Source organism: Hibiscus syriacus, unplaced genomic scaffold (assembly GCF_006381635.1).
Source record: "Hibiscus syriacus cultivar Baekdansim isolate YM2019G1 unplaced genomic scaffold, ASM638163v2 tig00112289_pilon, whole genome shotgun sequence".
In the NCBI taxonomy this organism is placed as follows: domain Eukaryota; kingdom Viridiplantae; phylum Streptophyta; class Magnoliopsida; order Malvales; family Malvaceae; genus Hibiscus; species Hibiscus syriacus.
This window is the reverse complement of record NW_024063295.1, coordinates 742,632-814,720: the sequence shown is the minus strand read 5'-3', so window position 1 is coordinate 814,720 and position 72,089 is coordinate 742,632. Positions and strand designations below refer to the sequence as shown.

The 72,089-nt window shown below is 34.8% G+C and overlaps 2 protein-coding genes and 1 pseudogene across 2 annotated transcripts; 2 read left to right on the top strand and 1 right to left on the bottom strand.

The window, feature by feature from the left end:
• Positions 1–2,032: 2,032 nt before the first annotated feature.
• LOC120177430 lies at positions 2,033–3,515 on the top strand. Its single transcript, XM_039183584.1, has 5 exons — positions 2,033–2,302; positions 2,380–2,682; positions 2,754–2,920; positions 3,084–3,328; positions 3,409–3,515. Exons 1-5 carry the CDS (start codon positions 2,033–2,035, stop codon positions 3,513–3,515), a joined length of 1,092 nt encoding a protein of 363 aa, XP_039039515.1.
• A 3,531-nt stretch (positions 3,516–7,046) lies between these two features.
• On the top strand, positions 7,047–13,393 carry LOC120177429 (putative cyclin-B3-1; the record flags this gene model as incomplete). The annotated part of the gene is made up of 19 exons (XM_039183583.1): positions 7,047–7,101; positions 7,200–7,293; positions 7,385–7,414; positions 7,771–7,828; positions 8,351–8,408; positions 8,493–8,580; positions 8,721–8,750; positions 8,846–8,870; positions 9,033–9,063; positions 9,178–9,271; positions 10,121–10,175; positions 10,353–10,637; positions 10,721–10,843; positions 11,470–11,559; positions 11,682–11,843; positions 11,949–12,008; positions 12,593–12,691; positions 12,946–13,124; positions 13,196–13,393. Coding segments are annotated over 19 exons (1,749 nt in total), but the record flags the coding sequence as incomplete, so codon positions are not given.
• Positions 13,394–42,603: 29,210 nt separating this feature from the next.
• Positions 42,604–69,226, bottom strand: LOC120177428 (annotated as a pseudogene).
• Positions 69,227–72,089: the final 2,863 nt, after the last annotated feature.

Here is a 72,089-nt window from a genome sequence, read left to right as displayed (position 1 = left end):
TCTGTCCAACATAAAGTATATGTACTTCATGTTATATGCTATTTTCTTGATATGATCACTTTATATCAACTTGAAATCATGTATCCACTTTTCATGCTATTTTTTTGTTATATGCTTTATGTTGTAAAGGTTTTGACATGTGGGATATATTGAATGTTGAAATTTCTGAAATATGTGGGATATACTGACTTTGTGGTTTTGACATGTTTGTATGTTGAATGTTTTATATTGTTGTAGACCATGCAGTTTAATAATATGTTCTGAATGTTGTAATGTTGTGGTCCCTACATGTTTGAAAAATAATGGTTAATATTGTGTTCTTGTGAACCACAAGGATTTGATAAATTATGCTGACTTTATGACTGTTTATGTGTATATGTGTGATATGCTTGTAACTATAAATATTCTAAATATTGTACTGTTGCATGTTTGCATGTTGAATATTGTAATAATATTAGACCATATGATAAAGTGTTTATGTGTGTTATGGGTCCTACTATGCTGAATATCAATTCAAAAATCTTGTTACAGGTCGTGAAGATGAAAAAAATTTTCTGTTGTGTGTCATTACGGTGGATCCTTTGTACATTCACCTAGAATGAAGTTCACTGGTAACAAGATTGCTTATTTTAACTTGTGTGATTGTGACACAATCTCTTTGCTTGACATTTGTGAAATGAAGGAGCAAATATTAGTCCCTACTCCTTTACAATTATTCTGGTTACTGCCAAATGAAAAATTAACTAAGTCTTCCATCATGCTTTTAGGATCTGATTCTGATGTAATGAAAATGGTACAGAGTTTACCTAAAAATAGATATATTCACATCTATGCACAAGTTAAAGGTATAAATGAAAGTGGTTGTTATGAAAGTGGTGGTATAGAAGTAGATAATGTTGAAAGTGGTGGTGTAGAAATTGATACTGCTGAAATGGGGATTGTAGAAAGGGACAATGCTGAAATAGGTAGTGTTGAAGGGGAAAATGCTGAAAGTGGTGGTGTAGAAATGGATAGTGCTGAAAGTGTTGGTGTAGAAATGGATAATGCTGAAATGGGTAGTGTAGAAATGGACAATGCTGAAATGGGTAGTGTTGAAAGGGACAATGTTGAAAGTGTTGGTGTAGAAATGGATAATGCTGAAATGGGTAATGTTGAAAGGGATAATAAGAAAGACAAGTCTAGTAATGAAGGTGTTAGAGGGACTGAAGCTGATTTTGAAGAAGTTGTGGTAGAAGATGAAAATAATGGATCTGATGAATCAGATTTTGATTTTTAGGAAACTGATGGTGAAAATTCTTTTGATGATGAGGAGAGTTTACCTAGTATGGTAGAGGATCATGTGATGAATATTTTAGGGGACATGGGTAGGCATGAATTTAACAATAGATCTGATGAAATGTTTGACTCTAGTCCTGTTAATTCATGAGAATTAAACAGTGACAAATATTCTGACTCAGATGTCCGTCCTACCTTCACTGAGTTCAACAAAGATACTGATATGGAGAACCCTAAATTTTAAAAGGGTTTATTGTTTTGTAGTAAAGAGACTTTAAAGGAGGCAATTAGGCAATATGGGAGGATGACTAGAACAACTGTTTTGTTTAAGGTTAATGACAACAAGAGATTAAGCAGTTTGTAGGGAGGGTTGTCCATTGAAATTATGGGCTTCCCCATTGCATTCACATGATTCTGATTCGAACACTTGGCAAATTAAGACTTACGAGTCCGAACACACTTGTGCTAAGTTGTTGAAAAATAAGAATGTCAGTTATAAGTTCATCGGGATGAAATATATTCAGAAATTCATGTCTGATATGAATTATTCTTTGACTTCCCTCAAACAAGATGTGATGACTGACTATGGGGACAGTTTGTTCTTTGACTAAATGTGGAAGGGATAGAGAGCATGCCTAAGAAATGATTCAAGGTAAATTGAAAATATGGAAAGATCTATGAATATTTACTTGAATTAAGGAATACAAATGCTGGAACTACAACTGTTTGCAAACTAGATAATAGACTATTTCAAAGAATGTATGTTTGTCTTCAAGCTTGCAAAGAGGGGTTCAAAGCAGGTTGTAGAAGGATTATCAGCCTTGATGGATGCTTCTTGAAGGGTTATTATACTGGTTACTTACTGGCAGCAGTTAGTATCGATGCTAATGGTGGAATCTATCCCATAGCATATGCTGTTGTGGAGAGTGAGAATCAATATTCATGGTTATGGTTTCTGGAAATTCTTGAAAGAGACTTGGACATTGACAACTCATATGGATGGTGTTTTATGTCTGATAGACAAAAGGTTATGATCTTAACTTTTTTATTTATTATAAATTAGTAAGCCTATTATCATAATTATTTATTAAGTTATCCTTGTAGGGACTTGTTGAAGCTGTGGCAGAGCTATTCCCTAATGCTGAAGCCAGGAATTGTGTAAGGCTTATTTATGCCAAGTTCAAAAAATATCACAAAGGAAAAGCTCTTAAGGATGCACTATGGAGAGCTGCTAGAGCAACTTATGGTAGAGAATTCCAAGATGCCATAACAGAATTGAAGACTTTGTCTAATGATGCATTTGAGTGGCTGAAGCATCTTAACCCTCAACAGTGGTCCAAAGTACAATTCTCTGCCACTACTAAATCTGACATGCTTCTCAATAACCTTTGTGAATGTTTTAACAAGGTAATCTTATTATAATTCTGTTTATATATATTTATTTTTCTATAACTCTTAACAAATTATATATTGTGCAGATCATTTTGGAAGCTAGAGACAAGCCCATCCTTACTATGATGGGGCTGATTAGAACCAAAATTATGAGAAGAATTGTTTGCAGATATGAAGCAACTGAAAAGATTAATGGGCCATTATGTCCAAATATTCAGAAGAAGCTGAACATTATAATTGATCAAGCAACTAGGTAACTCTTTTCAAATTTAATATTTCGTTGAGATATGTTGACATATGCTATCAAATATGTTAAGATATGTTGCTGAAATATGTTGAGACCATTTGAGATATGCAGACCATTATGAATGTTTAAATATTCTATCGAACTATGTTGTTTTTATTGATATATGCAGGTGTTGGGCTACACATGCTGGAGGGTTGAAATATCAAGTTGAATGTGGTCCAGGAAATCAACTTGTGATGGACATGGGCTCCCACTCTTGTTCTTGTAGAAAATGGGACCTGACAGGCATCCCATGTATCCATGCAGTAGCAGTCATGCAACTGCACAATGATCGACCTGAACCTTATGTTCATACATGCTACCACAAATCCACACAACTTGCAATATATTCTAATTTCATTTGTCCTGTCAAAGGTGAACTACTCAACTATTTACATATACCTAAATAATTTATGTCATGCTAATTTTCTAAATTCTTTCTTCTTTTTTAATAGGTGTTAAGCAATGGACTATTGTCATTGAAATGGAGCCTATTCTGCCTCCAGAATTGAGAAGACCGCCTGGAAGGCCAACCAACCAAAAAAAGGAGAAAGGAAGCTGATGAAGGAAATAAGAATAGACCTAAATTAAGCAAGAAAGGTTCGATGGGAAATTGTTCTAAGTGTGGTAAACCTGGCCACAATAAGAGGACCTGTAGAGGAGAAGTTGGCGGTAACAGAAGTCTAAACCAACATGAATTAGGATCCAGCCAACCACATGCATCTGACCAGCCATCCCAACACTCAACTCCAATGCAATGACAAGCTCGAACTATCCAACCTACAAGGCCTCAAGTATTAAGGCCAAAATTACCTACAATGAGGCCACTTAATCCACCTACAACAGTCCGTTGGATGATGCCACCATCTACAACAGACCATGCAATGCCTGGCAGTCAAGAATCTTCTGTTTCTAACCCTCACAATCAAGATTTGCACACAATATCAAAAAAATGAAATAGGTAGTGTTGATGGAACTTTTTGTGTAGTTTACCTAGGAAATTGACCTACTTTGTCATATATCTGCTTCTGCTTAATTGGCTTTGATGTATAGCCATTCTTTTTGTAAAGTTTACTTATGAACTATCCATATTTTGACATGAATTAAGCTTTAGGCTTAATGTCATATTGAATTAGAGCAGGTTTGACAAATTATTGTTCTTACTTGTATTTTGACTTGTATCAGTTTACTGATAATGAAATACATCATATTTTGGCATTTCTTTGTAATATTCATTTTTGAATTATTCTTGCAGTTCAATGCAAAATAAAGAAAAATTAAATGCACAATGCAAAAAATCAAAGTTTATATATATACAAAGGAAGAAAAACCATTGCAAAATAATAGAACCATAAGAATTAATCTGGAAACACATACAAACTTCCATTACAAAGCTTTTAATCCACCATTCAAATAACATCATTTTCATTTGCTAACCCAAAGCTTATAGACATATAAAATCAAGATAACAAGCAAAAAAATCCTCTCATTTCTCCTTTCCCTTTCGACTTTTCTTAATTTCTTTAACAACTCTAAGCAAACAAATCTTGCCCGAGGCACCATGGGAGGATCCATCCAAACAAAAAAAATGACATTTTGTACTCATCTTTTTCCCATAGTTTCGGCAACCAAAAAAACCTCCTCCCACATTTTTCATTCGTCCAAGCCGTTACCACCTTAGCTGGTTGTCCACAATTACAAAGAGAAACTTCAATGGAGTCTTCCATCTTCACCTTAGATAGCTTTTATCTTGGGAGGGATTTGAGAAAAATTTCAACAAAGAAGATTTTGAAGGAAAAGAGGTAGATTAGGGTTAGGGATTGGGTTTTATTTAAAGGGGGAGAAGAAAATGAACGTTAGAGTACTGCTCTCTTCCACCATGGCATTCCAGGTAAGCATCTAACGTTTCACGTGTGTTTTTTTGTGACGGTTCCTAACGGCTGTTAACGGCCAGTGACCATTTTGTGACAAACGATAACGTTAGTAACTGATTTGTAACTTTTAAAACATTAGTGGTGAAAACGAAAACTTACCCAAACATCAGTGACCATTGGCGTAGTTTACCCTTTTATGTACATGGTATCAATTAAAATTGGGGTAAAGTACACAAATGATCTTTAATTATAAGGTATCATTTTTAAGTTTTTCGATTATTAAAAGTCACAAAATGATTTTTTTTATTATAAGACGTTATTTTTTTAGGTCCCCCAACTATTAAAATTACAAAGTGATTACTTGACTATTCAAATTCTCCATTCACCATTAAAACTTTGACAGTCAACTGAGTTAGATATTAGCATGCTGATCGCAATATGATAAAATCACTATTTAATGACGTCTGTTGGCATTGTTGTTACTTTCAAGCATTGACTCGATGACATAATATTTCAAGTACTAGCTCAACGATATAATGTAAATGAAAAGTCGATTCACAAAATACAACTCAAACGATTCTGAGATTAAATTTTATCATATCTCAGTCCACAAGTTAACATCCAACTCAGACGACTGCCAAATTTTAATGGAAAGGATGAGTTTGGAACATATGAATAGTCGAATGACCATTTTATAACTTTTAATATCAAGGGACTCATCAAAATAATACCCTATAATCGGGAGATCATTTTATAGCTTTTAATAGTTAGGAACTCAACAAAGTAATGTCCTATTGTCAAAACTATTTGTTTACTTTACCCTTAAAATTGTAACTACATGACAATTACATATGTGTACATGGTTGTAAACATTTTTCAAGGTGAAAATTGCAATATTTTTGAGCAATTAATTATTTCTCAAACCTTAAAATGTATCAATTTAAAATATGTGTATATATAAAATTATAAAATTTAAACATGTTAGGTATCTATACTATCTTAAAATGTAAAAGTTAGCATATATAATTTTTATAAAATTCCTCTATTTTCCTCTAACTTCTATTCAATTTTACCATTAACTTGACAATTTTTTAAAAAAGGAAAAATAACTTTTTAGTCACTTATGTTTATAATTTTTTTACAAATTTGAACCTTAATATTTAAAAATAAAAATTTCATTAATCGAGCAACACATTTTTTCAATCATCTACATTTATAACGAACTTTCAAGAGTCAAATCGATAAAAAACATATAAACATAAAGAATTGAACAAGTTATTTTAACTTTTGTATATAGTTGTTAGGTCGGTAGTTAAAAATTAGGGAAGAAACCAAGATATTTTCATTAAAAAATAAATATAGGGACTCAGGTGTATAAAAATAAAGAATAAAGACTAAAAACGTAAAATTTGGAAACAGTATAGGGATTCATGACATATTTAAACCTATATATATAAAGCCCAAAAGAAAAGAAGTGATTTGAACTTGAGCCTGCCCCGCCATGCAAATGATCTCGCAGTTTGAAACAATTTGAAAAGCAAAAGTGAAGAAGAGAGGCGGGCTATTCACCATAAGCTAACGTTTAACTTCTCTCTCTAAGGCCAAGGTGTTTTCTTTGAGGGGAAAAGAAAACTACTCAAATCCATTCAAAATGACATCTCTCAAGCTCAAGGTATCTTCTGTATCTCATATTTAAGAATACTTGTAATTCTTAGACGACAATGACATTTCTGTTGTTTCTCACAATCACTTTTTAGAAATTCTTCTTTTCCCTTTAAGTTCCAGTTAGGGTTTCGTTTTTGATCAGTATATCATCTCTTTTTCAGGGAAAAACAGGAGATCAACATGGCTTCAGTCGTGGTGACCTTATCTATTCTCACTTTATTGTATTTGGTAATTTTGTTTTATGTTTTCCTTTACAATCTTTATTTTCTGTTCTTGTTTGTGTGAAAAGGTCTCAAATTTATTCCCAAAATGAAGCATCTACCATGTAAGTTTTCTTTTGCTTAATTAGAACATTATCTGATTATTTTCATTTTAAATAAAGAACAATTTCATTGTTCTTTTTTTTCTTAATTTTTCTAGGAGGAAATCAATAGTATGCAGCAAAGAAGATGATCCAAAGGTTTTTACCATTTTTTTTTGATTCTCTTAATAAAGCATGCATTATTTAAATCGGTTGCTTTTATTTATATTCATGTTTAACTTCCAAATGTAATTTAAAGGGGTCTTTGAAGAATATGACCAAGACCAAAGGCAGGCGTGATAATTCTGGTAAGCTTCATTTGCATTTGCAACAATTTTTCATAATTATTATCTCGATTCTATGCAATGGGAACTCTGTTTACAGTTCTTTGCATACCACTTTTCAGAAAATAAAATTGTTCAAAGAAAAGCGCTGTCAGATCTTAGCAATCTTACTTCTTTGGTTTCTTCCACTAAGGTTTATGATGGCTCTAAATCAACGTGAGTGACTTTTTTACTGTACTTTTGAATTGTTAGCTCTTTCTGCAATTGTATTAACTTGTTGCTTTTACTTTCTCATTTTGCAACGCAGGAAGAATCATAGAAGTGCCTTGATTGAACGGTACAAAACTTGATTGTTGTTATTGTTTCCTATTTGGGTGTGGATCTGATGTATTCCAAGATTTCAGGACACAATAGATCCTTTTCCATATAGTCAGTGTATCTTTTTTTTTCCCAATGGTATACGCATATGTTATTTTGTTTCTCCCTTTGAAGTTTTTAAGTAGTTACACATACATTTGATTCCCCTTCCCTACACTCTGATATCTGCATTGTTATTCAGTTATCCAAAATGAATATGGACCAAGTATGTAAAATTCTATTGAAGAAGATATAGCTTTATATGGATATTTATACGTTAATTTGTTTCTTGTTTATGAGATGATAGTTAAAATATGTGAAGTAATTTATTTGCAGGGTTTCAGTGGCTTTAGTTGCAAAAACTGTAAATGTCTCATCCGGAAGATCTTTCAAGGTACAAGGGATAAATTAAAACTTCAAAGTTCTTTTCCTTTTTCCCATAACCCTTCCAGCTCCTCAAACATATATGATGTCACTTAAGTGTGAAAACTGATAACTAAAATCTGGGTAAACTAGTTCTGGAACTGTTGTAATTGCTAGTTTAATGACGTGTGTCCTGCTAATATCATAATTATCACCCCAAGCCATGGAATTAGTAACTAAATCACCCAAAGGGTAGAAGAGAGCTCTGATTGTAATGAACATTAAATCATGAAAAATTGTTGACGAGAAAGTATAACCAATGAAAAGTGGTAGGATGAAACATTTATCTTTATTGTTGGGTTTAATAAGATCTTGGATGAAGTTTAGGACTTTCAAACTGCTAGATCTAATTAAGTTATTTGAGTGTTTTATTTCACATTTATGGCATCACACAGAAAATTAACGAAAGAAAATTCATGTTGTAGTTTTGATATATTCATTTGATTTTCCACTACAAAGGAATTGATCTATTTCAGAATATCTTTTAAAATAGGGAAAAGAGAGGGACCATCCTAATCGAGGTGCTATCGGCGTTCATTCTTCAAAGACAGGTAACCTTCAATTATTTATAAAGTTGTTTTGGTAACTTTCACTGGCACAACAACATATAAACAAGCTTTGCTTTTTGAGAACAGAAAGTATTATAGATCCGAAGACTTACTTGAGTGTCCAAAGTGTTACAACCCAGAATTCAGATCGTAAATCTGTTGTTACTACTGGCAGGTACACGGTTAAATTGACTTTCAAATTCCGTTTGGAGTGCAGGATGCAACCTGATCGTATGACTACTGTTTAAAATTATCTGATCAAGTTTTCCTCAATTCAATTATTAATATTGCATTATGTTTTCTTTATTTATTCAGGACAACCAGGAATCCACTTCCACCAACAAGGTTTGTGAATTTATAAACATTGAAATAATTGATTAAAAGAATGCATGCAATATCTCTCACTGATACATGGTATAATTTCTATTTTCATCTTGAAGGAAGTCTTTACCGGTGTTGAAGGAGGTGAACCCATCCTTTGCAAGTGATGCAAATTTTAAAATTTTATTTCACTTTCTAAAAGAAAAGAAAAGAAAAATAATAGTGCTACTCCTCATGATGTTATCTTGTTGGTCTTCTTTTATCATCTTTTATTTTTTCCCATTAAATTGCCCCTTTTCCATGTAGGAAAAAGCTACAGAAGCTATCAGGATTACGAGTAAGATGCATGATCCGTTTTTCTTAAATCTCCAAAAGTGCGTGGCCCAAAGTTCGAGTCACTAAGATGGTGGTTTTTTTCCTGTCTATCCCCCCCCCAATGTTGGGGTTTCAGGTAAGACTAAAGTTTGTAAAACTGCTTCAAAGCAAGCAAGCAATGCAAGGAACCATCTCTCAAGGAATAGAGAGAGTGATAGCTTTGTAATAACGTAAGCAGGAGTTTCTGATTTCATTCTGGTTCTTACCATGCTCAACTCAGGGATAATTTATATGTCAGAATCAGAAATAAAATGAAGTCCTCATTTACATACACAGTCAAGTCAGGCAAAAGAGTTTAATGAGATAAATTGGTTTTTGTTTGTCTAAGAAATCGTAGGTCTGGTTGGTTTACCTCCTTTCGGTTTATTCTAAACATTGTTCTTTATCAGGGTCAGAAGTGAAGTGCTTCTATAGTCACCTACTTTAAACTATGATTTTCTTACCGAGGATTTGAAGTCTACTAAAATTTCAAATAGTAGAAATGCCACTGTAAAGTTTGCGATTTATTATAGCTTGTGTCAATTTTAATGGTGATTGTGGTTGATGCTTGGGAGCATCAACAGGCTGTGTGTCTCACAATTCAATTGTTTTATATGCTCTATCATTTTTTTTCTATCTTTGGTTTCTGTCTTTTATGAAGCATGTAAATTAGTTCTAGGAAGTCTTTTAACATTTTTCTAGAATTATCTGTGATGCCCACTTCTATGTCAAAATTTTCTTTTTTTACATGCTCGTACTTTAAACTGGCAATTAACTGCTTCATTCTCCTGGGCATCACGAGGGGACTTTATATTAGATTTATCTGGAAAAGATATATTAATCTAATCCATTATTTTCATGAAATATCTTGTCTGGAATATTTTGATATGAAAATAAAATCGATAGGTCTGCTTAAAAGTTTACTGGCATATATTATAGATCCATGGTTTTGCTGATTTATATAGCATGTTCTTTCTAATAGTATAAATATTTTTATTGCAAATGAGTACGCTGATGATTAGTTTGAATTTTGGAAACAGGGCTACTAAAAGTCGAACTAATTCTGCTGCTCATAACTTGCCAAGATCTTTCAAGGTATATGACGTACTATATCTGTCTTTAATCTATCAATTTAGTTTGCTCTTTATTTTAATGATATTTACGTATATTTTCTGTTTGCTTCATGCTTACATGGTAACCAAAGTTGTATTTGTGTTTTCATGTTACCCAATTTTACTTATACAAGTTGTTTTTATTTCATTCATTGCTCAGCCTATTGTTAAGACTGCACTCAGGCCTTCTAATTCTCAAAGAGCGTCAAAATCAAAGTGTTCTTCAGGTTTGGGAAAACCAGTATCTGCTGCTGCAATCACATCCAAGAAAGACAAAGGATGTACTCTTCTGGAAGATAATTTAGCAACAATTTCCAGTGAAGCCAGCCAAAGGGATCATACTTCTAATGGCGATAGTGATGCTAGCATCAACAAGCCTGGTTCCCTTGCTAAGAAGAAAGCCAGACGTATATCTTATACATCCTTACTGATGTCAGGATCAAAGGTTTGGCCCCACTACAATCTAATATACTGATGGCGTCAGCTTTTTCCTTGAGAAGTTGAATGACCGTTGGAAATATTTTGCAGCTATTAGAAGGTATTGTTGGTGTCAAAGAAGAAGAAAAGTTAATTGGCATTGATAATGATGACAATCCGTTGGAAGTTTCTCAATACGTAGATGAAATTTATGAGTACTATTGGATAAGTGAGGTATTTGATCATTAGCCTCTTCTTTCTCGAAATTTTTTTAGCTTACTATGGCCTGTGTACTAGGCTTAATTTAGAGTGATTGTGATCCTTCTTGAACACGGAAGCCAGACCATGGGGCTTCATCTAATCATGAGTAGCTAATGGACATTGACTAATAACACAAAACCATCTTGTAAGGGACTATCTTAGTAGAATAAGTAATACCATGTTAAAATACAGAAGTATTTTTTTTCAACTAGTTGATTCCTGATCAAAAGGGCAGCTAAAGAGTTGCAAATTATAAGTTAAGGATAATATTTTGTTGTATTACTGTGTCGGTGCTTTCCAAAAACAGCGATATATTCATCAGAAACAAAACATCTATTTTCAATTGAATGAACAAAGCAGAGATGTTTTCTAGTTTTAATTTCCTGCCTACTACAGAAATGATTGCTGATCCTTCTCTCAATTTTGCTTTGGCCCCAGACGTTGATCTTTTCTGTACTGTATCTGTGTGCATCAAACACCAATGCTGTTAATAAAAAGTCTACTATCTCAGTCATCAATTGTTTGCCTGTGTTTTAGCAGCAATGTTTAACTAGTTAGGTAATTCTACTGAATATTGATATTGAACTTAAAAAATGCAGGCTATGAATCCATCTCTGGAAAATTACATGTCAAAGCAGACAGATATTACCCCTCATATGAGAGGCATATTGATCAACTGGCTGATTGAGGTATAGTTTTGCACATGGTTTTAATTCACCTTTTTGTTCATCATGGTGTTGTCCATTCATAAATTATCAGTGTTATACCTTGCTTATTTTTGTTGCTCTGTACTTCATCACTCTCATGCCAGGTGCACCTTAAATTTGATTTAATGCAAGAAACACTCTATCTCATGGTCAGTTTGTTGGATCGATATCTCTCAGAGGTCCAAATAAAGAAGAATGAGATGCAGCTGGTTGGTCTTACTGCTCTTTTGTTGGCATCGAAATATGAGGATTTTTGGCATCCTAGGGTAAATATTTGAACTTTCAAATTTGCACGGTATCTTGTATTATTATTCTTTTTCAATTTTCAAAACTTGCAAAACCGTTACTCATTTAACTGTAATTCTTTACAGGTGAAAGATTTAATCAGTGTATCTGCTGAGGCTTACACTAGTGAACAAATGCTCAAGATGGTATGCATTTTCTTCTGATGGCATGCAATTTGAACTTCTGAGAAAATCCAGGTGTTAGGAGGAAACTTGATGTAGGGCAAGTAACCCACGGCCCGCGTATTCTGAAACCAAAATCATTCAGTAGTGAAAATTACAATGAAACTAAACAACATAGGTATTTATAACTTAACTCAAGATCCTAATATATACATAAACAATTATAACTCTTCAGCCTTAACTTGTAAAGTAAAATAATTGCTAAATATAAAATAATCTAAAATAGCCTAACTAGGATATCTCTGTTCTGCATCACCCGGTGTTTGAATTTGGAGTTTATTTGCTTTGTTTATTTTTAATTTTAACCCTCCTGCTGGAATCTTCACTTCGGACCAATAGCAATAGCTACTTCTAGCACCAAAGTCTTGGACTAAAGTAGATGTATCGTTATGCAAGTATCTTCCTTGATATGCAACATTCGATAGGTGTTTGCTCGTATTGTTCTTAACAATAAAAAAATAATTTGAACTTTCAGGAGAAGCCCGTTACATTCGATAGGTGTTTGCTCGTATTGTTCTTAACAATACAAAAATAATTTGAACTTTCAGGAGAAGCTTGTCCTTAAAAGCTTGAAGTTTCGCCTAAATGTGCCTACTCCATATGTCTTCATGTTAAGGTTCATCAAGGCTGCTCAATCAGACACCAAGGTATGTGGTAGCTTTTTGAATATCACTAATGGGTCAGCTATTTGATAAGGTCCGAGTTTCTCAATTAATATATTGAGAAGAAAAGTAGGTCCATGAACTTGTATTGGAACCAGTCATTTGATATTTTGGGGTAGTTGATTAGGATTCTATTTGGATAATAGGTATGATCTATGATGTACTGATTTAAATTGGATTGACAAAATGTTCAAAAGTTCGGTAAACATTTGTTTTAGGTGATGGATGTTTGGTTTCAGTTTGAACATCTAGCCTTCTACCTCATAGAGCTCTGCTTGGTTGAATATGAAGCTTTGAAACTCAAGCCCTCCTTGCTATGTGCATCAGCTATCTATCTTGCTCGGTGTACCCTGCAGATGTCTCCCTATTGGACACCGTTGCTTTGCAAACACACGCGTTATGATGTGGTGGAAATCAGGCACGCATGTCTCTTTTAATGTCTTGTTGTCGTTGTTAGCAGATCTTTATTTATTGCCTGATTGTGAGCAGGGAGTGTGCAGAAATGATTTTAAGATTCCAAAGAGCTGTAAATTTGGGGCAATTGAAGGTCACATTCGAAAAGTATACGAGTAAGGAGCTCAGCGGAGTTGCGGCGATCACACCCTTGGATAGACTTCCTTGAACTTGATTTTAGTTGCACGAGTTCAGTTTTAGAATGTTAATAAAAATACAATTGTGACAGAAATAGCATGGAAGCACCGGGATTATGGTGTTGTAGTTTTTAATTGTATTGAGCTCTAGTTTCCTACTTTTAAGAGAGATTGATGATGGATTCTGGGTTCATACTTGATCACTTAAATTTTCATCGTTTAATGTTTTTTATTATATTGTAATATATTTTGCTGATAATATATTCATTAATGAAATTTGTTTTAGTATAATTGAAAGTTTCAACGTAAAAAGTTTTATATAATTATCTGTTTTCTATTGAGAAAATATATATTTTGCATAATGATTTTCCGGCTCCTAGACTTTAAATTTTAATTAGATAGCTTTTTAAAATTGATTGTATTTACTTATTAATTATTAATTTTTTTATATTTTATTTTTTGTCACGCTACAAAATTAAGAAAATGAAAAAAAAAAATCAAAATACTATTTTTTATACATTTTTTTAGAAGAATGAATGAAGCCATAGGCACTTGCGCTTCATGTATGCGTCCCGTGATTTGGGTTTTAAAAATAAATTAATTTAATTACTCAAGTTTGGGGCTTCAAAAGGTTTTTATAGGCAAAAGGGAATATGAGGTGGCAGTATTTAAAAAAAAGCAACGTCGTTTTCGAATTTTTTTATTTAATGTGATCATCGAACTTAAAAAAAAATTCAATGTGACTTTTTAACTAAAGATTTACGTCGTTAACCGTTACAATACTGACGTAAAATGAGTTCTCAACATAATAAGTTATATTACATTACAAATAATTTTCATACAATCATATTTATATTATTTTAATCATAAATTTATTAATTCATAAATGTCATTTTTGATATCATAAAAAACTAGTTCAAAAAATTTGTTTAGATATATCAAAGTTTACAACTAACTCTACAATATATATCATCTACCATACTTCCTAACATTATTATGTGTTCCAAAATAAAGACACTAATACCAACATTGAAAAAAACAAAATGCGTAAGTGAAAGAATCAAATTTTAAGAAGGACTGAAAAATAAAATCAATGAAATAAAGGCCTTAAGATATATTTGTAGTATTTTAAATTTAAAATATTTTTATTTAAAAAAAATCAAATAAACCCTCAAATTAAAAAAAAAATCAATTAAACTCAACTACCTCACAACGAAATGCCAGTAGTCTTTCTATATTAAGTCATGGATTCGTAAAGTAAATGCTGCCGAATTTATTTTTCATTTCTATAAAGTCCGAAAAGCATCGTAATGTTTCATCAAAAATCAAAGCCTTTTGCCTCGTTTTCCATCTTTGTGCTGAACCGTTCGTTCCCCGCTCTACAGATCGCTCTTCGGATTGCTTCTCTCCGCTCCTCAAATGGTATGAGCATTCACGTTTTGCGTCTCCTCTTTTATTTCTACAACACGCTCCTCCACGTATTGTTTGATATATTAATTTTGATATTACGAGTTAAATATCATTAAGTTAATTTATTTCTAACAAAAAATAACAAAATTTTATTTATCTATCAACCCATTCTTTCTTTTACTCTTTTCGCAAGAGTATGTGCAACTTTCATTTCAATCTTTTTCACTGCCTTATTCTCTTCTATTTATTTCACCTTCTCTTTTTACATACCAATTGAGTAATTAATTGTTTATTGATTCTACCCACATATTGAGTCTTCATAGGACTAGTATAAATAATATAATAAATCTAAAGGTAACAATTTGGTATTATTAATGTAATCACTTATTTTCGTCCGGGGTTTTATTTAATATACATATAACGTACATAAATATATGATTTTGAGAATATTTTTTAAAAAAAATATATATATAATATATAGTTTTAAAAATATTTTTTGAAAAAATATATAATAAATAATTTTGAAAACATTTTTCGAAAATATATATAATATATAATTTTGAGAATATTTTTTTTGAAAAAAATATATATAATATATAATTTTGAAAACATTTTTCAATATATATATATATAATATAGTTTTAAAAACGTTTTTTTTGAAAATATATATAATATATAGTTTAGAAAACATTTTTGAAAATATATATAATATATAGTTTTGAAAACATTTTTCGAAAATATATACAATATTAGTTTTTTTAAAAAATATTTTTGGACATATTTTATATTATATAGTTTTTTATTTACATTATATTTATTTCATTTTTTATTTAATTATTTATTTTGTTTATTTCATTATTTTTATTTTTATTCTTTTATTCTTTTTCTTTTTCGTTTAGGCCCAAAAAGTCCAAAACCGGGTCCAACAGAGCCCAATTGGGTAAGGGGCTTGACCCAGTCTTAACCTGATTAGGGTTTTTAGGTTTAGCAAGGGCGTCACACATATGACGTGTGAAAACCACGCACGAAGCGTGGAGATCGGTGGCCAACAACTGAACGAGATCGGGATTGAACCATCCTTAAAATCCCGGGCGAACGGTGTCCACGAGAAAATCGGAACGAGTAACTCAACAAACAGCCCACGAATCCGTCCCGTTCGGGACTCAAAACAACCAAAATCGGGGCTATAAAAAGCCTCCGACGAGGCCAAGAACAAGGGGTGAGAAATCGATCAAGAGGCAGCCAAGCAACCATAATCACAAGAAAAAATAGCCAAACACCGAACAAAAAACAACCAAGAGTTACCCGAAACCAAAAACAAAACAAAACACAAAATAGCAAAATAACCGAACCAAACAACCTGTCTAAATACCACCAAAAATAGAGAAAAAGTCAAGGCCTTTCTCTTCAGAAGGAACATGGATCGTGAAGGAGAGACATCAGAGGAAAAGTGCATGAAAACGAAACATTTTCCTCAAAAAGGTAAAAAAACCCGAAACTTGCCCGTTAGATCTACTCCGAGTAGGGCGTATTTTGGGGGTTTGGGGGTCGATTTCAGCCTCAGGGGTTAGAATGTTTCGAAAGAGGCATTTTACTTTTTTCGGCCACCGGTGGTGGTGGCTGGAGCAGTGGTCAACACGGCGGGGCTTCGCCGGAGCGATGGTCGGCCATATACAAATTGAGAAAAGGGGGAGATGATTTAGAGAAAAGGGAGAGCTCTGTTTCAGGGAGGAAGTGAGAAATGAGAAAATGACATATATTTTTTTATTTTGGGAGGTATTTATAGGGGGACCATTGTGTAATTATGAAATAATTAAATTATTTCCGCAGTCCCTATCCTTTTGATGTGTAATACATTTTGGTCACCTATCTCAATTTTGCCTCTAAATTTTCAATTAATTCGATTTAATAACTATTTATATTTTTTTTGCAATTTAACCCATCTAACTCTTATTTTTTTCTTTGCAGCATATCTTTAGTATTAACTTTAATTTGTTTCAATTTAGTCCTTTAAATTTCCTTTTTTTTTTATTTTTTTTAAAAACATTTTTTTTAAAAAAAACATTTTTTTACTTTTCTAATTTTGTGAATTATTTATACATTTTATTTCACAATTTAATATTTTTTTTTAAATTTTTAGGGGTAATTCTAATCGATCAAAGATAAGTAGTTTGAATCGAATTTTTAAATTCCAATTTAACTTTTAATTTTCACAAGTAAGAAAATCGAGAAATTAAATTAGTACCAGAAGGGCAGTACAAGGGTGCTAATCCTTCATTGACTGTAACCAACTCCCGAACTCGACATATTTCTGGTAAAACGCATATAAGGTAAGATGGTCAATTGAGGTGTTCGGTCAACCTAATTATGTTTGGAAAATATATATAAATGATCGGTGGCGTCTCTTGTATGTTTTATTTAAGTTGAATTCCAATTCCGAGCCCACCCAAAAGACGATTACGACAGTTTGGCGAATCTACTAGGGATAGGTAAGTGAGTCAGGCTAAAGTTAATTCTCGGTTCTCTTTTAAAGTGAAAATTGTAAGTTTAAATTTTAATTTATTTATTCGATCCTTGATTTTTTCCAAATAAATAGTTGTACTGACTTTTTTTTCAATGGTTTTAGATTTTCATCTCAGGCTCTATACCCGAGCTCCAAGCCCTTTTATTAGTGGAGGTGAAAGCGATGCCTTCGTGGGAATTTATTCTCTGTATAGGCCTAGCAAGTAACATTCGGGATTCATATACCTTATGTCTTCGTGTGAATTTATTTTCTGTATAGATATAAGGAAATGTGTCATCTCGAGTTTAACTTGGTCCACATAAGCTTGTAATGGGCTTAGGACTGAGGGTCTGGTAAGCACAAGGGGGCACCAGCAAGAAGAACTCGAGTATATTTTTAGAACCTAAACTGAGAAACAAGGAATTAGAGCCCACTCCAAAACTTCATTTCAAAACCTAGGCTGTTTTGAGATCATTTCATGCTTTATTTTTTGTTCAGAGTATGTGAACTAGAAGTTTATATGGTTAGGACTTGTTCAAAATCAACATGCGAGATAGAGATCATGTCCGGGTAGGAATAATAAGCATGTGGGGTAGATATCATGTGGGGTATGACTTTTTATTTTCATTATTATTTTGATTATTATATTTATCTCACTAACTTTTTCATTTCATTTTTGTTTTGTTTTGTTTTATTTTATTTTATCATTTTCATCATAAAAATAAAAGAGGTTTTGATCTAAAAAAAATGTTTGTTAAACATAAATAATATGCATTAATGGACAAAGGGGTTGTAATGCAAGATATAAAAAACGCAGAGGTCAGACTATGGTCAGAGAAGGCTCAGGGAGACAGTCTGCAAGGCAACTATGTGTCAGATCTGGTTAGTTATGCTTCTGTCAGCCTTTAAGGAAAACAATGTTCAAGAACTGCAGAGCATTTGGGACAGCTGGAAAAGCGACCAGAAACGGAAATTTTGTAACATCCTAAATATCGGGTTAGTGACCAAATTGTAAAATTTAAGAATTTGGTGATTAAAACAGAATAGTTGAATAGTTCAATTATTTATTTGTGGATATTTCCTGAAAGTTATTAGTAATTATTAAAGGAATTAAAGGGAAAAATCGTCATTTGTCATGAAAGATATTTTTTTATCTCTTTAAAAAGAGATAAACACGTTGGGGGGGGGGAGTATCTGGAAAACTCTTCTTTTTCTTGTTTTCTTCTTCTCCAACGTGCTGAGCAAAGGTGAGTTTTTATTTAGTTGATTATTTGTTGATTTTATAGTTGGGTTTTGATTATTAGATGATAACTAAGCTTAAGGAAAACTTAAGTTAATTTATAATCAAAAGATGAAGAAGTTATGAAAGATTTAAGTGAAGGAGTTTTTAAATGAATTTATGCAAAAGAGTTGATAAGTTGAATTTGAAGTTAAATTCGACTTGTCATCAGCTTAATTAAGAGATATGAAGTGATAGAATTGAATTTAGAGAATATTGAATATTTGGTATGATTATTGAAGTTCATAAAGAGGAGAAGATTTTGAGGTTTAAGATGAGATAAATGAGTAGAAATTAGTTTAAGTATGTATATTTGAGTTAAGAATATGAAAGGGAATGAAACATGAAGAATTTAAGTTGATATAGTGAATTTTCGTGCATGAACAGTGATTTTCTAGCCTTGAACTAAAAATTCTAGATTATGCAGGGGGTACAGATACCCCATGGGGGGTATCAATTCCCCCCTAAAGGAAAAAATGGAATTTTGGTTCTTTAAACCGGCTTAAGTTATTAACATCAAGTTTAAGGTTTAGGCTTCTGATAATTGTTTTGAAATGTTATATTTATGTAGATATTGAGCCTAAACAAGTTTTGGAATAATCAAAGGATTAGGATCGAATCAAAGCAAGGCTAAGGTGAGTGCAATTTAATTTCTGCTTATGTTATAGAACGAACATTGGCTTGCGATGAGCTAGTGATGAAGTTACTATGGTAAGAAGTAACTCTTAAAATGTTATGATATGTTTGACATATTGTTCTATGTGTTGTGTGATATATATATATGAACATAAGTAAACAAGACATGACATATGTGCTTACATAAGAACATAAGAAATAAAATAAGCTATGTGATAAGGATATAGAGAATGAAATGAATGACATGAAATGTATGTATGCTTGATTATATGAGTGGATATGTTCTTGTAAATGCTATGTGGCTTATGTAAATAAATGGAAAGGTGAGATAAAATAAGTAGTATTTACTCATAAGGTAAAAGGAGATTATATGAACATATAATATTGATAGGGCACATAAGACTATACGTCTATCTTTTAATATAATAAAGTGAAATAAGTCAAATGATATTGAAGTATGTGAATATAGTATAGGTGATATGGGATTATGTGACAATAAGTTATATGAGGTGAATGATATAATAAGAAGCTATGTGATAAGAAGATATGAGTTTATGTGATATGGGATTATGTGACAATAAGTTATATGAGGTGAATGATATAATAAGAAGCTATGTGATAAGAAGATATGAGTTTATGTGATATAAAAAGTGTATATGTGAAATAACATGATAGGTGATAAAATCATAAGCCTATATGATTATGTGATATATGTTACATGATATGACATGCGAGTTTACATAAACAAATGAGAAATGATATAAGCCTTATGAAACGATCTACGTGAATACATGCACTTGTGATACATGTGATATGATATAGATATATGGTTACACATACATGTGGTATGTGACAGAAGAGAAAGAACAAGTGATATGAAATGTTATAAATGATAATGCCCATGTTATGTAATATGAGAGCTAGTGGTATAGTTTGCATGCCATGAGTCGAGGGTTTACCTATGTTCTACGGAATATATGGATAGAATTACCTATGTCTTTCGGGACATATGGACAGAATACCTCTAAGGAACATATAGAAAATTTACCTAGGTTCTTTGGGACCTATGAACAGTTGCTGAGGTTCTTTATGACCTCTGGATAGGTCTTTCTGGACATTTATACGAGCTGTGGTGACAGTATAGTGGTGCACAACCTCAATGTACTCACATACCTTAAGTTCTCAAAAGTATACATGGGCTAATACATAGACTTTAAAGAGAGTAAATAAATTAATTGATATGATACGATGTGTGTTCTGTTGTGAAATGATATAGGTGTTCCATGATGTGTATAGAAATGTTTAGTATATGTTTATATGATAAAAAGAATTAGTGAAATTTGTACATGGTTAATAAGAGATAATAATAAATACGCTATATGTGATATGTATATTTGGTAATATGAAACATGTTATAGAAATTATATGATGATATGTTTATTCCTTGGTGTAGTGGTAAATGTATTATATGGTGAGTATATGGTAAGAAAAAGGGATTAATGATAGTATTTGCAGATATATGCCCTTTGTTTATATGAAATATGATATGGTTATATTATATGTTTTATATGCCTCACTAAGTCATCGACTTAGCGTGTGATTGTTTCATAGGTAGGTTTGGAAAGCGATAAGAGAAGTAAAGAGGAACAAGACAGGTCAATTCTCCTTACCGAAGATCAGATCAGAAATGTATATCGAATTACATGTATTTTATTAGAAAGAATTTAGTTGGAATGTAATAAAAAAGATTTGTATTAGATACGCACTAATCGAGTTTTGGAATATTTTAAACAGATATATGTAAATGGTAAATGTATAGTGATGAGCGTTTTAAATTTTATGAGTTTTATACATGTTTTGTCGAGGTATTGTAGCAGGGTATCAGATCCCTGTCAGCAATCTGGAAAATTTTAGCATTTGGTACTGTAGTAGGGTACTGTTCATGGTACTATTTATTACTGTTCACGGTACTGTTCATACCATATTTTATGTTCATAAATACATTTTTGACTTGAATTTTTATACTGAAACATAATTTAATAGAATCTTGTGGTATTTTCTTAAATTGAGTTCAAATGTTTTGCTATCTTATAAGAATATGGTTTCAAAAAGTCAATGTGACATCTCAGACTCGTATTCGGGTCGGGTAGGGGTTGGGGTGTTACAAATTCTACCAACGATATGGTGATATCACACTTTTACTATATGTCAAAATAGATGAGTCCCTAATTTGAGCCTTAGTGCAATTCTAGAATCCAGGGTATAGTTGTTTCACATTTAATCAAGAAGACATGGTACCCACAATCAAAGAGTATATATTTTGCTGCATTGTGAAGGAATCAGAATGGACCGAGTCTACACCAAGCACATCAAAAGTAAACTTTTCAAAAATGGGTTGGCAAAGGTTGCAGGGGCAGATGAGAAAAAGGTTATTGACCTGGAGAGGCCCCTTCAAAGATAATAAGACAGGCTTGCCATTGTTGACAAATTCAAGAAACAAGTAAATAGTTCATTTCGATAGAGGGCTCCAATGGTGTTTCTGTTAGGGAACAGGCTCAATAGAGAGTAAAGGCAAGTGATGCAATTATTTGAGACTTCTTAGAGCTAGTATAGAAAGTGGCATGCCACATGCACGACTTGGCGAGAGAAGCTGGAGTGGTTCGACAAGGTATTCAACCAATGACAGATGAAACAAGAAGACTTGTCAACATATTAGAAGTTGTTCGGGGTTTAGAGGACTTAGTCAGAATTTTCCTTTGAGATGTTTTTAGTCTCTTAAGAAACAACTCTTTTGTTCCAATAAAGATTGCTTATAATAACAGACGCGTTTTTTGGATCAATGCCTCGAACATTTCATGCATCATACATTTCTACATACTTTGCATTTGTTTTTTTTCTTTATTTCTTTACATTCACATTAACTAACAGAAAATTTCTCGTCAAAAAAGAAACAAACACTGGACATACCACCCTAAGCATTTGACACACCTTATCCACATAACACTCGTTCAAAAAAGAAGAAGATGGAAGCAAAGATAGCCCAACTCGAGGAGAACATGTTAAGGTTGCAAAAAAAGTTAGAGGAGAAAATAAGTCAAAATAATAAAAATACTCTGGAGTCAATCACTAAAAGCCAAGAGTCTTTGGTTGACCAAATTGTTGCAAAATTAGCTGGCCTGAATCAACCAAGTGCACCTGGGGCAGGGACATTTGAAGGGGTAACTATGCCACATACCCCGCAAATGGTTATTTCACCTGGAATCTTACCAGGACTTCAAGGGGAATCATCCGCAGCAAAAACAAAGGCCTCGTCTACTGTAAAAGTACAAACTTCTATATCTAACACCGAAAATAATCCGGGTGATTACCATATACCGAACTTTGATGAAGAGGACAAGAAAAAGAAGATGAAAGAGAAAATCAAGCAATTGGAAGACCAAATGAATGTGGTTAAAGGAGACTATGACTACTATGGAGTCGATGCCGCGGAACTAAGTTTAGTCCCATATTTGGTTATTCCTTCGAAATTCAAATCCCCGGAGTTTGAGAAGTTTGATGAGAATAGTTGCCAGTCAGCCCACACTACCATGTTCTGTTAAAAGATGACAATATACGTAGGAAATGACCAACTCTTGATTCATTGCTTCCAAGAGAGTGTTTGGTTCAGCCATCCGGTGGTACAACCAGCTAAATCGATCTCATATCAAGACCAGAAAGGATTTAGCAAGTTCATTCTTGGAACAATTCAAACATGTCATTGATATGTGACCAGATCGAGTTATGCTGGAAAGTATGGAGAAGAAGCATAAAGAAAGTTTCAAACAATATGCATAGAGATGAAAGGATTTAGCTGTGCAAGTTCATTCACCTTTGGATGAGAAGGAAACCAAGAAGCTCTTCGTGCAAACACTGAAGGCTCCTTACTTCGGACACCTGGTTGAAATCACATCTGGAAATTTTTCTAACTTAGTTATGGCCGGGGAGATGATAGAATATCCATAAAATAAGACAAGATCGAGGGAATGGAGACCTGTAAGAAACCTCCAATGAAGAAGATGGATGGAGAGATCAATAACATTAGCACCTACAACAACAAAGGTGTTACAATCTCCAACCCAAAATCAATTGCAGTTGTACCGTCAGGTACTTATAGACAAGATTCAAGGGAACCCAGGAAAGAAAGAGAAAAAGATCATTTCGATCATATTCCTATGACTTACAAAGAACTCTACCAGCAACTCTTCGACACTCATATAGTGTCACCATATCTAGAGAAACCTATGAAACCCCCATACCCTAGATGGTATGATGAGAACACATATTGCGAATATCATGGCTATGTCCCAGGGCACACTATCGAGAACTGCCTTGCATTCAAGAGGATCATATAGAGAATGTGAAATAAGAATTTGATCCACTTCAACAACTCAGGGGCACTGAATGTTGCACTAAACCCTTTGCCTAACCACAAAGAAGGCGAAGTTAATGAAATTATTGAGGAAAGGAACAAGAGAGTCAAAACAAGTGTTGCTGAAATAATGTCTCCCCTAGCCTTGGTGTGGAGATAGATGGTGAAAGCAGGGTTTCTTGCGTCGCATCCTAGTACATCAGATTGCAAATGTGGTAATCATTGCTGTTATCACAATAAGGATGGCATGATGTACAAGAATGTGTCAAATTTAGAGCTTTGATCCAGCTAATGATGGACAAAAAAGAGCTGGAATTTTACGATGAAAGCAAAGACACTCCCAAAGCGGATGTTTGTGCAACTGGATATGGATCTGAAAAGTGAATGCCGTAATCAAGGACTATGGTATCTTGGGATTAAACAAGAAGAGATCATCATTTTTACCACATATTTGTGTTTCCTATGAAACAATGTCTTGTTTGAATTTATCTTGTATATGCTTGAAACTTTCTTTTAAAATAAAATTTCTTTGAGTAATAGAGAATTGTTTGAAATTTAGTGAATATCAAGTATAATGAAATGCATGTTTTAGGAAATGAGGTTATAACCTTTTGACATATGCCGAGATCGAATTCCTTCTAAAAACACAAGATCCATATCATTTGCCTAAAAAATAAAATTGTTTTCTTACGCGTACAAGTATGGAAGTAGACAAGATGGGGAATCTCCGATGCATGACATTGCAAGACCAGTTAGTTTGCATGTCTGTTAAGGACGTTCCGTGATGATATACCATTTTCACAAATGGAATTGGTGGAATAAACAAATTTAGCTTAGATCAGTTTCTCTAAAGATAAAATTTTCTGATTTCCACTAACACTCAGACTATAACAAATTCTTCTTGACAAACTTAGGAAATCTCAAAATCAAAGAATTAATGTGATATTAATAAACGATAATTTAACAATGCTGGGGGCACTCCGCTAAAAGTAGTAGGCTGTTAAACTTCGGAGGTAATGTATGAAGAAGCTATGGTGGTAATGTCCGAGCTTTATGATGTGAGTTTCGTTTGAGTTTGTCAAGTTGAAGACTTTCTGACACTTGAATCCTTTAACTAAGGGTATTCCGCTAAAGTAATGGGAAATGTTAAGTTCCCTAACTTTATGAATACGAGTACATTCATATCATGACACTAGTATCTATGTGTCGAGATGAATCTCCCAGCAAAATCTAAAGCGAGGACATCAAGTTTAACAAAGTATAATTTAAAGAAAGGCGATAATGCCTGAAATAAACATGGATTTGAAATTAAATTTCGATGAAAGATGGATTAAGAGAGTCAATAAACATATGTTATAGCTGACTACACAAAATCACTCAGAGGTTTGTTTTTATATCGATATTTTGGCGCTATCTCTGTTTAAGGTGTCTTTGAAAATTGAACAAATAGAAGATTCCTGAGGACTGAAATAGAAATGATCTCTAAAGGGCCTTATAGTGGAATGCATCAGTTGCGCTATTTTGTTTATATCCTATTTGAAAATCTTGAAAATCAAAACCAAATCGCATTGCCTTCTCATATCACCCTTGGATCTTGACACTTGTCAAAGGGCTATAACTTTTGAAAACAACTTGTATGATTCATTTATTTGATATTAGTGAACTGATACTTTGTTTCAATTGCTCTGACATCATTTTTATACTAAACCTTTTCTTTTTCTTCTTTTTTTCAAAAAAAGGGAGATATATCTCAGACAAGACATAGTTTCTTAAACATTTGGTTGAATGACCTAAAACGATGTGAGGTGAGGTTTCTCCAGGTTTCCAATCTCTTCTCTATCAACCACCCGTGCCTTCTGACATGGTTCCTATCAAAATAGAGCTTGACGTTGCGAAGAAGAAGTGGGTAGGAGCAATATAGATGGTTGTTTTATCCAGCACAATGTCTCTATTTACTATGGAGATGATCGTCTAGTAAGGTGCAAGAGACCTTCAATAATGAGTTGGCCGAAAAGAATTTTTTTCATTCACTATCAGGTCCCTCTTGAAGCATGAGTTTACTATTGTATTTGAGGATGCCATATCAAAGAGAAACAATAGGAATGCAAGCCTTGATGATAATGACAACCCAAATGAGTGTGAGAAAGCGAGATGCTTATAACTCTACGATGTTTAGAATAAAGACAAGATTTGTTGCCAAGATTCCTACACAAGAAATTCAAAGTACTCTATGAGTACAAGAAGCAGAGAACTCACAAGAAGCACTGAGGTTGCTTGATATAATTTCAAGGCAGCATGCCTTCTTGTTCGTCAGTCTTTTTTTTCATGACAATCAGAATAATTTTACGGACACTGAAAGAGGTAGCCTTGGCTGAAGAAGTTGTCTTTTGAGCTTCCAAGCCACGTAAGGAAGTCTTTTTACTGAATATTGATGTGTCAACTATGATGATGATTCAACCAGTTCCAGTAGTTGATCATCAACCAAAATGCAAAAGAGTATTACTCCCTCGAGTAAACAAAGGCTAAAAGAACACTTAAGAATCTCTGGATTAAAATTGATCCATTCAATCAAAAGGACAATATCACTGGATTGAGCTAACAAATGAGCAACTGTCAGATATTTTCCATGAGGCCGTCAATGCTGGGGCATGATCGATTCTAAGGAACTAATTCATTTTGCATACATCTTATACATACTTAGGAGCACAACATTTATCATTTTTCGCATACATAATTTTTGCAGCTTTAGAGTAAAGTTTCAACTTCACAACGAAAGATACTCGATTCAAAATTGTCTTCAAAAAAATTGATGATGGTTGCTTAACTCAGTGGCAAGGAGCTACACCTCAACCAACTTGACCTATGGAAAGATCGACAGATCTTATAATCAAATTCAAATCGGGTTTAAGAGGCAATTCAGATGGGATCGAGAACTAATTCAGAACGGATTCAGTTCAACTTAACTCAACGACGAATGACTAGTTTCCAGTTAGAGTTTTCAAGATAGATTTTAACTCCATGACGGATGATATCCGGCTGACAGAATATACCACTTGGCTTTCCAGCGAAGGGAGTCATCCAAAGAATCAAGGTCGATTTAAATCGTGAAGGGGAGTTGTCTCACTTGACTTTCCCATGAAGGGGAGTCATCTAAATAATTATTACTGGCTTAGACCCGCGAAGGGGAGCCATCCTTCATTTAAAGGAATATTTACAGCATAGCTCAAGGCGAGAAGGGCTATCTGTCAATGAAAACTTTCGAGTTTGATTCCATTAAGCTAGAGGGCGTATTAATCGTATGGTAGCAACAATGAACTACTTTCCAGTTGAATTTTAAACCGAGGTCTTTAAGCCATGAAGAAGACTAGGTTGGCTGCGATTTAACAACAATGAACTATTTCTAAGCCTAATTGACAACACAACTTAAGTCGAGAAAAATTGTCTATCAACGAAAACTTTCGAGTTCGATTCTATTCAACTCGAAGACGTATTAATCGCATAGTAGCAACAAGGAACTACATTTCGGTAGAATTTTCAAACCGAGGCTTTTAAACCAAGAAAAAGGCCAAGGTTGACTACGATTTGGCAACAGAAAGCCACCTTCCGATTCAAATTTCGAACTACGATTTCAACTTCAAAACGAATGATATCATGTTCAAAGACGTCTCAAGATTGACTCAACTCTATTTACAGCACAGCTCAGCAAGAGGGAGCTGTCCTTTTTTTCGAATCTCAGCTCCACGGCGGAGGGTAGTTGATAAAGATTCAACGGCAACTTTAAGTTGTATTTCAAACTCAGAAATCAATAACTCTCACATGAGCCGGATTTTTTCCGTGCCTATATGCACCGAACGAAAATTTGCGCCTTTTTGTCTTTGCCCTAGTTTTGTTGTACAATAATGGGCAAAAAGGGGTAGTTGTAGTCACTTATTTTCGTCCGGGGTTTATTTAACATATATATAACATACATAATATAAAATTTTGAGAATATTTTTTTGAATATATATATATATATATATATATATATAAAATATAGTTTTGAAAACATTTTTTGAAAATATATATAATATATAATTTTGAGAACATTTTTTTGAATATATATATAATATAGTTTTGAAAACATTTTTGAATATATATATATAATATATAGTTTTGAAAACATTTTTGAAAATATATATAATATATAGTTTTGAAAATATATATAATATATAGTTTGGAAAACGTTTTTTTAATATGTATAATATATAGTTTAGAATTTTTTTTTGAAAATATATATAATATATAGTTTTGAAAACATTTTTCGAAAATATATATAATATTAGTTTAAAAAAAATATTTTTGAACACATTTTATATTATATAGTTTTTATTTACATTATTTTTATTTATTTTTATTTATTTATTTATTTTGTTTATTTCTTTATTTTTATTCTTTATTTATTCTTTTTCTTTTTCGTTTAGGCCCAAAAAGTCTAAAATCGGGTCCAACAGAGCCCAATCGGGTAGGGGTCTGACCCAACTCTAACCTGATTAGGGTTTTTAGGTTTAGCAAGGGCACCACACATATGACATGTAGAAACCACGCGCGAAGCGTGGAGATCGGAGGCCGACAATCGGTAGAGATCGGGATTGAACCATCCCTAAAAACACAACTGAATGATATGCACGATAAAATCGAAACGAGTAACTCAACAAACAGCCCACGAATCCCGTCCCATTCGGGACTCAAAATGGCCAAAATCGGGGTTATAAAAAGCCTCAAGCGAGGCCAAGAACAGGGGGTGAGCAATCGATCAAGAGCCAACCAAGCAACCAGAATCATAAGAAAAAATAGCCAAATACCGAACCAAAAACAACAAAGAGTTACCCGAACCAAAAAAAAATAACACACAAAATAGCAAAATAACCGAACCAAACAACCGTCTAAATACCACCAAAAATAGAGGAAAATCCAATGCATTTTCTCGTCAGAAGGAACAAGGATCGTGAAGGAGCGACATCGGAGGGAAAGCGCCAGAAAACGAAACGTTTTCTTCAAAAAGGTAAAAACCCGAAACTTGCTCGTTAGATTTACACCGAGTAGGGCGTATTTTGGGGGTCGATTTTGGCCTTGGGGATTAGAAGGTTTCGAAAGAGGGCATTTTGTTTTTTTCGACCACCGGTGGTGGTGGCTGGAGGGATGGTCGGCACGGCAGGGCTTCGCTGGAGTGGTGGTCGACCTACCGTTCAAGATAAAACATTCTAATTCAGTGACCTACCGTCCAATGATGAATGGAGCAGTGGAAGTAGCAAATAAAAATATTAAAAGGATCATCACAAAGACCACTGATACTTACAGAGATTGGCATGATAAATTACCTTTTAGCTTGTATGCATATCGAACTACAGTGCGAACTTCGACAGGGGCGACACCTTTCTCTTTAGTATATGGGATGGAGGCAGTCTTGCCAGTGGAAGTAGAAATCCCATCACTTCGAATTTTGAAAGAGGTGAAATTGGATGAAGCTGAATGGGTTCAGGCTCGGTTTGACCAATTGAATCTCATTGAAGAAAAGAGATTAAAAGTTATTTGCCATGGTCAGATGTATCAGAAACGGATGATGAGAGCTCATGATAAGAAAGTTCATCCAAGAGAATTTCGAGAGGGTGATCTAATACTAAAAAAGATCCTGCCAATTCATAAAGATTTCTGAGGGAAATGGATGCCTAATTGGGAAGGTCCATATGTTGTCAATAAGGCATTCTCTGGGGGAGCGTTGATCTTGACAGAGATGGATGGAGAAAAATTGAGAAATCCAGTAAACTCAGACTCTGTCAAGAAGTACTATGCTTGAAGAAAAAAAAAAGAACAAATGAAAAATGAAAAAATGAAAAGAAAAAATGAAAAAAAAGAATAAAAAAGAGAAATGAAAAAATGAAGAGAGAAAAATGAGGGTTTGAGATGAAAATCCACAAAGGACATCTTGAAACCAAAGGAAGACTTTGAGTTGAAAACATGAAAAGGCGACTCAAAGGCATTTGGAGATTAGGCATCAGGCAGATAAATCCTCTCAAGGGTCTAATATTTTGAGAGAAGCTTCACATCTATAGACATTTTGGTAATCCTTGAAGTCATCCAGACAGAAGCTCAACTCAATAGTTATATCAAGTGGATTGATTCAAGAACATTCGTGCTAATGATCCATAAGGACATTTGACTTATGGTTTTAAATTTCCATTATTCATGTGATTGTCATAACTTTGTAAATTCAATTTCTTGTCAGTAAATTTGAAGTTTGTTATTTCAAGTTCCAATTTTATTCATTCTTCTTATAAGTAGATTGACATGGCATTAAAAAATAAAAGATTTTTGGTATTACTCTGAATTAATACTTCCATATTAGAGATTCTAGCCCTAATGATCGAAAAGATTAGGGTATGATATGGCCAAAGAAAATGCATGTGAGTTGAGAAAAGAAAGCACATTGAAAACACTGATATTTTGATACGCTGACAAAGATGAGCAGTTCAAAAGGAAACATAAAAGGATTTGCATGGGAACAAGAGAAATGAGAATTTGCGTAAAATAGCCCAAGCAAAATGTGGAGTGCAAACGAAAGGACAAATGATGCATTTAAAATGAAAATTTGCAGGACCACAAAGTTCATAATAATAAAATGCCATCATGCATACATCAGTAAGCATCTATAAATAGGAACATGCTCATTCATTCATATTCATTGAAATGCTTTGAATGTTTTGACAGAAATTCAGAGAGAGTCAGTAACAATTAAGATCCATCACAGAAAGAGATTGATCAACATTTCCAATGAAGAGTTTATAATGAGAAGAACTCATCCGACAGAGGGAGAAGAAGTTCATAATGAGAAGAGCCTATTCGACCTATCACTCGATTCATGGCGTTTCGAATCAGTGACACCTCGCTTGAGGGATCAACATTTCCAGAGAATAGTTCATAATGAGAAGAACTCGTCCTAAAGGAGAAAGTTCATAATGAGAAGAACTTGTTCCTTTCAAGTCCATCACAGAAAGAGATGGATCAAAATTTCCAATGGAGAGTTCATAATAAGAAGAACTCATCCAACGAGAGAGAATAATTTCATAATGAGAAAAACTTGTCCAACTTCGCATTAGTGTTTCCAATGGAGAGTTCATAATGAGAAGAACTCATCCGACAGAGGGAGAAGAAGTTCATAATGAGAAGAGTTTGTTTAACCTATCACTTGATTCACGGCATTTTGAATCAGTAACACCTCGCTTGAGGGATTGACATTTCTAATTAAGAGTTTATAATGAGAAGAATTCGTCCTAAAGGGGAAAGTTCATAATGAGAAGAACTTGTTCCTTTCAAATCGATCACAGAAAGAGATGGATCAACATTTTCAGTGAAGAGTTCATAATGAGAAGAACTCATCCAAAGAGGAAGAAGAAATTCATAATGAGAAGAACTTGTTCAACCTTGGTTCGATTTCATCACAGAAGGAGGTGGATCAATATTTTCAGTGAAGAGTTCATAATGAGAAGAACTCATCCAACAAGAGAGAAGAAGTTCATAATGAGAAGAACTTGTTCAATCCAACGCTTTACAACGAAGGATATAAAAATCAAACGCTAAATAAAAAAGGAAGATCGGACAAAAACTGGTTGTCTTTTCATCTTTGCCCTATTCTTGTTAACACAAGAATGTGCAAAGAGGGCAGCTGTAGACACCCATTTTTTTACCTGGCTTAAAAAAATATTATAAATATTATTATTATTATTATTATTTAATTAATATTTTGATGCATGCCACATACAGACCCGAGACATCTCCCAGCAGTTTCACGACATGTTCACCAACAAGCCGTATCACATGCACCATACTAGTAGTGACAAGATTCAAGGATATGGGCACCATCCTCAATTGGATTTATCTGCATGATGGAAGGCTAAAAAAAAATTGTTAGTGGAAGTTATAGACCCACGCAACTACATTCTACCTAAACGATCACCAAAGTCAGCAAATCCAACAAATCTCACCTAACCCATCAACATCTTACCAAAACGTAAGAAAAAAAAGGAAAGGAACAAGGGGATTCGGTGAGGATGGAAACCATAAAAGGAGGAGAGAAAAAAGAGAGGAGGGGACACGAACAGGGAGTTTTCAACGAAGCAAAGCAGGAATGATTTTAGGGGGTCGAAAATCCTGAAAAGAATAGACTGTACACTTATCTTCAACGAATAAAAGATTTCAGAGGTTATCTATTTTTTTTATATATATTGTTCGAATGTATATTCTTTTTTCTAATCTTTTTACTTCTAATCTAGTAAGTAATTACATTTTTATTTCGAATATAAAGCACATTATAGACTGTTTTTTTCTCGAAAAGATACTATAATAATTTTTCTAAAATATCTCGAAAGAAAATCGAAGTAACTTTCTCATTAACCAACTAACCAACAAAATGACAAGAAAAATAAGGAGGGTTTCGAAGTTACCTCTAGGGTTCAATTTCCATCATCGGGTCACCCCTTCGATCTCTTTACGTGATTGCTACCGTCGGTTTCGTAGGAAGTTAGAGTTAGAGAAAGGAGGTGGGATTTTAGCTAACAGCGTAAGGTGGTCGGTGTAGAGAGATTCAAACTCTCGGTTGGAGAAGAAAAGAAAAAGTTTGAGTGAGATTTACCTTATTGATGTATGGTGGAGTGCTGGGGTGTGAGTCGAGACCTTTAGGCTCTCGTCGATGGTCATGGAAGAGGAAAAAGAGTCGAAGAAGAAGGGAGAGTGAGAGGTTGAGATAGTGCGGCTAACAGGAGATCAAGTGGGGTTAGGGAAAATTAAATCTTTAATAACTAAGCCAATGAGTGGATTTTTATTTTATTATCTTTAATTATCTTAATACTTTATTATAATATATGTGTCATCAAATGCAATTTCTGTATAAATATATTTTAATTATTGATTAATTTTATACATTTAATAGTCAAATCTAATACCAATCTATTAGAATTTCTGTACGAATATATGTTAATATATTTTATTCTTGCATTAGTTGTAAATTTAAACCGTAAATATTATTTATCTGTAAATATTCAATATCTTTTGATATCATATATTTATTTTGAGGAATTTTAGTCTCATGAAACACTTGGAATAGAAAATATTTAATTTTCCCACCTTTTGAGGTATTATGTTGTAATTTAGTTTAAATCTCCTACTTTTATGCTTCTCTTTGTCCCTTAAAAGAACCCACTGCTGTTCTAATGCCCCAACAAAACCATAAATTACTTGTAACGCATGCAGCATGAAAACTATATTGTATAATCTTTAGCATAGTGCAGATGAATTTGGTTCCATTAATTAACCAATAATTGTATAAAACAAACATTAAATGACAAACAAGATTAATATAATAGGGTTAAAATTGAAAAGCGAAGAAAGAGTGATGATGGGGTGTGACATTCACGGGACATGAGCGGCTGTGAGGTCTGTGACCCTCCTCCGTGTTTTGGGATAAAGGGTTATTTGTGTGTGAAGTCTATTAGTTTTGACCCTTTGTATTTTGGTCCTCAAATTGAGATATTCGAAAGTCTGATTTAGTCATTGAGTTTTGGGCGTGTTTCATCTTAATCCCTAAATTTAGTTATTTTGATTTGTTATTTTTGTACATTTGTTTTTTTTTCGAAATCTATATTTTAATCTTGTATGTGTTTTGTTTAGTTCAAATCATGTATATATGTATATATATTATGTTACTTTCTAACCTTACATATCCATGTGTATATTTGTTGGTTATTATAAAATGCTTATTTATTAATTAAATTTAAATATATTTTCTTTTATAAAAGAAACAGATGAGACAACTTTTCCGAAGGATTACTAATATCTAGATTTCTTTTCAAATTAAAAAATTTTCTCCAATTAATTAATTTGAAGCAAATTAATTAAATTTCAATAAATGGATCATAATTTAATTTTATATTTAATTCATGATTTTCACCATTTACGACAACGTGTAAGCGAAACAGTACCAATTTTGGGCGCTGTGGGGGTGCTAATCCTTCCCCACGTGTAACCGACTCCCGAACTCGTTTTAAACGAATCTTTGGTAAATGCAGGCTAGCTTTTGTCTTAAAAAATGATTTTTCTTAAAATCGTTTTTAAAAGACGTTTTTAGGTATTCGACCTACCTAACCCAAAGGTTGATGGTGACTCTTTTTAATTCTTTTTAATTTATTTCAAATTACTCCAAAATCACTCAATTTTCCAAATAAAAGTCGTAACTGTTATTTTAAAACAATTAAACGATTGTCCCCGCCGAAAAACGGTTACGACAGCTTGGCGACTTCACTGGGGACCAGAATTTTTTAGAGAGTCAGTCAGTAAGTCGCTTACACATTGTCGTTTGGTAGAAATTATGAGTTTGAGTCTTTAGTTAACTTATGATCCTTTTATTGAAGTTTTTAATTGCTTCATTTTATTATTGTCTCACTAACATTTTTATCTTTGTTTTCAGATTTGTCCAAAGTTTTGTCGAATGGTGTCATTTTCCTATTGAGTCAAAGGGTTGAATGTTCCTCCTCACACACGTCACGAGCATTTGCATAACATAAGCTCTATACCTGAGCTCCAAACCTTTCTAAGTGGGGGCGAAAGTGACGCCTTCGTGAGAATGTATTCTCCGTGCAGGCCTAGCAAGTAACCTTCGGGATTCATATACCTTATGTTTTCGTGAGAATTTATTCTCCGCATAGACATAAGGGAATGTATCCTCTCGAATTGAACTCGATCCGTTTAAGCCTATAATGAGTGAGGATTGAGGGTTTGGCAGCCCAAGGGGGCACTAACATCAAGGACAATTCGAGTACCTTTTTCTGTTAGAAACGCAACCACGCATATAGTGAACCGTAGAACGATCACCTGAGGTATAGATATATCGAACCTATGTCTGTCAGTAGGTACCCAAAATAGGTGTACACAAAGGAGGAGTGTTTCTGAACTTTTTTCTTTTTTGCTTTAAATATTGTTTAATAACAGCATACGAACTAGATACCATGTGGTTAAGATTAATTTCTTGAAAAATCATTGTGGGTATATAACATGTTTGGGTAGATATCATGACGGGGTAGGTGTTATATTCATCTTTAAATGACATTTTTATTTGTATTCAATTTTCTTACTTGTACTAATTCATTTTCATTTTTTTGTGTTTTTTTGTTATCTGCATTGCATCATTCAAGATTAAGGGTGTTGATCTTTAGTTAATCGTCAAATTGGAAAGCTTTCAATAATGGACGAAAAGTATTTAAATCAAGTAGTTCAAAACTCTGAGGTACGACAGTGGGCTGAAGCATTGCAAAGATTGGAAGGGGACAGTTTGCTAGCTGATCACATGTCAGATTTAGCGGGTTATGCTTCCGTTTCTCTTAAAAGAAATGACATCCAGGACTTACGAGACATTTGGGAAAAATGGGAGTCGAGTAAGAAGCGGTAGTTTTACCAGTGTTATGGGGATATTTCCTATCTGTTATATGTTGATATAGATGATGAGTTGATCCGAGCCTTGATTCAATTTTGGAATTCAGGGTACAACTGTTTCACTTTCAATAAAGAAGACATGGTTCCTACCATCGAAGAATATATTGCCTTGTTGCGCATAGAGGATACTCAAGATAATCGGATTTATTCCAAGTCCATCAAAACTCAACCCTTCAGAATCAAATTAGCCAAAATCGCAGGAGTGCGTGAGGAATGGGTGGTTGCTCGTACCAAACAAAAAGGTGAAAGTGAAGGCATTTCTTGGATTGCTATTAAAGGAATCATTCAAAGTCATCCTGACGAGAAGGTGCGATTTGACCTCTTTGCACTGGGTATTTATGGCTTAGTCATTTTCCCGAAGGCCTTGGGATTTATTGAGACTGCAGTTATGGATTTATTCGAGCAATTACAAAAAAGGGTCAACCCTGCTCCTGTAATTTTAGCAGAGACTTTTCGATCCTTGAATGCTTGTCGAAGGCTTGGAGGTGGTCGATTTTCAGGATGCGCGCAATTACTATATGTCTGGATCCGTAGCCACTTCTGGAAAATTGAAAAAATTTCATATCATCGGTTTAGTACAAGTTACTCACCTTTGAGAGAATTTCTAGAGAAAGATTGGCCAAAAGGAGTCACTAAAGACATGTGGATAGATGCCCTTAAGAATATACAAGACAAGGATATCGTTTGGCGTGCCCCTTGGCAAATACAAAGTGAGTTCCTCTATAAGTGCGGTGACTATAATTGGGTGATGTTGCTCGGTTTATGGGGAGCAATTGGGTACGCACCACTTTTGGTTATAAGGCAATATGGTGGCCATCAATTTATCCCAGTCACTGCTGGATTGCACTCATCTGAGTTTGTATTCTACGGAAACAATTACAAGAAAAACATCTCAGATGCAGTTAGAGGATGGAAGAAGACTTTCTGTACTAGAGCCGATGCAGCCAAGGTAATGTTGACGCCAAATTATGAGGAATGGAGGTCTATAAGAAAGAATGAAAATATTCCTCTACCTGACCAAAGTAAGGATATAACTATGGAGGAACGAATTCAGATAGTCCCATCGGAGATAGAGATCTTAAGAGAAGAATTCGAAGCTGAGAAAGAAGGTTGGTCGAAAGAACTAGAAGAGATTCGACAAGACAAATTCATGTTGAGTATTGATGTTGACTTTCATACGGCACAATTTGCAATGCTAAGAAAGAGAAAAGAAAAAGTAGATTCGGAGTTGAAAAATCTGAAGAAGGGTTACTACAAGCTGCAAAAATCTAGGATAACAATTGGGTCAAGTAGAGCATCAGCCCAGTTAACCAAAAAGTTAAACGCAGAGAAACATCGAAGTAGAGATTTGAAGGAAAAAAATGATCGTCTACTCAAGAGCTTGGAGAAAGGGAAAGAAAAAATAGAAGAGCTTGAGCTTGATAAGAGGGAGCGGATCATAAGATACAAGGCCGAGAGTCGCAAAGCTATAGAAGAACTAAAAAGGGAGAAAGATCGAGTCAAAGAGCTAGAAGCTAAGAAGACCATCACGATCAGGGGATTTGAAACTGAAATAAATAATATGCTTGTCAAACTTGATATTAGAGGACAAAAAATCGAAGAATTTGATATTAAAAGAAATAGGTGGGAACTACAAAAGAAACACTTCAATACTAGGCTCGAAGCAAGACAAGAGACAATCAACAGCTGGATGAAAAGGTGTGGAGATAAAAATGTACAAATACAGAGTCTCAATTGAAGAATGCAGGAAACAAAAACGAGACTTGAAGAGGATCTGGCTCAATGTCGGGCTAAAATCACAGAATTCAGTAATTATATCCTGCAACTCGAAGAATCCTTGTTCCGAGGAAGGATTATCATGGGACCAAGTAACCTTCAGGAAAGTTATGAAGAGAATGCCTTACTGCGAAATCGAATTTGAAGCCTGGAAAGCACACTGCAGAGTTGTCAAGTACGAATCACTGAGCTAGAAGGAAATCTCCAAGGAACTATTGAACAGTGGCAAACATCGAATGATTTCTATGAAGAACAGAGTGCAGATAGAAGCAACATGGTAGTCGAGGCTATAATACAGATGAGTGAAGTTGCCAGATACATTGGGGAATTAGCTGTCGAAGCAAAGGTCATCGAGCATTACATCAATCCGGTTTCTGAGTTTGGGAAGAAGATGTCTTGGTTGATTAAAGAAGTTGTCGAACTTAATCGGATGGCTAGGCCGTATCTGTAGAAGTGAACTATTGTGTAATAAAAACTTTGTGTTCCAATGGAAGTTGTTCTATGATAATTAACTTTTTGAGATCAATACCTTTTACATACATTCATTCTGCATTGCATTTATTTTAAATATTTTGCATTAATACATGCATTCATTCATTAAAACACCAAAAATAATGTAAAATATAATTTTCAATCATTGTAGTTATTCTGGCACTCAACTCACACCCGTACGGTACTCGGAATACAACTAAGAAAATGAAAGCTAGAATGATTCAACTTGAGCAAGAACAAAAACAAGCTCAAGAAGAAATGAGAGAGAGATTAAATAAGATGGAAGCAGAGATAACAAATTCGCAAACTGGTCTACTACAAAGGATGGAAGAAATGTTTAAGAAACATGCTATAGGTAGAAGGATCACGGATGGCCAAATAACGTCATCCGAGCAAGATTTATCATATCCTTCAGGGTTTGAACCAGGGGCATCACATCCTGCGGGGTTTACTTCTGATCCCCAGCACCTACCAAGGTTTATACCAGAATCTGGTCCTCCTCCTGGTTTCACACCTGTACACATCTCTGCTCACCCTTCGGTACCTCAAGAAGCACGACCTCATGTATATGTCAGCAATGAGAATCAGCAACACCACATGGGATCTGCATTCCCAAACAATTATCAGCCTGTTACTGAATATTTAAATCCAGATCTAAATGAGTTAGCTGAAAAGGAAAAAGCCAATGAACAAATAACTCAACAGTTGAAGAAATTGGAAGAAATGGTAAAATCAGTAGAAATGATTGAACCGTTCTATGGGTCTGACGCCAGAGAGCTGAGTTTGGTCCCAGACTTGATCATCCCTATAAAGTTAAAGGTTCCTGAATTCGAAAAATACAATGGATCCACTTGCCCTTCCTCTCATATTACTATGTTTTGTCAGAGGATGGCTGGCCATGTGAATGATGAAAAATTATTGATTCACTGTTTTCAAGACAGTTTAACAGGTTCTGCCGCCAAGTGGTATAACCAATTAACTAGAGCTCACATCAAATCATGGAAGGACTTGGCAAAAGCATTCCTAGAACAGTATCACCATGTTACAGATATAGCTCCTGATCGGTGGACTCTTCAGAATATGGAAAAAAGAAGTAATGAGACTTTCCGACAATATGCCCAAAGGTGGCGTAATGTTGCTGCCCAGGTCCAACCCCCTTTACTCGAAAAGGAAGCTACTGTAATTTTTGTCAACACTTTGAAAGCTCTATACTTGGGGGCACTTGCTTGGAAATGCCACCAAAAATTTTGCTGATTTGATCATCTCTGGTGAGCTCATCGAAAATGCTATAAAAAGTGGCAAGATTGAAGTAGCTGAAGGGTCTAGCTCCATAAAACCTGTATACCAGAAAAAGAGAATGAAGTTGCAAGTGTATACCACAAGAATACTGCAAATAGTGTCACAATAACCCAATCAAGGGCGGAGAAGAATGACATGAACACCGTCAGAAATGATTTCAAGGGACCTCGCAAGGAGAGAGAAAAAGTATCATTCACACCACTACCCGTACCCTATTCAGAGATATACGCTTCATTATTAAAAGCAGATGTGGTACGCCCCTACCGTTTGACTCCTCTTCAACCACCGTACCCTCATTGGTATGACGCAAATGCACATTGTGATTTCCACGATGGAATTGCTGGCCATTCTATTGAGAATTGTTTTGCCTTCAAAAAGATAGTGCAAAATCTGATTAACACAGGAGGATTACAGTTTGACTCAACAGATGTAAAAAAACACCCACTACCGAATCATGGAGGCAAAGGGATAAATGCAATCCAGAAGGAGAATACGAGGAAGGCAAAGAAAGACGTTCATGAAATTAAATCTCCCTTCAGTTGGGTATTCCAACAACTCTGTCAGGCTGGCATGATTCGACAAGATCCTAAGCCAAAGACCAATGAGTGTGGACACTATTGCAAATATCACCAAGAAGAAGGACATGAAATTCAGCTTTGCCCTGAATTCAGGGGGTTATTACAAAGATTGATGGATCATAAGGAGGTAGAGTTCTTTGAGGAAGATAAGGAAAAAAGAGAAGAAGATGTCTTCATGACAGAAAATTCTGAGCCCGTTCACAGAACAAGTAAGCCAGTGGTCATTACTGTGAAACCATCAGCAATGAATTCTGGGTCGTCAACACCAAAAGTTATAATCACAGCTCCTTCACCATTCCCATTTAAAGACACCCGCAAGGTGCCTTGGAACTACACTGCCAATGTTTCATTGATAAGGGAATCTGGTTCGCTAGAGAAAATAAAGGTAGTTGAAGGTGAAGCACCAGGAGGCAACTTGATAACTGAAATAGTGAATGAAGTTGGTCACTTCACAAGAAGTGGGAGGTTCTATTCTCCCGAGATATCGAAAGAAGTAGACAAAGTGAAAGCAAAAGGAAAAGTTGTAGTGGTACCGCAGAAGATATTCAACGATGAACCCCCACCAATGATCAATAAGCCGGTAACAGAAACACAAGCTCAAGAATTCTTGAAGTTTCTAAAACATAGTGAGTATAGTGTAGTTGAGCAGCTACACAAGCAACAAGCACGGATTTCGATTCTGGATTTGTTAATAAATTCAGAGGTACATCGGAATGCTTTACTGAGAGTGCTCAATCAAACGTTTGTGCCTAAGGATATACCAGTGAACAAGTTGGATCGAATTGTAGGGCACATAGCTGCTGACAACTACATAACTTTCACTGATGATGAAATTCCTGATGGAGGAATGGGATCGGTAAAAGCCCTCAATATCACAACTCATTGTCATGGTCATGTCTTACCAGGTGTTTTGATTGACAATGGGTCTGCACTTAATGTTATTCCTATGGCCACATTACGAAGGTTACCGGTGGACAACTCACATATGAGGGCCTACCAAAACATTGTCAGAGCCTTTGATGGAACTCAGCGGGATGTGCTTGGAAAGATAGAGGTACCACTGTTGATTGGACCAACTGTCTACAATATTGATTTTGTGGTGATGGACATCAACCCTTCATATAATTGCTTGCTTGGGAGGCCATGGATTCATTCTGCAGGGGCAGTCCCTTTGTCCTTACACCAAAAATTGAAATTAGTGTCAGATGGTCAGTTGATTAATATTGGGGCAGAGGAAGAAATTCTTGCTTCTGTGATGACTGACGCCCCATATATTGAGACGAATGAGAATGCTCTAGAGTGTTCCTTCAGAGCCTTAGAATTTGTCAATGCTACTTTTTTTACTGAAGGAAACAAGATTCCTCGCCCACGTTTATCTGATTGTACTAAGATGATTGTGCGAGAGACTCTAGGAAAAGGAGCCAAGATAGGAAGGGGTCTTGGTAGATGCCTGCAAGGGACTTTATATCCCAAATTTGTCATGATGAAGAGCGATCGCTTTGGGCTAGGATTTAAGCCTGATTTTCAGCAAAGAAAGAAAGAAATGAAAAAGAGAGGTGAAATAAGAAGAGCTAGACTAAAAGGAGAGGACATTCCATGGGAGCATATGTATTTTCCTCCTCTGATGAGCTCTTTCAAGTTTGGAGGAGTGTTTGATATAGAGCAACAGTTAACCAGAGAGCTTGACAAAGAAAAGCAGATGAAAGACAACAACTTGTTCAATGAATCTATGGAGGGTTTGGTCATTAACATGATAACTGGGGATGATAAAGCAGGAAGATATTTGGCTGGAATCCGTCCTTGCTTCCTAGGGGAAACACTGAAAAATTGGATTGCAGAGGATCTCCCTATAGTTTTTAAGATTAATTCAGAGTAATACCCAGTACTAATCCTTATACTTGTGCCCGCAAGTATTAAGGAATTTTCATAAGGGCAGCTATGTTAACTCTACTTGCTTTCAATAAAAGACAATCTTTTGTTTCTTAAATGACCATCATTATTTTATATTTTCATTCTTTATTCTTTATTCTTTACATTCATTTCATAAATTTTGGTCTCCTTCCAAATATATATTCGATTCAATTTTTCCCTTTGCAGGTGTCACCATATCAATAGCATGAATGTTTATGAATTTAATATTGAGATAAACTTTGAGCAACCCATATGTCTAGAAGAAATCAATGAGTGTCAAGATGAGGTAGAATGTGATATTCCTAACGAACTATTAAGACTGGTAGAAAATGAGGACAAACAGATTTTACCTCACCAGGAAGAAACTGAGGTTATAAACTTGGGAACTAATGATGATAAGAGATAAGTGAAAATCAGCAGCACACTTTCTGCTGAGATAAGGCAAGACTTGATAGATCTTCTTCGAGAATTCAAGGACATCTTTGCATGGTCTTACCAAGATATGCCAGGGCTGAGTACAGATATAGTAGTGCACAAGCTTCCGATAAAGCCTGAGTGTAAGCCAGTTCAGCAAAAGCTCAGAAGAATGAAGCCAGAAATGTTGTTGAAAATTAAAGAGGAAGTGATGAAACAGATTGATGCAGGGTTTCTTCAAGCGGCAAAGTATCCAGAATGGGTTGCCAACATAGTCCCTATGCCAAAGAAAAATGGTAAAGTTCGCATGTGTGTGGATTACAGAGATCTTAATAAAGCAAGCCCGAAGGACAATTTTCCATTGCCTCATATAGATACTTTAGTGGATAACACTGCTGGTCATTCGTGGTTTTCTTTTATGGATGGCTTCTCGGGGTATAACCAAATAAAAATGAACATTGAAGACATGGAAAAAACCACATTTGTGACTATGTGGGGCATATTTTGCTATAAAGTGATGCCATTTGGTTTGCCAAGTCCAGGACTGAAGGTGAACACATTCAAAACTTGAGGAAGCTTTTCCAAAGGTTGAGGAAATATCAATTGAAACTCAATCCAACTAAATGCACATTCGGGGTAACGTCAGGGAAACTTTTGGGTTTCGTGGTTAGTCAAAAAGGAATTGAGATTGATCCAGATAAAGTAAAGGCCATTCAAGATCTTCCACCGCCTCGTACACAGAAAGAAGTTCGAGGATTCTTAGGAAGGTTAAATTATATATCTCGATTCATTTCACAATTACCTGAAAAATGTGACCCAGTTTTCAAGTTGCTTCGAAAGAACAACCTCGAAGTTTGGAACAACGAGTGCCAAAAGGCTTTGGAGATAATCAAGGGATATTTGTCTAATACTCCAATTCTGGTATCACCAGTCCCTGGTAAACCATTGATCCTTTATCTAACGATCTTTGAAAATTCAATGGGATGTGTATTGGGGCAACATGACGAATCTGGAAAGAAAGAGAGAGCTATCTATTATCTAAGCAAAAAGTTCACTGATTGTGAGATTCGATACCCGCCAATTCAAAAGCTATGTTGTGCTTTGGTATGGACTACTCGAAGGCTCAGGCAATACATGTTATACCATACTACTTGGTTGATATCTAAGCTTGACCCTTTGAAATTTTTAATGGAATCACCAGCTTTAGCTGGTAGATTGGCTAGATGGCAGATGTTGTTATCAGAATTTGACATTGTATATGTGAACCAAAAAGCAATCAAAGGGAGTGCCATAGCAGATTTCCTTGCAAGTCGTGCCTCAAATAATTATGAGTCCTTAAATTTTAATTTTCCAGACGAGGATCTGATGTGCATCACAACCAAGGAGGAAACAAATTCAGATGATAAATCTTGGAGGTTGTATTTTGATGGAGTATCTAATGCTTTAGGACAAGGAATTGGAGCAGTATTGATTTCCCCATAAAATGTCTATTATCCTTTTACAAGCAGATTGGAGTTCTTTTGCACCAATAATATGGCAGAGTATGAGGCTTGTGTCATGGGGTTAAGAGCAGCTATAGAAAGAAAAATCAAAGTGCTCCAAGTATATGGAGACTCCTCACTAGTGGTGTATCAATTGCGAGGAGAATGGGAGACGAAGGATCTAAAGTTAGTGGAATACCGAAGATTGATCCTTGAATTGGTAAAAGAATTTGAAGATGTCACTTTCAATTATCTCCCTCGAGAAGATAATCAAATGGCTGATGCTTTGGCCACACTTGCTGCAATGTTCCAAGCAAATAGAAGAGTTGACATGATGCCAATTAATATGCAAATGTATAATACCCCGGCACACTGTTATGATATCGAAGAAGAGGTAGATGGTCGTCCATGGTATTATGATATTTTGCAATACATCAAGCATCAAACTTACCCACAATGTGCGTCTGAGATCGATAAAAAGACAATAAGGAGAATGGCTGCCGGATATATATTAGATGGGGAAGTTCTGTACAAAAAAAGGTAGTGATCAAGTTTTGATGAGATGTGTGGATGCCCGAGAAGCAAAAGGTATACTTGAAGAAGTGCATGAAGGGATATATGGAACACATGCAAATGGGCTTTCTATGGCCAGGAAGATCATGAGATATGGATACTATTGGGCCACTATGCATTCAGACTATGTTGATTATGCAAGAAAATGTCACAAATGTCAAATCTATGGGGATAAGATCCATACATCTCCGTCACCTTTGCAAGTGATGACCACACCATGGCCGTTTTCTATGTGGGGCATGGATGTCATTGGGACAATTACACCAAAGGCTTCGAATGGACATCGTTTCATATTTGTGGCAATTGATTACTTCACTAAGTGGGTTGAGGCTGCCTCATATGCAAATATCACGAGATCTACAGTTTGCAAATTCATAAAGAAAGAGATAATTTGTCGGTATGGATTGCCAGAAAGAATTGTCACAGATAATGCCACTAATTTGAATAACAAGACGATGGTAGAACTTTGTACTCAGTTCAAGATAAAACATTCTAATTCAGTGACCTACCGTCCAATGATGAATGGAGCAGTGGAAGTAGCAAATAAAAATATTAAAAGGATCATCACAAAGACCACTGATACTTACAGAGATTGGCATGATAAATTACCTTTTGCCTTGTATGCATATCGAACTACAGTGCGAACTTCGACAGGGGCGAAACCTTTCTCTTTAGTATATGGGATGGAGGCAGTCTTGCCAGTGGAAGTAGAAATCCCATCACTTCGAATTTTGAAAGAGGTGAAATTGGATGAAGCTGAATGGGTTCAGGCTCGGTTTGACCAATTAAATCTAATTGAAGAAAAGAGATTAAAAGTTATTTTCCATGGTCAGATGTATCAGAAACGGATGATGAGAGCTCATGATAAGAAAGTTCATCCAAGAGAATTTCGAGAGGGTGATCTAATGCTAAAAAAGATCCTGCCAATTCACAAAGATTTCCGAGGGAAATGGATGCCTAATTGGGAAGGTCCATATGTTGTCAATAAGGCATTCTCTGGGGGAGCGTTGATCTTGACAGAGATGGATGGAGAAAAATTGAGAAATCCAGTAAACTCAGACTCTGTCAAGAAGTACTATGCTTGAAGAAAAAAAAAGAACAAATGAAAAATGAAAAAATGAAAAGAAAAAATGAAAAAAAAAGAGAAAAAAAAAAGAGAAATGAAAAAATGAAGAGAGAAAAATGAGGGTTTGAGATGAAAATCCACAAAGGACATCTTGAAACCAAAGGAAGACTTTGAGTTGAAAACATGAAAAGGCGACTCAAAGGCATTTGGAGATTAGGCATCAGGCAGATAAATCCTCCCAAGGGTCTAATATTTTGAGAGAAGCTTCACATCTATAGACATTTTGGTAATCCTTGAAGTCATCCAGACAGAAGCTCAACTCAATAGTTATATCAAGTGGATTGATTCAAGAACATTCGTGCTAATGATCCATAAGGACATTTGACTTATGGTTTTAAATTTCCATTATTCATGTGATTGTCATAACTTTGTAAATTCAATTTCTTGTCAGTAAATTTGAAGTTTGTTATTTCAAGTTCCAATTTTATTCATTCTTCTTATAAGTAGACATGGCATTAAAAAAATAAAATATTTTTGGTATTACTCTGAATTAATACTTCCATATTAGAGATTCTAGCCCTAATGATTGAAAAGATTAGGGTATGATATGGCCAAAGAAAATGCATGTGAGTTGAGAAAAGAAAGCACATTGAAAACACTGATATTTTGATACGCTGACAAAGATGAGCAGTTCAAAAGGAAAGATAAAAGGATTTGCATGGGAACAAGAGAAATGAGAATTTGCGTAAAATAGCCCAAGCAAAATGTGGAGTGCAAACGAAAGGACAAATGATGCATTTAAAATGAAAATTTGCAGGACCACAAAGTTCATAATAATAAAATGCCATCATGCATACATCAGTAAGCATCTATAAATAGGAACATGCTCATTCATTCATATTCATTGAAATACTTTGAATGTTTTGACAGAAATTCAGAGAGAGTCAGTAACAATTAAGATCCATCACAGAAAGAGATTGATCAACATTTCCAATGAAGAGTTTATAATGAGAAGAACTCATCCGACAGAGGGAGAAGAAGTTCATAATGAGAAGAGCCTATTCGACCTATCACTCGATTCATGGCGTTTCGAATCAGTGACACCTCGCTTGAGGGATCAACATTTCCAGAGAATAGTTCATAATGAGAAGAACTCGTCCTAAAGGAGAAAGTTCATAATGAGAAGAACTTGTTCCTTTCAAGTCCATCACAGAAAGAGATGGATCAAAATTTCCAATGGAGAGTTCATAATAAGAAGAACTCATCCAACGAGAGAGAATAATTTCATAATGAGAAAAACTTGTCCAACTTCGCATTAGTGTTTCCAATGGAGAGTTCATAATGAGAAGAACTCATCCGACAGAGGGAGAAGAAGTTCATAATGAGAAGAGTTTGTTTAACCTATCACTTGATTCACGGCATTTTGAATCAGTAACACCTCGCTTGAGGGATTGACATTTCTAATTAAGAGTTCATAATGAGAAGAATTCGTCCTAAAGGGGAAAGTTCATAATGAGAAGAACTTGTTCCTTTCAAATCGATCACAGAAAGAGATGGATCAACATTTTCAGTGAAGAGTTCATAATGAGAAGAACTCATCCAAAGAGGAAGAAGAAGTTCATAATGAGAAGAACTTGTTCAACCTTGGTTCGATTTCATCACAGAAGGAGGTGGATCAATATTTTCAGTGAAGAGTTCATAATGAGAAGAACTCATCCAACAAGAGAGAAGAAGTTCATAATGAGAAGAACTTGTTCAATCCAACGCTTTACAACGAAGGATATAAAAATCAAACGCTAAATAAAAAAGGAAGATCGGACAAAAACTGGTTGTCTTTTTCATCTTTGCCCTATTCTTGTTAACACAAGAATGTGCAAAGAGGGGCAGCTGTAGACACCCATTTTTTTACCTGGCTTAAAAAAATATTATAAATATTATTATTATTATTATTATTATTTAATTAATATTTTGATGCATGCCACATACAGACCCGAGACATCTCCCCAGCAGTTTCACGACATGTTCACCAACAAGCCGTATCACATGCACCATACTAGTAGTGACAAGATTCAAGGATATGGGCACCATCCTCAATTGGATTTATCTGCATGATGGAAGGCTAAAAAAAAATTGTTAGTGGAAGTTATAGACCCACGCAACTACATTCTACCTAAACCATCACCAAAGTCAGCAAATCCAACAAATCTCACCTAACCCATCAACATCTTACCAAAACGTAAGAAAAAAAAGGAAAGGAACAAGGGGATTCGGTGAGGATGGAAACCATAAAAGGAGGAGAGAAAAAAGAGAGGAGGGGACACGAACAGGGAGTTTTCAACGAAGCAAAGCAGGAATGATTTTAGGGGGTCGAAAATCCTGAAAAGAATAGACTGTACACTCATCTTCAACGAATAAAAGATTTCAGAGGTTATCTATTTTTTTTATATATATTGTTCGAATGTATATTCTTTTTTCTAATCTTTTTACTTCTAATCTAGTAAGTAATTACATTTTTATTTCGAATATAAAGCACATTATAGACTGTTTTTTTCTCGAAAGGATACTATAATAATTTTTCTAAAATATCTCGAAAGAAAATCGAAGTAACTTTCTCATTAACCAACTAACCAACAAAATGACAAGAAAAATAAGGAGGGTTTCGAAGTTACCTCTAGGGTTCAATTTCCATCATCGGGTCACCCCTTCGATCTCTTTACGTGATTGCTACCGTCGGTTTCGTAGGAAGTTAGAGTTAGAGAAAGGAGGTGGGATTTTAGCCAACAGCGTAAGGTGGTCGGTGTAGAGAGATTCAAACTCTCGGTTGGAGAAGAAAAGAAAAAAGTTTGAGTGAGATTTACCTTATTGATGCATGGTGGAGTGCTGGGGTGTGAGTCGAGACCTTTAGGCTCTCGTCGATGGTCATGGAAGAGGAAAAAGAGTCGAAGAAGAAGGGAGAGTGAGAGGTTGAGATAATGCGGCTAACAGGAGATCAAGTGGGGTTAGGGAAAATTAAATCTTTAATAACTAAGCCAATGAGTGGATTTTTATTTTATTATCTTTAATTATCTTAATACTTTATTATAATATATGTGTCATCAAATGCAATTTCTGTATAAATATATTTTAATTATTGATTAATTTTATACATTTAATAGTCAAATCTAATACCAATCTATTAGAATTTCTGTACGAATATATGTTAATATATTTTATTCTTGCATTAGTTGTAAATTTAAACCGTAAATATTATTTATCTGTAAATATTCAATATCTTTTGATATCATATATTTATTTTGAGGAATTTTAGTCTCATGAAACACTTGGAATAGAAAATATTTTAATTTTCCCACCTTTTGAGGTATTATGTTGTAATTTAGTTTAAATCTCCTACTTTTATGCTTCTCTTTGTCCCTTAAAAGAACCCACTGCTGTTCTAATGCCCCAACAAAACCATAAATTACTTGTCACGCATGCAGCATGAAAACTATATTGTATAATCTTTAGCATAGTGCAGATGAATTTGGTTCCATTAATTAACCAATAATTGTATAAAACAAACATTAAATGACAAACAAGATTAATATAATAGGGTTAAAATTGAAAAGCGAAGAAAGAGTGATGATGGGTGTGTGACATTCACGGGACATGAGCGGCTGTGAGGTCTGTGACCCTCCTCCGTGTTTTGGGATAAAGGGTTATTTGTGTGTGAAGTCTATTAGTTTTGACCCTTTGTATTTTGGTCCTCAAATTGAGATATTCGAAAGTCTGATTTAGTCATTGAGTTTTGGGCGTGTTTCATCTTAATCCCTAAATTTAGTTATTTTGATTTGTTATTTTTGTACATTTGTTTTTTTTTTCGAAATCTATATTTTAATCTTGTATGTGTTTTGTTTAGTTCAAATCATGTATATATGTATATATATTATGTTACTTTCTAACCTTACATATCCATGTGTATATTTGTTGGTTATTATAAAATGCTTATTTATTAATTAAATTTAAATATATTTTCTTTTATAAAAGAAACAGATGAGACAACTTTTCCGAAGGATTACTAATATCTAGATTTCTTTTCAAATTAAAAAATTTTCTCCAATTAATTAATTTGAAGCAAATTAATTAAATTTCAATAAATGGATCATAATTTAATTTTATATTTAATTCATGATTTTCACCATTTACGACAACGTGTAAGCGAAACAGTACCAATTTTGGGCGCTGTGGGGGTGCTAATCCTTCCCCACGTGTAACCGACTCCCGAACTCGTTTTAAACGAATCTTTGGTAAACGCATGCCAGCTTTTGTCTTAAAAAATGATTTTTCTTAAAATTGTTTTTAAAAGACGTTTTTAGGTATTCGACCTACCTAACCCAAAGGTTGATGGCGACTCTTTTTAATTCTTTTTAATTTATTTCAAATTACTCCAAAATCACTCAATTTTCCAAATAAAAGTCGTAACTGTTATTTTAAAACAATTAAATGATTGTCCCCGCCGAAAAATGGTTACGACACACTATTTATAATTTATGTTTTTTTCAATTTAACCCCTTTAACTCTTATTTTTTTTCTTTGCAACATATCTTTAGTATTTATTTGGTACCTTAACTTTAATTTGTTTCAATTTAGTCCTTTAAATTTCTGTTTTTTATTTTTTAAAAAACATTTTTTTAAAAAAACTTTTTTTACCTTTCTAATTTTTTGAATTATTTATACATTTTATTTCAAAAGTTTAATATTTTTTATTTTTTAGGGTTAATTCTAACCGATCAAAGGTAAGTAGTTCGAATCAAATTTTTAAATTTCAATTTAACTTTTAATTTTCGCAATTAAGAAAAACCGAGAAATTAAATTAGTACCGAAAGGGCAATACAATGGTGCTAATCCTTCCTTGACTGTAACCAACTCCTGAACCCGACATATTTATGTTAAAACACATATCAGGTAAGATGGTCAATTGAGGTGTCCGGTCAACCTAATTATGTTTGGAAAAATATATAAATGATCGGTAGCGACTCTTGCATGTTTTACTTAAGTCGAGGCCTAATTTTAGGCCCACTCGAAAGACGGTTACAACAATTAATACTCAAATTATCAGTCTTCTTTTAATGATATTGTCCGTTATTTTCATTACAATTAAGTGATTTTCTTATACAATATTTAAATATTATATTTTCTTCTGTCATAAATCATTCAGATATTATAATTTATTTTAATTTATCTTTTTTTTTACCTAATCCTAGTTCCAACTGGCAGTAAGAAAATCTGTCCGTGAGAGAAGAAAATGAAAGAAACAACCCATTAAGTTTATTTCCTTGGTACCCGAAAGAATAAAAGTGTAGCAAATGTTTATGGAATTTTGATTCCAATCTTCATCTATGGTTTCAACTTTCAAGTATGACCCGCGATTTTTAATTATTTTTTTACTTAAAGAAACCTAATGTAATCTATAACATTAATAAAAAAGAAGATACATTGCCCCTTCTCATGAAGTATTAATCTATTTGAACCTGTTTGAAGTGTATTCCCTAAATCATAGTACTGTTCATGTTGTGAATCGGTTGACCAATCATCCCTTGAATCGATTGACAACTCATAGATTAAACCATTAGTGGTCCAAGCCCTCAAATCCCTAACAGGCTGAATCATGGTATCAAACCCTAATTCTATAAGGAGTGAGGATACAAAGAGACCCCGAGTTAGGGTTACCTATATTTTTAAACTCAATTATAAATTTGAAAGCATGGTTTTTAGAACCGGACCGGTTAGCGAACCGGCCATGCTACCGGTTCACTGGTTCAATCGGTCGAACCGGTCCGACCGGTCGGAAGAACCGGACGACGTCATAATTATTTAAAAAATTAAATAAAAATACCAAAAATATTTAATAAAAAATAATTTTTTTTATCACAAGTCATACTCAAAGCAAGTCATAACATATATAAATTAAAAACCATAAAATCAAGTGAAACAAAATGATTCAAATTAACTACAACATAATATTTAAGGTAAAACATATTAAAATAATAAATATAATTATATAACTATAATTAAAAAATAAATTTGGGGCTAAAAAATCATAACAAAATGATATTGTTTGGTTTAATTTAAAAAAAAAATAATCCCACATTGCTAAGAAACATAGAAGAGCATCACAACTAACTTCTATAAATAATAGAAGTAATTTGTCATTCAAAATCATGGAGCCTTTTGGTGAGCATTGAGTGAACTATTCTTTCACTTCAATCAAGCTCGAATTTTAGGCTTCAATTGAGTTTCTAAATTTTTTTTTAGTTCAAGCCTTTTTGAGTTCAAGTTTCAATATTATATTTCGAGTTTGAGTTGAACTTGATAATTTTTAACTTGTGAGTTTGAGTGGAGTTGAGCTTACTTTTAAAGTTTTCAAGTTCGAGTCGAGCTTAGCAATACTCGAGTTCGACTTGGCTCGTTTAACAAACGACGTTTGGTTTAATTTTTTTTAAAAAAAACAAAATTTCCGATTTTTTCCGGTTTTCAGCCGGTCCGGTTCAAACGGTTCAGCGGTTCTGGTCGGTTCACTAGTAGCGGTTCAACCGGTTTAGATTGAACCGGACTAGACAACGGTTCCCGGTTGAACCGGCCGGTCCGGTCTGATTTTCAAAACAATGTTTGAAAGCGATAGTTTTAGAATAGAAGGTTTTAAAACTTCGTAAAAGGTTCTAAAACTAAGAAGAAGATTTTGGAATACTAGAGACTCGTAGAAGACTATAAAAACTTATCAATAATTCCTAAGGTCTAGACTATTATAGATTTGTGTAAAAAGTTATAGTGTTTGTAGGATTATTCTAGATGAAAAATATAAATTGTAAAATCAAATTAATCTCCATTGTTCATTATAAAAATAAAAAAAAATTATATAAAGGAACCATGATTATTTGTCCAACCTACGTATCTTCCCTTTAAGCATTTAAAAAGCAGTGAAATCTAAAGTCACCTATAACCACGCCATTCAATTTGAGTGCTTGGCACTACCTATACATTGTTCAAACCATATTTTTGAAATGTTAAATTTCAATGCAAGAAGCATATTTCTAACCAAAAAAAAAATCAATATGAAATTTGTATCATGAATGAAAAAGTTATCTTTCTTTCTTAAATTCTATTTATTTGATCAGGAATTCTATCACTATAAAAAAAATTTAAATTTTCGAGAGAAAAATTTTGACGACTTTAAAATCCATCATAATTTATCAATGAAAATAAAACATTCGTCACAAAAATTTTGATTTTAGTTATAGCTTTCAACGGAATTATATTCCCGTGAGAAATTTTATTCATTTCAATAAAAAAAATATAAATTTATTTTGTGACGGAACAATGATTCCAACATAAACCAATGAAATAAGATAAAAATATAAAACAATAAGTTACTCGATACCTTTAATATCCAACTCCCTTTTCAACCCCAAATACAAATATTAATTATATCTAATTAAAATTTTATTAATTATCCCAAACTCCAAAAGCAACTACTACCTTTTTTTAGTAAACAACTACTCCTATAAAGTATTAACAGTTTCATTTCATTTGAACATTGCATTACTCCTATTGCTCAGAGCTGGCACCCCGGGACCACTTGGAGCTGTGTTCATTTCACTTTGTTGTTTGAATTCCTTTGTTTGGAGTTGTGGCACTCCGCTAGTGTTTCTTCAATACTTTTCTATTTCTATTATATATCATTATAAAATATTTTTCTTACACTTTCTTTTTTTTCTTTTTTTAGAATATTAATATTTTATAATGAATATGTTTTTGAGTTTAAGTTATTTTATATTATATTAAACATTTATATACATTTATCTCTTATTTCTTTCTTTTTGTTGATTTATATACATGCCCTTTTTTTGTTGATTGTTATATTTTAATTAGGGATGTTTAATGAGTTTAGCAGCTCGAACTCGATTCGGTTAAAAATCGATAAAAGCTCGACTCGGGTCAACTCGATTCGAACTTGACCTCAACTCGAGACCTTAACGAGCTGAGTCTAATAAACTCTAACTCGACTCGATAAGTTCGTGAATAACTCATTTTTTTAATAATTTTTTAGTTCATTCAAAAAACTACTAATTTACTAATAGATAATAAAAGATGATAAATGGCCAATATATTAATTTTCTAATAAATAATAAAAAATACTAAATTATTAATTTACTACACCCAAAAATGAAACCATAATTATTATTTTAATGTATTTTTGGATTGTTATTTTGGAGTTTAGACTTTAAATTTGTTGCATACACTCTTTTGATAATTTTTTGGGTTAAATTTATTAATTTATGTTTATATTAAGCTATATATACTATTAGTAGATTTTACCTATAGTTAAAAAAATAAGATAAAAATTTTGGTGAGATTAACGAGCAACGAGTTTAACAAGCATGAGTGGAGCAACAAGTGTTTTTTAACGAGCACTAGTTGAGCAAAATTTTGACGAGCTTAACAAACAACAAAATTTTTTAACGAGCACGAGTCGAGCACAACCCAACCCGTGATTGACTCACTAGATAAGCACCCCTAATTGTAATTATAGATTGAAAACTACTATTTATGTAAATGGTTTAACTATTTACTTTCATGATTTATATATAACATATTCGATAATATGTTCGTCTTGTCGATATATTTCTATTAATTTTAGGAGTCTTCGTGTCCATGTTGCTGGTGTAAAATCTTTCCTCGTTGATATTGCATTTTGAACTTTGTTGTATTATGAAGAGCTTTACCCTTATTTTTGTTTGGTATTTTAATTGTGAATTTATGACAACTTTGTTAGATCAAAGTTTAAACTTGGGTTAATGGCATAAAGGATGCACATGAAATTAAATTTTTTATTATTAAATATTTAATTTTTTTATTAAGTATGTTATTATTTTGTTATATGTATATTGTTACTTAGTTATTTTGTTATATGTATATTGTTACTTAGTTTTGGTTTTTGGTTATATTAATAAATGTTTTATTGCTTATAAAAAATTAGTTATGGTTTTTTGTTATCATAATGTCATTCAGATGATTTTTAAATTTTGTTTTTGATGTTTTTCTTTTGTAGAAATCTAAAATTTTCTATCGGATTTATGAGCTGAGATGAGTTTAAATTTTATTTTTTAAAATATAATGATATCAATTTATTAGTATTATCATTTTTAACTAAAAAATAGAAAATATATTAATGACAAAGAAAAATAATTTTTGCATGTAATATAATTTAATAATGTCATAAGTTCTACTTCTTGTTTTATTTAGAAATAAATAAAATAAAAATTAATATATATTAATAGTAAATAAAATATTTTTGCGTGTAATTATAATAATAATATCATAAGTTCTAGTTATTGTTCTTTTAGAAAATTTTGATAAATAGTAATTAAAAGTTATTATTTAAAATTTTACTAATTTAATAATATAATAAAAATAGATTTTCTATTATTTGGCCAGTTAAATAGTAAAATTGCACGTTCATGAGATTTCAACGTACATATATATAAGTTGAAATATTGTATAAGATTTTAGATTTTTTTTTAAATTGGATGACTTTTTTCGACAACGGAGTCCTCTCTTCAGTCTCGGACTTCTTATCAACCATCAACTTGTGACATTATTTTTCTAAGTTTTCTATCATTTGATCAGTTAAATATTAAATTGCAAGTTCATGAGAGAAAGAGGAAAAATTATTTTATGAACCATTTCGACTATTACTACAGCAAAATAGTTTTTTAGAGGCATTTTTTAGTCTTATAGTTGCATTTTAAAGCGCCGCTAAAAAACACTACATGTGCTAGTAAGAGCGCCGCTAAAAAAAATGCCGCAAAAGGTAGTGGCGTTTGTGAACCTAAAACGCAGCAAAAGGTCGAGTTATATAGCGGCGTTTGTTCTTTTAAACGCCGCTATATATTGTGATTTATTGTGGCGTTTTGTTCACAAACGCCGCTAATTATCCTATCTTTAGTGACATTTTTGGACACAAACGCCGCTAATTCTCTTGTTTTTAGTGGCGTTTTTGTGCCCCAAACGCCACTAATTCTATTTTTTTATTGGCATTTTTAATACAAAACGCCGCTAGATATTTTGATTTGTAGTGACATTTTTACCATAAATGCCACTATTTGCAAAAGGTTGGCATAGGCATGTTTGATTGGGTTGCTTTTCATTGAACCCGTAAATTGTTTTTCATCACTATCTTAATCCTTAAACTTTCATTAATGCTAATATAATATTATTTTACTGATGAATTGAAACCTTGGGTCTGCTGACATTATCTAAAGAGCTGGTAATGGCAGCTGTTGTTTTGCAGTAACCAGAAGCAATGACCTATACGGTATAACAAATGAGTATCTATTATAAATAAGGAGTCTTCCCAAAAGAGAGTAGCTTTTTTCCCTTTTCCAAGCAATGTTTCACTTTTTTCATCAAATAGTAAACTTACAGAAGAATCAACTTAGTTTATTTCATTAAAAACAATAACAAGCGTATGTGAAAATGGAAAATAAAACAAAAGAAGTTTTTAACTTGAACCTAGAACGAAACAAATTAACAAAACCTTGTTGTAATTGTAACTTGAACCCATAAGCATAAACAAACCATGAAGGGCACTTAAACTATTCATTTCCATTAAAAATTTCAAAACTTGGAATCATAAACAAACCAATCATGACAAGCATGAAAAGAAACTAGTATACGGAACACAAAATTTTGCATAATTAATTGCTTGAACAAGTACTTTTCTCAATCAAAATTGAGAGATACTACCCTACCAGTTAAAGATATATGTGAACTGTGAAATAGTAAAAGGATTTAGCATAAGTTCTCAGTCAACAACGCTGTTCGTAGAGGTTTACCACTGCGGTAGAAGACATAGACAAGAATGAACCAACAAAAACCCCTTCTGAAGGTTTACCTCCACATAACTGCAAAAAGTATGTTGCTACATTCATCAAAAACTCATAGCTAATAATCCGAGTAAAGGGAAGGAAAACATTGTAATACTAGCCAAAAAATGAAAAAGAAAGTAAAATTGCATATCTTCTCTAAACAGTTTTGCTAACAAGTATATGATAAATAGTGGTTATAATTGTAAGACAATTTTATCATGGCATGATAATGAAACACGCCTGCCCAGCCAACTAAAAAGCCATCCACATCCGCCTGCCCAGCCAGTTCCTGGCAGTTTGCTCCATTTACGAAACCTACATTAATTTGCAATCAATGCAAAATCAGATGGCGGGGTTTAACCCGAGAATTGAAAGTCAATGGAGTACCAAGAAAAGTTACTCTTTACAGGTTAGGATGGAGCATATAGTTTCCAGATTTTTAAAGTAATAACACGTTTACAAGCAATGGCTTAGATGGAAACAAAGCTTGATAGATTGCCCTAAAACAGTTATATAATAGCACTCGGCATTTATGAGAAGACCAAGATATTAAAACTGATGATATGCAAAAGTAAAGGATCATTTAAAATGATACGTGCATAAAACTCAAACTTACTTCCTGAGCCTGAGCAGGGGTTGCAACCTTCCCAGTACCAATGGCCCAAACAGGTTTATAAGCCAAAACAACATTGTCCCAATTGTTACTTTATCCGCAAATGAGCAACAACAGTTAAAAATTAAATATCCATATAAAGAAATGAAAAAAGTGTAATGCACCGTGTTGTGTTTAAATTAATACCCACAGAGACCACAATCATAAACTTTTACCAAGGGGGTATTAGACCAAATGGTACCATGTCTTAGAAAAATATTACTGATTTTATATTCTAAAAGCAAGTACCGGCTATTGCTTTGGTTTGTGCTTCAACTACAGCCATGGTAGAGCCTGATTCTCGCTGTTCTAGAGTCTCTCCAATGCAAGCAATCACTTTCAAGCCTTGTGAACGCGCATATGCCACCTTATCTCCAACAAACTGCAGAGACAAACATTCAGAATAGACCAAGGGGCATGAGAAAATACTTAGAATCAATACTAATAAGTAATAACTATTTCATTCACCTGAGAGTGTAACCCCTCAGACCTAGTCTGTAAGATAGACTCAAACCTAAGTGGTCACATATCCCATTCAGAGGTTTTTTATATATATAATTTATAGAACATTAAATATAATATAGAACAAAATATTAATAATACAAATATGTCCAAAACTATAGCAAATACATGTCACCAAACATAACTGAAAAACATATAGAAATATATGTTCATACAAAATAAGTAGTTGATTTCCCCTGATGCCAAATCTGCTAGTTCACGGTATGTTGTTATCTGAAAAAGGGTAAAAACTATAGAATGAGCTAAAAAGCTCAGTGTGCTCCAAACAATGTATAAAACATACGAATAAAATATTCCAGTAAAATCAGTTATCAAACATGTTTTATTTTTTAAAAAATATGAATACTACCCCCATCCATCAAGTCCAAAATGTGTAGGTTCCCCAGAACCATACACCCACCAACAAGTCCAGTAAGGCCCTGAGCACACAGCAGAGGAGCCGGTAAATAAGATCTTGAGCACACAACAGAGGAACCTCCAGGTATACTTCCTCCAACATTATTCCCCCCAAATAATCATATTCCGCTTATAACGGATATATATATATCAAAAATTAAAACATAATTAAGGTCAAGTACAAATCAGAGTCCATGTCAAGTATCATATAAAAATTCAGGTCAAATATCATATCAGAATCCAGGTCAAAAATCAGATAAACTATTTATATGATAGTTTAAAACAGTAAAATAACACTGTCAGGAAACACACCTGTAACAGTCTGGGAAATCAGATAGGGAAGCCTATTACTGGGTCTGTCAATCACGTTCTGCTGCAGCGCTAGATCCTACGAATTGGAAAAATCCATATTGTAATCCTAATATAAATAATCTAAATATTATTTAAATAATATACGGAAACCTACGGGTAATTCTCGTAGTACGCGGTTCAGGCTGATCTAACGAACGGATAACACCGGACCTAATTGATCCATGCTCAGGTGAAACACGAGTACCTTCATAAAATATTTTTATTGAATCAATCCTTGACCAAATCTCAATTAAATAATCAAAATATTAAAATATTAAGCCTTTTGGGTTTACAAGCTTGATTCGGGAATTTCGGGTTAGAATTTGGAAAATCGAACTTCGGAATCAGATTCATGACTTCAAAAAACATAAAGTATGACTTTCCAAAAATTTGAATTCTTGGTAAAAATCAAAGTCAACGGGTTTGACTGACGATTCAGAGACTTTCGGTTTTGAATTTTGTGAAACTGACCCCAAAAACGGATTCGGGACACCAAAAACTGTCAGGATAGGTATTCTTGGAAAAGAATAACGGTTGTTTAATAGCCGGTCAAAGTCGGTCAAAGTGTGGTCAACAAACTATCAATCATTTTACAGAAATAGTACCCTTTTTAAAATAATTACCAAAATAGCACATTTTCGAATTAAATTCCCAAAACAGCACTTTTCAAATTAAATTCCCAAAATAGCACCTTTTCTGAATTAAATTCCCAAAATAGCACCTTTTTAGAATAAATTCCCAAAATATCACCAAAAATCGAATTAATTCCCAAAATATCACCAAAATCGAATTAATTACCAGAATATCACCAGTCAGCGGTCAACGGTCGGGTCGGGTCAACAGTCGGTCGGGTCGGGTCAACGGTCAGGTCGGGTTAAAACCGGTCAAACCGGTTAAACACTTTGAAAAATCGGTTGAACCGGTCATTTCTGCCTTCCCCACGTGCAGTGGCGGCGCGTGGGGGCGTTTCTGGTGGCGTAAAATTCACAGAAAAATTTCTAAAAATTATTTTGAGCGATTTCGAGATACTTACAAAGATCGGTTCAAATTTTTGACGACGGAGAGCTCGATTTCATCAAATCGGAAACTTTGACTGCTTCACCTCCCCACACGCCGCCGTCGACGGAGACCGAGGATGATACCGGCGGACTCAGAACGGCACAAGGAACACGATGGTGCGGGAGGTGTCGTAAACGGAGCAACGATCGGCGATGAATTTAGGATTTTCTAGGCGATTGAGCTAAAAAGAACGTCGATGCTTTGACTTGAAATTCACGGCGTTTGGCAGCGTTTCGCTTCAATTTTTTTAAGGGGATTGTTCCTGACTCGATAATGAACACGATGGTGCTTTCAAAATGAAGATCGAAATTCGGACGACGTCGAGATCGTCGTCGGAAGTTGGCGTAGAGGAAGGGGATTTTTTGATGTGGTTTTCTGTTATGAAAATAGAAAACCACGTACGCATATATATAAACCAATCTTATTAAAACCGGACCGGACCGGCCGGTTCGACCGGTTGAACCGTGAACCGGTGGCCTGTCCGATCCGGTTAACTCCCAAAACCGGATTAGCACAGAACCGATAAAGAACTGGAAGAACCGGCTGAAAACCGAGAAAACCGGGGGTGAACCGGCTGAAAACTGGGAAAATCGGGGTGAACCGGCTGAAAACTGGGAAAACCGGCTAAAAACCGGTTTGAACCGTCGGTTCACTTTTTTTCTTTAAAAAAAATTAAACCAAACGACGTCGTTTGTTCAACGAGCCGAGTCAAATTCGAGTATTGCTGAGCTCGACTCGAACTCGAAAACTTTAAAAGTAAGCTCAACTCGACTAAAAAACTCACGAGTTAAAAATTATCAACTCGAAATATAATATTAAAACTTGAAATCGAATAGGCTCGAACTCAAAAAAAATTTAGAAGTTCGATTGAAGCCTAAAATTTGAGCTCAATTGAAGCCTAAAATTTGAGCTCAATTGAAGCGAAAGAATAGTTCGCTTTGTGCTCACCAAAAGGCTCCATGATTTTGAATGTCAAATTACCTCTATTATTTATAGAAGTAAGTTGGGATGCTCTTCTATGTTTCTTAGTATGGTGGGATTGTTTTGTTCTCATATTTTTACTCTTTAAACTTTTGGGATACTCTTCTATGTTTCTTAATCATGTGGGATTGTTTTTTTTAAAACAATTAAACCAAATGACATCATTTGTTATAAATTTTTTAAGCCCCAATTTTATTTTTTTAATTATAGTTATATAATTATATTTATTATTTAATATGTTTTACCTTAAATATTATGTTGTAGTTGATTTGAATCATTTTGTTTCACTTGATTTTATGGTTTTTCATTTATACATGTTATGACTTGTGATATTTTTATACCTTTTAATATTGTAAACTTAAAAAAAAGTGTTACATATATATTAATATTGCTTTGAATATTACGTAAAATTAAAAAATATATTATTTTATATAAAATCCGGTTCAACCGCGGTTGAACCCAGTTTAACCAGTGAACCAGTGAACCAGTACCTTCACCGGTTCAATGTCTGGTCCGGTTTTGAAAACATTGATATAAACCAAAAACATACCTAACATTTAAGGGTAAATTCAGGGCTTGGTCCTTAAATTTCCTTTAACTATAAAACAAGCTACAAGTTTTAAAAACTTCCAATTTAGTCTCCAAATTTCATCAATTCACTTAATTAACTCCTCCAAATTCAATTAATTATTATTATTATTATTATTTTCTTTCAAATTTTTGGGTTGTTACAATTCTCCCCCTCTACAAGAAATTTCGTCCTCGAAATTTACCTTATGCAAATAGATGAGGAAATTGAACCTCCATTGACTCCAATGTCTCCCAGGTAGCTTCTGAGGGGCTACGATTACTCCACTGAACCTTGACCATTGGAATACGCCTATTCCAAAGAACTCGCTCATCCCTCTCTGAAACCTGAACAGGCTCCTCCTCATATGACAAATCAGGTCTCAAATCTACCTCATCAACCTGAATGATGTGATCTGGATCTGGACGGTATCGCCTCAACATAGACACATGAAAAACATCATGAATACGACTGAGCTGGGGAGGCAACTCAAGTTGATAAGCAATAGGTCCGAATTTCTTCAAAATACGATACGGCCCAATAAATCGCGGACTCAGTTTACCCTTACGTCCAAATCTCAATACTTTCTTCCATGGAGATACCTTGAGAAAAACCTGATCTCCAACCTCAAACTCAATATTCTTACGTCGCTTATCTGCGTATGACTTATGCCTATCAAATGCCTCTCTTAAGCGATCACGGATCAGTCTGACAGTATCTTCAGTCTCTCGAACCAAGTCTGGACCCAAAGTTTTTCTATCATGTAACTCTGTCCAACATATAGGAGTACGACATCTACGTCCATACAGAACCTCGTACGGTGCCATGCGAATACTCGCCTGATAACTATTATTGTAAGCAAACTCAGCTAACGGTAATAAATCTTCCCAACTACCACTGAAATCAATCACACAACCTCGTAACATATCCTCCAACACCTAAATTACTCGCTCAGACTGTCCATCAGTTTGAGGATGAAAAGCTGTACTGAAATTCAAACGAGTACCCAGAGCCTCGTGCAAAGCTTTCCAGAACCTGGAGGTGAATCTCGGATCTCGATCAGATATGATAGACAACGGAACACCATGAATTCTAACGATCTCAGAAATGTACAATCTAGCCAGTTTGTCCAGAGAATAATTAACCCGAATAGGGATAAAGTGAGCTGACTTGGTGAGTCGATCAACAATCACCCAAATAGAATCATTTTTGGAAGGAGTTAGAGGAAGACCAGTAACGAAATCCATCGTAATGCGCTCCCATTTCTACTCAGGAATCTTGATTGACTGTAACAATCCAGATGGATGCTGGTGCTCAGCCTTAACCTGCTGACAAGTCAAACACCTCGCCACATAATCTGAAATATTTTTCTTCATACCAGTCCAAAAGTAGTGTTCTTTGAGATTATTGTACATTTTGTCCCTACCAGGATGCATAGCATAAGGAATACCATGAGCCTCCTGAAGAATAATCCTTCTCAACTCATCATCTTTAGGGACATAGTAACGACCGTGAAAACACAAAATACCATCATGATCCACAATATACTCCAAACTCGATCCCTGTTTAACTAGTTCAATAATGGGAAGCAATGAGCTATCAAGGAGCTGTTTAACCTTAATCTCCTCGGCCAAAGTAGGTTTAACCTGTAACTCTGCTAACAAACTATTATCATCAAATAAGCTCAAGTTGGTAAATAAGGCTCTGAGATCTGATATCGCCTTACGGCTCAAGGCGTCTACCACTACATTAGCCTTCCCTGGATGATATTCTATCTCATAATCATAGTCCTTTAAAAGCTCCAACCAGCGACGCTGTCTCAAATTCAATTCTTTCTGAGTAAGCAGATACTTCAGACTCTTATGATTAGTATAGATATAACACTTTTCTCCGTAGAGGTAGTGTCTCCAGATCTTTAAAGCAAAAATCACATCAGTTAATTCCAGATTGTGAGTAGGATAGTTATGCTCATGTGGCTTTAACTGACGTGACGCATAAGCGACAACCTTCCTATCTTGCATCAAAACACATCCTAATCTAGAATGAGAAGTATCACTGTAGACAGAAAAATCTTTCCCAGATTCAGGCTGAATCAACACTGGGGCTTGAGTTAGAACAGTCTTCAATTTCTCAAAGCTAACTTGTTGGTCCTCATACCAGACAAATGGAACATCTTTCCTCAATAGTTTTGTCAGAGGAACTGCAATAAGGGAGAACCCCTCAATGAAACGACGGTAGTAACCAGCTAAGCCCAAGAAACTACGGATCTCAGAGACGTTTCTAGGTTGCTTCCAGTTCAGAATAGCCTCCACTTTGCTCGGATCCACCTGAATGCCAACAGCAGATACGATATGTCCAAGAAAAGTCATTTCGCTGAGCCAGAACTCACACTTGCTCAACTTAGCGTATAATTTATTCTCCCTTAGAGTTTGTAGAACAATCCTTAAATGCTTCTCATATTCTGCTTCACTTCTAGAATACGCCAGTATGTCATCAATGAACACAACTACAAACTGGTCCAAAAAAGGTCAAAACACCCAATGCATCAGATCCATAAAAGTAGCATGGGCATTAGTTAACCCGAATGACATCACTAAAAACTCATAGTGCACATACCGAGTACGGAAAGTAGTCTTCGCAATATCCGAATCTTTCACTTTGAGTTGATAATAACCAGATCTCAAGTCTATTTTTGAAAAGATAGAAACCCCTCAAAATTGGTCAAATAGATCATCGATCCTGGGCAGAGGATATTTGTTTTTAACTGTGAGCTTGTTCAGTTTCCTATAATCAATACAGAGTCTCAATGTCCCATATTTCTTCTTGACAAAGAGAGCTGAGGCTCCCCACGGTGATACACTAGGTCGGATAAATCCCTTGTCCAACAACTCCTGGAGTTGAACTTTCAGTTCCTTAAGCTCCTTTGGGGCCATACGATAAGGAGCCATTGAAACCGGGGTGGAACCAGAATAGACAATCTCAAACTCGACTTCTCTATCTGGAGGTAATCAGGCAACTCCTCGGGAAAAAATTGAAAAATTCCTTGACAATTCGGATGCCTTCAATATCTGATTGAGATCTTCTTGTGTCCAAAATATAAGCAAGAAATGCCTCGGAACCCTTCCTGATCATCTTCTCCGCTACCAAGGCAGACACAACATTCGTCAGAAATCCACGTCGTTCCTCGATCATTACAATCTTTCGATTATCTGGGGTCTTCAGAACAACTCTTTTAGTCTCAAAATCAATATTTACTCGATGTTTGTCCAACCAATCTACGCCGAGAATCAAATCAAACTCGCCAAAGGGTAACTCTATCAGGTTAGCCAGAAAAATCTCCCACTTGATCTCTATAAGGCACTCTTTAAAAATACGATCCAACACGATGGATTTGCCTAAGGGACTTTGAACTATCACTGAATGCACAGTATTCTCAACATGAATATTTAGACCCTCAGAAACGGAATGTGGTACATGGGAATTTGTAGAGCCACTATCAAACAATGCAAAGTATAGAACTGAATGAATAGTAATAGTACCTGCAGTCACATTAGGCCCATCACGATCTTGTCGAAGTCTAGCAGTGTAAACCAATGCAGGTTATCTGGCCTCAGATCTGATTGGACCCCTAATCTAAGATGCTCGGCCTCTGCTAGCCGATCCAGGTGCTCTCTCCTGAGTACGTCCCCGTGTTAGAGTCTGAACTGTACTATGAGAACTAGCGGGAGTACGAGCTGATGTCTGAAATGAACGATCCTGCTCTGGACAGTCCCTCAAAAAATGGTCACCAGAACCATACTTATAACATGTGCCCAATTTCATTCTGCATTCTCCAATATGATGTTTTCCACAGTAATCACATATCTTCAAAGGTTGCAACCCAGATGATCCACCATGTCTAGAAGAATGTACAATTGAAGAACCAGATGCAACAGATCTGACACTCGCACCGCCTCTCTGAAAGAAATCACCCCTGCCTCTCTTGCTAGGATGTGCAGAAGAATTAACAGAACCAGAAGGCCTCCTGAATCGATTCTGGGCTCGATCAGTATCTCTCTTCTGCTCCATACCCAATAGCTCTATTTCCTCAGTAGTCTTAGCTATCTCAACCAAGGTTTCAAAATTCCTCTCCCGATGGGTAGCGACTCGACTCCTGATCTCATACCTGAGTCCATTCTCGAACCTCAAGCATCGATCTGTCTCAGTGTTAACAAGTCCAGGGGCATAGTGACTCAATCGGATGAACTCAACCTCGTAGTCCATAATAGTCATATTACCCTGCTCCAGATTCTAAAACTCTTGGCGTCGCTCCTGCAGATATCTCTCTCCGATGTAGCGACTCCGAAAGCGCATCTTAAAAGATCCATGTTAATTGGTTCCTTGGAATACTACCAGAAATGGATTGCCACCATCTGAAGCTTTCTTTCTTCAACATAGTTAGGGCCCCCTTTAACTTATGCTCAGGTCTGAGGTCAATCTCATCCATAATCCTCTCTGTGACCTCTAGCCAATACTCAGTGTCTGTCGGAGGTCCACCAGTAATACCCTCGAATGGAATTACACCAGTAGCGACCAAAGAATTTGAAATCTCCACTGTAATCATGTTACTAGGGGCTCTAGCAGCTCTCTGAAACATGCGGAAGATAGCTCTATTAATGGCGTCTTCATTCATCTCAGAATCCTCATCTTCAGTGACGGGAGGGTCTCTCACAAGAGTAAACTGATCATCATGAGAAAGAGTCGGATCTACTTGCGGAATAGGAGGATCACGTGGTGACATCGGATCGTCTATCGTAACAGAAGGTCGAGCGACTCACCCTCTACCACGTCCATGTCCTGTCCTACGACCTCTAGCAGCATTCATCGTTGGATTTATAAGGCTCTACAGAAAGAATTTGAAACATATGTCAGATTAGCATCAGGGATCCCGAGAAAACTTTAAATTATAAAATAAGGTGACATTTTTTTTAAATTTCTTAAAAATCCAAAGTTTAGGACCCATATACAGTCCGAGTGTTTAAAACTGAAAGCTCTGATACCACCAAATGTAACCCCTCAGACCCAGTCTGTAAGATAGACTCAAACCTAAGTGGTCACATATCCCATTCAGAGGTTTTTTTATATATAACTTATAGAACATTTAATATAATATAGAACAAAATATTAATAATACATATATGTCCAAAACTATAGCAAATACATGTCACCAAACATAACTGAAAAACATATAGAAATATATGTTCGTACAAAATAAGTAGTTGATTTCCCCTGATGCCAAATCTGCTAGTTCACGGTCTGTTGTTATCTGAAAAGGGGTAAAAACTATATAATGAGCTAAAAAGCTCAGTGTGCTCCAAACAGTGTATAAAACATACGAATAAAATATTCCAGTAAAATCAGTTATCAAACATGTTTTATTTTTTAAAAAATATGAATACTACCCCCATCCATCAAGTCCAAAATGTGTAGGTTCCCCAGAACCATACACCCACCAACAAGTCCAGTAAGGCCCTGAGCACACAGCAGAGGAGCCGGTAAATAAGGTCCTGAGCACACAACAGAGGAACCTCCAGGTATACTTCCTCCAACATTATTTCCCCCAAATAATCATATTCCGCTTATAACGGATATATATAGATATCAAAAATTAAAACATAATTAAGGTCAAGTACAAATCAGAGTCCATGTCAAGTATCATATAAAAATTCAGGTCAAATATCATATCAGAATCCAGGTCAAAAATCAGATAAACTATTTATATGATAGTTTAAAACAGTAAAATAACACTGTCAGGAAACACACCTGTAACAGTTTGGGAAATCAGATAGGGTAGCCTATTACTGGGTCTGTCGATCACGTTCTGCTGCAGCGCTAGATCCTACGAATTGGAAAAATCCATATTAGAATCCTAATATAAATAATCTAAATATTATTTAAATAATATACGGAAACCTATGGGTAATTCTTGCAGTATGTGGTTCAGGCTGATCTAACGAACGGATAACACCGGACCTAATTGATCCATGCTCAGGTGAAACACGAGTACCTTCATAAAATATTTTTATTGAATCAATCCTTGACCAAATCTCAATTAAATAATCAAAATATTAAAATATTAAGCCTTTTGGGTTTACAAGCTTGATTCGGGAATTTCGGGTCAGAATTTGGAAAATCGAACTTCGGAATCAGATTCATGACTTCAAAAAACATAAAGTATGACTTTCCAAAAATTTGAATTCTTGGTAAAAATCAAAGTCAATTTCGGTTTTGAATTTTGTGAAACCGACCCCAAAAACGGATTTGGGACGCCGAAAACTGTCAGGAAAGGTATTCTTGGAAAAGATTATTCTTGGAAAAGATTAACGGCTGTTTAATAGCCGGTCAAAGTTCTGGTCAAAGGTGGTCAACAAACTGTCAATCATTTTACAGAAATAGCACCCTTTTTAAAATATTCTCAAAATAGCACCTTTTCTGAATTAAATTCCCAAAATAGCATTTTTTTCTTTTTCCCGAATAAATTCCCAAAATATCACCAAATCTAATTATTCCCAGAATATCACCAAAATTGAATTAATTCCTAGAATATCACCGGTCAACGGTCAACGGTCGGGTCGGTCAACGGTCGGGTCGGGTCAAAATCAACGATCAACACTTTGAAAACCGATTGAACCGGTCATTTCTGCCTTCCCCACGCGTAGTGGCGGCGCGTGGGGGCGTTCTGGTGGCGTAAAATTCAGAAAAATTTCTAAAATTATATTGAGCGATTTCGAGATACTTACAAAGATTGTTCAAATTTTTGAACGGCGGAGAGCTCGATTTTATCAAATCGGAAACTTTGACCGCTTCACCTCCCCACGCCGCCGCGTCGACGGAGCTGAGGTGATACCGGAACTCGGAAGACACAAGGAACACGATGGTACGGGAGGTGTCGTAACAGAGCAATGACCGGCGATGAATTTAGGATTTTCTAGGCGATTGAGCTAAAAAAAGTCGATTCTTTGACTTGAATTCACGGCGTTTGGCACGTTTCGCTTCAATTAATTTAAAGGGATTGTTCCTGACCGATAACGAACACGATGGTGCTTTCAAAATGGACGATCGAAATTCGGACGGCGTCGGGATCGTCGTCGGAAGTTGGTGTAGGGGATGGGGATTTTTGGATGTGACGTATACAATATATAAAACAAAACATACCTAACATTTAAGGGTAATTCAGGCTTGGTCCCTGAATTTCCTTTAACTCTAAAACAAGCTACAAGTTTGAAAAACTTCCAATTTAGTCCCCAAATTTCACCAATTCACTTATTAACTCCTCCAAATTTAATTATTATTATTTTTTAAAATTTTCGGGTTGTTACAGAGAGACAATAAACAAAGCAGGAAGTTCACTGGGTAGGTTACGAAATAATGAGAATCTAAACATATTTTACCTCGTTGGACTCATTCAAGAGAGCCCTTCTCTCAGAGTGAGCATAATAACCCATGGAATCCCCAAATTAACAAGCATCTCTGCACTAACCTTTAAAATTTCGTTATTTAAAAATTACCTTGATGGTGATAGAGAGGCCACGACGGCATCGAACGTGGCAGTGATACTGGGAACAACGACGGGATCGTGATGGGCGTGACTGTGAAAGTAACAAGGCATCGAACGACTCCAATCAACAATATTGTTGGGTCTTCGCAAACGACGGGAGCAGAAAATGTTAGGGAAAATAAAAGGTGAGATCGGACTGAAGGGTAGGGAGATAAAACCTTTAAAATTTATGGCGTTTTTAAACCCAAACGCCGTTAAAGCACTGAACTATTGCGGCGTTTGGCATAAAAATATGCCACAAATATACCAAACTATTGCATCGTTTGTAAATAAAACGTCGCTAAAGTAAAACTCTGTCACTCGTTCTTGAAAATGGCACTATGAATGACCCTATTACAGCGTTCGTATAAAAAACGCCGCTAAAGTACTACTTTGTTGTTGTGTTTGTTGAAAAATGCCACTATAGATGAACCCTATTACGATATTTGTATAAAAACATCACTAAAGTACTACTTCATTGCTGCATTTGTCGAAAAATGCCACAATTGATGAACTCTATTATGGCGTTTGTATAAACACCGCTAAAGTATTACTTTGTCACTACGTTTGTTGAAAAAAGTCACTATGGATGAACCAATTGCGGCGTTTTGTTTATAAACGCTGCTAAAGTACTACTCTGTCGCGGCGTTTATTTATAAACGCCGCTAAATCTACCATTTTGTGGCGTTTAGAATGTAACGCCACTATATGTTTAAAGTTAGTGACGTTTACTCTCAAAACATCGCTAAAAACGCAACATAACAATTTTTTCTGTAGTGTATGTTATCAATGGTCCTAATCAAAGAATTCACATCACTCTTTATTTTCATGTAATTTACACACAAGGATTTTATTTTCCAAAAATATTCTTTATTAATTACTTGTATCTAAATTTAAGGATTATTTTTAAGATATTCATTAATGTCTTTTTTTTCCAATAACACATCAAGCTCATTCAAGTTCTGTTGAATCAGATCTTTAAAAAAAATTATGGAATCAATCATCCAATCTGATTCTAGAGAAAATGTAAAATTCCTTGATTGGACATCGAAACTAATAATCAGATCTTTAAAAAAAATTATGGAATCAATCATCAATCTGATTTAGAGAAAATGTAAAAATTCCTTGATTGGACATCGAAACTAATACTCTTATTTTCCCAAAGGATATGGCTTTGATAAGGTATGAATCATGTTGTCAATATGTTCAGTTCTGTTGAATCACCATTCAAGATTATTCAAATCCTCCTCCAAACTTTGGAACCTCTTCTTACCCAGGTGTTGAAAGAGTCAACTTCTTTTTACCATCGTTACTGCACATTTTCCAATCGTTCAGTAACTTTTATCAAACACTGCTCAAGGTAATAGCAACACAACTTCTATCCTAAGAATGGTAGTGAGTTACCTGTAACAATAATAATTATAATACAATAACTGTATTTTTATAGTATTATATTTTACAGAATACACGTCCAGATCGAGTAAATAATGTATACTTCGTTATTTGAGGAACGACGCACGTTAAAGTTTTCTCCCGGTGCATGTTAGCTGGGCTAACATCGATTGAAAACAAAGCCATTTCGCTCTTCGATCCTTCGATTCTTTTGTTCTTGTTGGTCATACTCTTAGGGATTTCTAGGCAATGTCTGAGGAATCATCTACTGACTGGAGGAAGCTCTTTGCTGTCAGGAATGAGCAAGAGCTTGATTTCTTCCCCCCGACTGAGGTTGAAGGCTCATTTGTTGTGAAACCCCCGCGATATGTGTTCGAATAAGGGATTTTGGAGTGGAGATATACTTTGGTTGGGCAGTTTAATGGTGCAATCCCTACTTTGGTTCTTTACAGAAGACTGTTGAATTGATGTGGAGTAAGTTGCTCCGGTTTAAGGTCAGTTTAGCTGGTCATAATTTGGTCGTTTTTTCATTTTAATCTACTAGGATTGGATTTTAGAAAATGGTCCTTGGCACGTTCAACATAAACCATTATTCTTAGGAAGTGGGAGCCAAATTTGAAAGAGCTTCAGTTTGATTTGATTTGTATGCCAATTTGGGTACAATTGTTTAATATTCCTTTAGAGCTCTATTCAAAGAAGGGGCTGAGCTATATTGCTAGTGCAATTGGAAAACCCTTACTTATGGACTCGATTATAGCTGCCAGAGAAAGACTAGAATACGCTCGTGTTTGTATTGAGGTTTCAGTTGGCTCTAGAATTCCTAACTTTGTTGATGTGATGCTCTATGATGAATCAATAGCCAGGATTAGAGTTAAAGTTCCCTAGATGCCTCTATCTTGTGGTGATTGTGGCCGATTTGGTCATTCGGCTAAATTTTGTCCTAAAGGAGGTAAGGTTGAACAGTCTCGAGAGTTAAGGAGTCTGGCCCAGTGGCAAATATGTTGATTCTATCTCTGGTACTGGATGGTCTCGAATATGAATGGTACTGATAATGATTGTAGCTGATAATGTTGCTAATCTCTTGTACAACTAGACAAAATGAGTCTGATAGTGGGCTTGATAAAGTTGGTGTTGGTAAGGAGAAGGTTTCAGAGATCCCACAACTCACTCAGGTAGCTACTGCTGCTGTACCTGGCCAAGGTACAACCCTCAAATGAAAGAGGTAGGGGCAGACTGCTAAGGAAAGGGGTAAAGCTCTGGGGAAGGTCAAAGAATAAGTTTGAAGTAATTAATTCTATCGACCGAAAGTTGCCTTCTGTGGATTCAGGTAGAAGCAGACAGTTTCTTCTCTTAGGTGTTGAGAAGTCATGCAAGATTTGAAAATGAAGAAAAATGAGCTTGTTGAAAAGGCTAAAAAAATGGAAGTAAGGGTGGTGCTTCTTCCTCTGCCCCTATGCCATGTTGATATGCTTCTGGAATGTAAGGGGCTTTAATACCCCTTAAGCAGAAGAAAGTTTTACGTTGGGCGATTGGTTGTCAGATTAGCATCTTGTGCCTCTTTGAGACAAGGTGAAAGAAATAAAGCTATGACTATTTTGAATCAAAGCTTTGGAGACTGGAATTCGTGTTGTAACTATAACCATGTGTTAATGGACGTATCTGGGTTCTTTGGCATAAAAGTTTGAATTGTGTAGTTTGTTCAGTCTTGATCAGTGTGTTTTGTTAAAAAAGATTATGGTGGTAAAGCTTTCTACATTTATGCTATATGGCTCGAATGATGGAGTTCACCGCAGATAACTCTGGAATCAACTTCTTTCTATGGATGTTGTAGGTTCTGATCCTTGGTTACTGGGGGTGACTTTAATGTCATCCTCATTCAGAGGAGCTCAATACCTGTTAGTTGAAGTTTGTTGGCTGATATTTCTGACTTTTAAAACTGTTTGAGCAGTTGGGTATCTTGATCATTCCTCTACTGGCCCCTTGTTCACTTGGTCCAACAAGAAACAAGGTAGTTTTCTAGCTCGAAATTGGTCCGTGTCCTCATTAACCATGTATGGTTGGGATTTTTGCTGACTCGGTGGTTGAGTTTTTGGCCCAGGCCCAGGTTTTATCTGAAAGCTAAAAGACTGAAGTGCTGCCTTAAAGAGCTTAATAAGTCTCATTTCAATGATATCTCAGGCAGGGTTAAGCAAAAATGGGAGGAACTGAAAAAAATCCAACTAGCTAACCTTGACTCCCGTACTGTTGGTAATGCATTAATGTTGAAGCGGAGTTGAAAAGGAGTTGAGAGCCTTCTATAAGCAAAATGCCAAGATTGATTGGATTCAACAAGGGGATCAAGGGACTCGATTCTTCCACTCCATGGTCATCAGCAAGAGGAAGAGCAATACCATTAGTGTGCTCTTTGATCAGCACGGGGGCAGATTGGACACTTTCAAGGATATGTCAAATGAGGTAGCCAACTTTTTAAAAATCAATTGGGGAAGATTGACCAAAATGTTAAGGGTTGCAACATTAATATCATCAGAGGATTGCTTGGTTACTCCTTACCTATGGGGGGCTGAAACCTTATGCAGTGTAGTGTTCTGACAAAGAAATTAAGGATGTTATTGGAAACAAGGTAATAACAAGTCCCCAGGTCCTGATGGATACAATCCTTATTTCTTTAAGAAGGCATGGCCAATTGTTGGAGAGGACTTCAAGGCTGCCATCAGTTTTGCTTTGATACTTCTTTTATTCTTTCAGCACTTAATGCAGCTATTACCCTAGTGCCTAAGGTGCCTAACCCAAACACTGTCAAGGATTTTAGGCCCTATCGTGTTGTTCTGAGATCTATAAGACAATTATAAAAATCTAGTTAATCAGTTGTTTCTGTCTTTCCTGGCATGATCACTAATAATCAGACTGCTTTTGTTAAGGGGAGAAGCATGGTTGACAACACTTTGCTTGCTTAAGAGATGGTTAGAGGTATGCTAGGAAAATAACTCCCTAGGTGTGCCCTGAAAATTGATTTACAGAAAGCATTTGATTCTTTGATTGGGAATTTGTT

Coding starts and splice junctions, on each gene's coding strand:
- LOC120177430 (XM_039183584.1), top strand. CDS start 2,033: ATGTATGTTTGTCTTCAAGCTTGCAAAGAGGGGTTCAAAGCAGGTTGT. Junction 2,683..2,753: donor TTTGTGAATGTTTTAACAAG/GTAATCTTATTA, acceptor TATATTGTGCAG/ATCATTTTGGAAGCTAGAGA. Junction 3,329..3,408: donor TTTCATTTGTCCTGTCAAAG/GTGAACTACTCA, acceptor CTTTTTTAATAG/GTGTTAAGCAATGGACTATT.